Genomic DNA, 72,089 nt, shown 5'->3' with positions numbered 1-72,089 from the left:
AGCAAATTAAAATTACTTACGCAACTAATAATGCATAAATATCGATTTAAAAATATTGAAGCCAATTTTACAATTATAGAAATGCTATTAATCTTAAAATATGTTATAATTGCAATTATATGCAATTTAGTCTTTTAAATACCAAATAAATTTGTAAAAATGTACAAAAATTATCTTAACTATATTTTGGTATAAATATGGAAATAAAATAAATTATTCACCAAAATTAATAATTTTGGGAATAATTATGGATTTTGTACTGCTAAAATGGATAGTAAATTGATTTAAAAAGGCTTCAAAAGATTGGAAAAATACTAAAACACTTGGGTATACTTATGTATGCATATATATGCTATTTTGAATGTATTTTGTATATAAAAATACATAGGGAAAAATTGGGTATCAACAAATACATATTGTCCTGTTGATGTGAGCTCGGCCCGCGTGGGTGCGACTCCTAGGGCTACTTGGCCCGGGGCATTGCCTCCTATCGGAGCCTCGTTCGTAGTTTTTCCAAGGTTAGGCTGACTGCAAAGGGAGTCTCTAGGCCCTTCAAATTCTTCTTTAGGGAGTGTGAGGACGTTGCCTTGTTACAGAAATCCTGCCGGCAAGAAACATGTTTTGGGATAAAAAAACCGATTGAGGGAAAAAGAGTGCGACGTTCGCTCGAGGGCTCCTGTGGGGTTTCATGATTGGATGCCCTAATAATAATACTGCCTTAACATTGATACATTCCAGTTTCTCGGGAGCTGCACGCCGTCCATGGTTCCAAGCTTATAGGAGCCTTTGCCAACTATCCCGAGGACACGGTATGACCCTTCCCAATTCTTGCCTAGCTTCCCTTCATTGGGGTTTCGGGTGTTGAGAGTAACCTTCATTAGGACCAAGTCTCCAATTCCAAAATATCGGAGGTTCGTTCTCCTGTTGTAGTATGTTTCGATTTTCTGCTTTTGGGCGACCATCCGAAGTAGTGAGGCCTCCCGTATTTCATCGAGCATCTCGAGGGCCGTCTCCATGGCCTCGTGGTTTGATTCTTTGCTGGCGTGCCAGAATCTGGCACTTGGTTCCCCGACATTTACTGGTATTAGTGCTTCAGCACCATACACTAGAGAGAAAGGTGTCTCCCCTGTGCTTGATTTTGGAGTTGTCCGATATGCCCACAGTACCCCGGGCAGCGTTTCCCGCCATTTTCCCTTGGTGTTTTCTTATTTCTTCTTCAGGTTTTGAATGATGGTTTCATTTATGGATTCGTCCTGGCCGTTTGCACATGGGTGGTATGGGGTTGAAAGGATCCTTTTGATTTTGTTGTCCTCAAGAAACTGTGTTACCTTGCTCCCGATGAATTGCCTCCTGTTGTCACATGTTATTTCGGATGGGATCCCGAACCGGCATATGACGTGTTCCCATATAAAGTTGATGACTTCCTTCTCTCTTATTTTTTCGAAGGCGTGCACTTCCACCCATTTTGAAAAGTAATCAGTCATAAACAGAATGAATCTTGCTTCACCTGGTGTTGATGGCAAAGGGCCGACAATGTCCATTCCCCATTTCATAAATGGCCATGGTGATAAAATGGAATGTAGCTGTTCACCGGGTTGGTGGATCATGGGGGCAAATCTCTGACACTTCTCGCACCTTCGGACGAACTCCTTGGCGTCCCTTTCCATAATATCCTAGTAGTAGCCTGCTCTGATTACTTTTCGGACTAGGGAGTCTGCCTCGGAGTGGTTTCTATAGGTGCTCTGATGGATCTCTCGGAGCACATAATCCGTGTCGCCCGGTCCCAAGCATACCGCTAGAGGGCCATCGAAAGTTCTCCTGTAGAGGGCCCCATTTTCGTCGATTGAGAATCGGGCCGTTTTGGTCTGCAAGGCCCTTGATTCTTTGGATCGACGGGAAATTTCCCGTCCTTCAAATAAACGATGTATTTGTTTCTCGAATCCTATGTCAGGTTGGTGGAGTTAATTTCCGCGTAACCTTGCTCGACCATGGACTTGATTAATTGGACAACAGCTCCAGGGAGCAGGTCTTCCTCCTCAGCAGATGATCCTAGGTTCGCCAGGGCATCGACCTCGCTGTTCTGCTCTCGGGGTACATGGACTAAGGTCTATTCTTTGAAGCAGCACAACGTGATTTGGATCTTATCCTGATACCTCTGCATCCTATCTTCCCAGGCTTTGTAGCTCCCGTTCACTTGACTTACCACGAGGAGCGAATCGCATTTTGCCTTGATAACCTCGGCTCCCAACCCCTTGGCCAACTCCAAACCTGCAATCATAGCCTCATACTCGACTTCGTTGTTAGTTAGCTTTGTGGTTTTTATGGAATGTCGGATTGTTCCACCGACGGGAGGCTTTAGGACTATACCGAGTCTGGATCCTCTGACGTTTGTGGCACCATCCGTGAACAGGGTCCATACCCTAGAGGACGTGCCTGATTTTAGTGAAAGTACCTTCTCTACCTCAGGGACGAGGGATGGTGAAATATCGGCCATGAAATCCCCCAGGATTTAGGATTTTTTGGCCATCCAAGGTTGATACTCGATATCATACCCTCCAAGTTAAATGACCCATTTGGCCAGTCGACCTGACAATTCGGTTTGGTCCAATACACTCCGGAGATGATAAGTAGATATGACACAAATGCGGTGGCACGAAAAGTAAGGCTTGAGCTTGCGTGAGGTGCTTATTAGTGTGAGCGCCAATTTTTCTAGATGGGGGTACCGGGTTTCGGCGTCCCCCAAGGTTTGGCTTACATAATACATAGGAAATTGCTTAACTTGCTCTTTTCGGGCTAATACACCATTCACCGCTATTTCAGACACGACCAGGTATAGGTAAAGAATTTCATCCTCCTTGGGCGTGTGCAGCAAAGGCGGGCTAGACAAGTATCGTTTCAGCTCTTCCAAGTTACTCTTTCTTTTGAGTAGGGAGAAGAAGTGGTGGCTCTTGTCTGACGACCTTGATATGAATCTGCCCAACGCCGCAATCCGCCCGGTCAGCTATTGGACGACTTTCACGTTGTTCACCACTGTGATTTGTTCGATGGCCCTTATTTTGTTGGGGTTGATCTCGATTCCCCTGTTTGAGAACATGAAGCCCAGGAATTTGCCCGAGCCTACTCCGAAGGCACACTTTTAGGGATTGAGCTTCATGTTGTAGTTTTTTGGATGTTGAAAGTTTCATACAAATCGGTCAGATGGTCCTCTGCGCGCAGGGATTTAACTATCATATCATCAATGTATACTTCCATCGATTTACCTATTTGATGCTCGAACATATTATTAACTAGGCGTTGGTATGTCGCTCCTGCATTTTTTAGCCCGAAGGGCATCACGTTATAGCAATATGTACCATATTTCGTTATGAACGAGGTTTTTTCCCTATCATCGGGGTTCATCTGGATTTGATTGTACCCCAAGTAGGCATCGAGGAAGGTTAGGGTCTCGTGGACGGCCAGGGCACCGATCAGACGATCAATATTAGGCAGCGAGAAGGAATCTTTAGGCCATGCTTTGTTTAAATCTTTATAATCTATGCACATCCTTAGCTTATTCCGCTTTTTTGGTACTACCACTACGTTAGCTAGCCATTCGGGATACTTTACCTCCCTGATGGATTCGATTTTAAGATGTTCCGCCTCCTCTTCTTTGATGAAGGTGTGTTTTACCTCAGACTGTGGTCTCCTCTTCTGCTTCATGGGTTTGAATTTGGGATCAACGCTCAACTGGTGGGAGGTTCTTTTCGGTGGGATACATGTCATATCTATGTGGTACCAGGCAAAACAGTTGATATTTTTACTAAGAAATTGAGTAAACCCTGTCCTGAGTTCAGGGGTCACCCCATTCCCAAATATACCTTGCGATCCAGGAGGTTCTCAATCAGAACGGTCTGCTCCCGCTCTTCGACTATTGACCTGGTCACATCAGATTCTTCGGGGGCGATGATAGTTGGGGGGGCGAAGAAATTTTCCTCGTTGTTTCCAAGAGTCTGCATACTTCTCTCCTCATTTGAGGCCGAGTGTATGGGGTTGGTGTTTCATGGTGGACCGCAAACATTTCCCTTGCTACCCGTTGTTCTCCATGTATCATCGTGATGTCGTCCCTTGTGGGGAACCTTATCACCTGGTGCAAGGTCGAGGGCACTGCCCTTATATTGTGTACCAAGGCCTGCCAAGCAAGTCGTTGCATCTCATGTCACCGTAAATGACCTGAAACTTTGTGTTCTGGGTTGTGCCAGACGTGTTGATCGGGAGGGTGATTTCTTCTTTCGTTGCTTCTTCGATCATGTTGAAACCATGGAGGATTCGAGGGATGGGAACAACTTAATCGAGCAACCCCAGCTATTCTACTACTTCTGACCTGATTATGTTGGCTGAACTGACCGGGTCCACAAGCACGCGCTTTATCCTTGTGTTGTTTAAGAGAAAAGAGATCACCAGTGCATCGTTATGCAATTCCCCCATGGCCTCCAAATCTTTTTCGCTGAATACGAGGGTTTCTTTGGATAAGCATTTTCGGGCCGGTCCCTCTTCTGTAGTTCATGTTTTCATTCGTTTGGACTTGGGTACTTGGAGATCATTAGTTCCTCCGATAATCATGTGCACACTATGCTGGGGACCCCTCCATTTCACTCGGATTTAAGCGGGGGGGGGGGGGACTGGACTCTAGGTTGATCGTGTCCTCTTCTACATTGCTTTTGGGGTTTCGGCTTCTCATTTCACTAGCCGAGCCAGGCGTTTTTCCCTAAAAGTGAAGATTCTTTGAAAGAAGAAGTGTGAAAGATAACTCGCGTTTTTGCAGCAAAACCAGCAAGAAAATAATCACTATTATTTTTAGCCCCACGGTGGGCGCCAAACTGTTTATCGTGAAAATGGTAACAACAGTTAAATTTGTAAATGGGATTCTAGAAATAAGTGATCTATACTTGAACTAGTTGTTAAAGCAGTTAATGCTAAGAATGATAAGTATAATGATGAAAAACAAGCTAAAATGAGGCAATAATCAAACTGAAGGGGACTGTTGCCCGGGTGCGGAGATGGTCGATGGGACCTCGGGACCGACATTAGTATTGATTTCGAAGTACCGAGGACAGGTGGGGATGTGATAACAGTTAAAGATATAATAAGATAGGGCTCTCTCAGTTAAAGATATAAATACAGAGACGGCCTTGGGCCAGTGCCAATTGATAAACAAGAAGAATGACCGAAGATAAATGGCTTTGAGCCAAGGGGAACAAGCAAATTAGAGAAGAGAAAGAGAGAGAAGATATTATTGCACTTGAGTAGGATGATTGGAGCTACCTCAATCCTTTACAGGTAGGGCAAGTCCCCTTTATATAGGAGGGGAGTCTCAGCTACAAGCAAGTGGAGATTAATTACAAAGTACATCGATGGGATAGCTTGACGTTATCCCTCAGCATAGGCTACGGATAGGCTCGGCCTATCAGATGTAGCCATGTGCCTGGGGGGCTTCCCCCCTTTCCAGACTTCGTTCTTCGTTTCCTTCAAGTCGGGCTTCAACGAGCCCCGAGGCTGAGAACTCCGTCGCGGCCTCCCGCCCTCGGAGTCCCGGGGCATGCTTCCGAAATATCTTGATAGCGAGAAATCAAGTCTTCTGATTTCACCGCGTATAATGGTTATTATGGACACTAGTGAAGTTGCCTTTACTACTTTTCAGCTGACAGGAGCAGCCTACAGATGGTGGCAGACTTATGAGTCGGGAAGGCCAGCTGGCGCAATACCACTTACTTGTCATGAGTTTTCACCTCTCTTGTTAGAGATGTTTGCCCATCTGACTCCTAGAAAGTAGCTGTATAGAGAGTTTGAACAACTCCATTAGGGATATATGATTGTGACTCATTAGGAGATAAGAATTGTAGATTTGGCATGGCATGCAGTATTATTGGTTCCCACTAAAAGACAGAGAATCAAGCGGTTCATTGATGGCCTCAACTATGGCCTACATTACAGTTTGGCTTGATAGGCTAAGATAGTTTGGCCAGGTGATGGAGATTGCTAGACGTTTGGAGCAGTTTCGTAGGATTAAGCATAAGGATCGAGAGGGTAAAAGGCCCCGTGGCTTGGGTGGTTTCAGTGGTACCTCATCTGGAGGTCAGTCATATCACAACAGAGGTTGTTCTTTTAGGCCCGCTTAGACAACTCGTCAGATTCCTCATGGTTCATCATCTAGCCACAACTCATATAATGCTCCTCCAGTTCAGTTATCCTTCAGTGCATTTCCTGCTCAGAGCTCTTATAGCACTTCGTCAGTTCAGGGTTCGTCCATAGCGGGCTCTTCTAATGGTTATTCTAGTTTATAGGGTTTGATTCAAGCCTCATAGTCATCATTATTTTGAGGTTGCTATGAGTGTGGAGAGTTGGGCCACGTGAGAAGGAATTTCCCCCGTCTTTCTGGAGGTCCAATACAGTAGATAGGTCAGTTTATGACTCCTGAACCAGTTGCTACACCACCCGCTCAGATATCTCGGGGTAGAGGCTATTCAAGACAAGGTTGCCCTAAAGGATAAGGTCAATCATATGGTGGTCAGGCCCATTGCTATGCATTTACTGCCAGTCATCCTTAGTTTGAGGTTGCTATAAGTGTAAGGAGTTGGGGCTTGTGATAAGGCATTTCACCTGTCTTTATAGAGGTCCAATGCAGTAGAAAGGTCAGCTTAGGACTCCTGCACCAGTTGCAACACCACCCGCTCAGATATCTCGGGGTAGAGGCTGTTCGAGAAGTGATTGCACTAGAGGGAAAGGTCAGTCATATGGTGGTCAGGCCCATTGGTATGCATTTACTGCCAGGCCAGAGGCAGTTGCTTCCGATGATGTGATCACAAGTATTGTTTTAGTGTGCCACATGGATGCTTTAGTGTTATAGATCCTTCTTACACTTATTCATATGTGCCATCATATTTTGCTCATTATTTGGATATGACACGTGATTCTTTAGTTGCATGTCCATGTATATACACTGGTGGGGATTGTATTATGGTGGATCATGTTTATTGGTAGTGTGTGGTTACCATTGGGGGTTGTGAGACTAGGGTTGATCTTTGGTTTCTCAATATGCTCGATTTTGATGTAATTATTGGCATGGATTGGTTGTCACCATGTCTTACTATTCTTGATTGTCACGCTAAGACCGTGACATTGGCTATGCCAAGTTATCCAAGATTGGAGTGGTGAGGCTCCCTAGATCATGTTCCCAATATAGCGATTTCATATTTGAAGGCTCAACGGATGGTTGACAAGGGATGTTTGGTGTATTTGGTCTTCGTGAGAGATATTGGTGCTGATACTCCTACTGTTGACTCAGTTCCTGTAGTAAGAGAGTACCCAGATGCGTTTCCTACATATCTGCCAGGTATGCCACCCTACATGGATATTGATTTTGGTATTCACTTGGTACTGGGCACTCATCCCATCTCAATTTCACCATATTGCATGGCTCCAATGGAGTTGAAGGAATTAAAGGAATAACCTTAGGAGTTACTTGATAAGGGTTTCATCAGGCCTAGTGTGTCATCTTGGAGGTACACCGGTACTGTTTGTGAAGAAGAAAGATGGTTTTATGAGGATGTGCATTGACTACAGGCAGTTGAATAAGGTACCATTGTAATGACCCCATTAAGTTGTTTTGAGTATTTTAGCCCCGTTTGCTTTATTTAATGCTTTACATATTTGTATTTGTAGTAACGTGATTTGTCAGGGTGGGTGGTTTTGTTTTGGGGATGTTTCGGAGTGAATTGAGACCCTTAGTCCCAAGGTTGGGTGCCTAAGTTGTAAGGGTTGATCATAATTTGACTTTTGTGTAGACGACTCTAGAGTGGAGTTTAGGTGATTTCGATAGCTTTGTATGAGGATTTTGGACCTAGGCATATGTCCAGATTTAGATGTGGAGGTCTGTAAGTTGGTTTGGTTCTTTTTGGTTAAAGTTGGAAAGCTGAAGGTTTAGAAGATTGATAGGTTTGACCGAGAGTTGACTTTGTTGATATCAAGTTCAAATTTTGGTTCCGGGAGTTGGAAAGGTAATTTGGGACTTGCTTGAAAAATTTGAGGCTATGTGAAGTTGATTTGATATGGTTCATCATAAATTTTGGATGTTGAAAGTTCATTAGGCTTGAATTTAGGGTCAATTATTGATTTTGATGTTGTTTTCCATGATTTGAGGCCTCGAGTAGGTCCGTGTTATATTTTGGGTCTAGATGGTATGCTTGGATGAGGTCCTCGGGTATGTTTCGGATGAGTTGCAGATCATGTTTTATACTTGTTGCATTACTAAAGCTTTTGGCTTGTGGTGTTTTCACATATGCAATGGGATTGGTTGTAGATGTGGCCTTTGTTGCACAAGTGTCAGCGTTGCCTGGCTGGGCCTGGGGAAATACGATGATGGACGCAGGATATGCAGAAGCACATCCGCTTTTGCGTTCAGGGGTCCGAAGGAGCAAGGATCGCATATGCGGACCTTGTCATGCAGAAGCTGTAAGGCCCGGGAAAATTTCGCTAAGCAACCTAGGATTTCGTGCCGCAATGTAGGCTTATTAAACTATTTTATGTGTTATTAACATGGTGGGCATCAATTGGATTTGGTAAATATGTGTACAAGTCTTATGGTAAGTAATTTGGGGTCCAAGGAAGGCCTAAGTCTAAGGAAAATTGGAAAGGTTCATATTAGGCTAAGATTTCAAATGAGTTCGCACAAGCCCCCACTTTGAACGAGCCTATCTAAGTATATATAAGGTTTTATGTTATGAACAACCTATCATATGAAAGAGCTTCGAGTTTAGTTTCCAACGCTTCAAACTGTTCGTCATTTACACAAAGTTATGATCAAATTACCAAAAGCTGGAAAAATGCGATTTTGCAGTGAAATCTGCGATCGCAGATTTAACTCTGCGGACCGCAAAACCATTCTGCGACCGCAAAATGGTTGTAGAATGAAGCAGAACAGCCCAGTTCTGGGCAATGAGTTCTGCGATGAATCTGCGGCCCGCATACCCATTCTGCGATGAATTCTGCGATCGCATACTTGACATCAGAGGGTTAATTTTCTAATTTTTATAACCCGACCCCATTTTAATATATAGCCTTTGGGGATTCATTTGGGGTCATTCTCTACTGATTTTAGAGAGAGGTGACAACATTTTAGAGAGAGAAGAAGGAACCCAACATTTAAATCATCTAAATCTTGCATCAATCTTCAAGAATCAAAGAACCCAATCGCAAGTTCTTCATCTAAGAGGTAAGATTCTATACCCTAGGTTTTAATTTCGACTTTGGAGTATAAGATGGGTTATTGAGATATGATTCTTGGGCGTATTAGTATTGTGTATACATGCATGTACAACTTAGGTTTGTTGGAAGATTGTTTAACATAAATAAGTAAAGATTTGGTTGGGGGAATGAAGGAAAACCTTGAAAAAGAGATTTGAGATTAAGATGCTCAACTAGTATTTGATAAAATGCTCAAATGGGCTGAAACCATGAATACCTTTCTAATTTGTGTTCAATTTTTTATGTCTCAAACTAGATTGGAATTGCTAGAATTTCCGGAACGTTGTAGTAACTTAAGGAAAGCTTGAACGAGGTATGTATGGCTAACTTTAAATCTTGTATAGTCCCCTTGTTATGACGATCATACAGTATGTGTACCTTTTATGAAAATATGTGAATTGATTGACTTAGTTGATTTCCATATCACCAAGTTATATGTGATTGTGAGAAGTGATTTGATGTGCCTATCTTATTATGTGCAAAGTTTGTAAATGATTGAGGATGTCGACATGGAAGTATGTGTTAACGGATGAAAGAATCTTAATGTGTCCAAACGTGGGAATGTGTATAGTGGCGTAAATAAATGGCAACAAACCAAGTGTGTGTGTGTGAATATGGTTATGTGGTAAGAGCTGTGTAACAAATGATAGAAATGAAATCGTAATTGATGCAATTGAAACAACGGTGGTAATATCATCGGTGACTTGTTATGGGAAATTATCGTTGTGACTTGAATTGTATACGGGTTATTGTATATGATGGAATTGGTATTGATATTTATGAAAATTCTTGTGAATTATTATTGTTGTGAAATGATATTCTGGATGGCCTGAAGCCATGTGATTGAACTGTGAACTACTGCTGTTGTGTGAAATGTAATTGTCCGGTGGGATCGGGTTGCGCGCCGAAACACGAAGTTATAAGGTATGGGTTGTGGTGATAAGGGTGGCCGAGGTAATAAGGGTGGCCAAGGTAATAAGGGTGGAAAGTGATCGAAATCACTATTGAAATGAAAATATGAGAAAATTGCGAAATCATTGATGTGATAATGTTGAAAGGAAAAGGAGAGATTGTGAAACTTGTTTGGCTTTGATGGTTTCTTTCGCGTGCATTTGATCGTTGATTCTATTGATGTCTGTTACTTGTGTGTTATTTGATTTTACTTGGGGTGAAGTTTGTTTATACATACCAATACAATTCAAATGTATTGACGTCCCTTTTGCTGGGGGCGCTACATTCATGTTATAATTGTAGGTGGTTCTAAAGTAGGTACTCTAGTCCACCGGCAGTAGCACCTCCTCCACTTTCCGTCAGCTGTATAGGTGAGCCCCTTTCCTCTCAGGGACCTGCGTGGCCCATGCCGCTTTTCTTCCTGGAGTCTTATTTTGGTATTTCTGTAAGGTATAGCCAGAGCCTTATTGCCGGAATTTCCGTATTATTCTTCAAATGTATTTAGAGGCTCCGTAGATAGGAAATGTGGGTTATGTACTTATGTATTTTGGGCAGTATAACTTGTAAACCACGCTAAGTAACTATGTATGTTATGTAAATCTCGTAAGAATGTGTTTAAATTTATAAATGGCTATTTCACTTGGTTAATGGGTAATGGAAACGCAGGGTATCACGTGGAATAGGAAATGCACCCAGGTCTGCTTGGATGGGGGCTACCCGGTCGAGCGCCGGTTGCGCCCCTCGGTTTTTGGGCCGTGGAAAACTTGGTATCATAGCATAAGGTTTTAATGTGTCCTACGATGTCTCGGAGCCGTGTCTTGTAGATTCTTTCTTATCGGTGTGTTGTCTACCACATCTATAAGTTGGAGGCTACTTTGGTATTTAGGAATGTTACCCTTCTTCAACACTCCTAATCGTGCAACAAAGCTTGACTACAAGATTGTCTTCTAACTTGTGTGTTGAGATTCAAGGTAAGTTTAAACGCTCTTTCACCTATTTCAAGTAATGTTGTCATATGGAATGACCAATGATCAAAGTACTAAATATTAAGGAGATGACACATGTATCATGTTGAACAAATTGTACGAATACATGAGGTACGTACATAGTACCAGAAGCATACTTTATTCGAGAAAGTGTTAAAAATGATTGTGACCTCCAAAGAAACATTGAATTGATAAGTGATATGTAAGCTTGAATAGCACATGTGGGTAGTGTGAGAAGTATGTAAATGATCCTAAGGTGTGAAATAAAATTGGTTATATAAGCACGTGATATATGGGAGACATGACCAGGAGATTAATGATGAGAGTGCAAGTCTCTCCTAAGAGACAAGAAGTTATGAAATTAGAGTGAATTAAACCCACGATGAGAAGACCCCTATACTACGAACTTCATAAAACTCCAGAAGTGTACAAAGTGATGTTACACTCCTAAAGGATATTGATATGGGGAATTGGAATCCCAAGCCCGTGTGGCCGAATAAGAGTAGAAAACTTATGAGGTTAATACCATGGTGACTTAAATTTCCCTAATAGTCGAACATATATATGAGGGATAGATATATGAGACATATGTCCCTAAAGTTGCTAAATTCAAGACTTGTGTCAAAATCCGAGACATTCGCCCTAAGTGGGGGAGGAAAGGCCATAGTAAGGCCACTTAAATATAGTGAAACAAAAGTAAGATCATGTAGATATGATGTTTGAATATTTTGTTGAAGACATGCATAGTCTAGAAAAGTGATAATGGATGACGTGAATATCTGAAAGGATATGCTAATGCTAGACCGCTAGTACCCCCAAGAAGGTGGATGGTTAAGGAAGGTAAATTCTTCATACAAGGCAATGTGAATGATAAGGTCAACGATCCTAGAAACTGAGAGTATGTTTGTAACGGGATCTTATACTTGTTAGAGGGTCAAGAACAATGGAACCTAACGAAGTACTATAGGTAAAATGTGGAAGGTTGCAGGATTTTAGAATGGGTTAATCATAGATCTGTGATTTAACCAAAGTACCAAGGCGTTAAGAAAGGTGGAACTAGTGGGAGAAATAAATGTGACTCTATAATAACCCAAGACGGTATTTGGGCTTGATGGAGAGCCTCTAAAGAATCTTACAAGCAAAGAAGTGTTAAGTGATATGCGGATGAGCACACTTTCCAACGGATATCCTAACAAGAGATAAGAGGTGAGCAGGGATGAAATAACTAAGGGAAAAGACCACGTAACATGTGGAAGAGTGCATGGCTATTCACTGGCTAGGAATTATGAGGCGGGAAGAAATGTAAAGAAAATCTATAAATTGAGATGTCCATGGTTATCGCAAAATAGTTCATATCAGAGTGGTGGACTCGCCTGGAGCACACGTGTTAATAGAAGGTATAAAGGACAAACCGTAATGCTACCGACTTGGGTGACATTGAATGGTAACTAAAGAACCTAGAGACAGTTCATGTCTACATACAATTGAAAGTGAGGATACTGGAGGTGAAATTGAGGTATGATAAACTCACTAAACCCGCCACAATGATATTACAAGTTCACGGAAGGTGGACAAGTGCAGGGCACAATAAGGCTATCAATTATGCACTATGAGCAAAATAGAATGAGGATGAATGTTCCAATTAGAAAAAAAAGATGGTACCAGCATATTGTCCAGGCCAAAGGGCGATCAAAAAGGGAAAGACAACACAATCTATCAAAGGGAAAATGAAAGGTTCAAAATATATTGAAAGAGGATGAACACTTGTTACAGACCAGACATGTTTAACATGGTAACTCTTAAACCGCAATTTTAGGAAACTCTATTGGTTGCTACAATACAGGGAATGAGGTGAGTTACTTATCGAGGATAGAATTAGGTGGACTAAGTCTTACACTTAAGAGTAAAATCAAAAGTCGTTGTTGAAGAATTGAGGAGGATCTCAAGTTTCAGAGAATGCCCTTCTCGCGCCATTGACTCTTCCGAAACTGTATACAAATAAAGGGTGATGATATGTGTTTTGGGAAGTGTTGAACAATAAAGAGAGATAGTGAGAATATTCACAAGGGCAGTAGAGTGGTTTCTTAAATTTTATAAGTCACGTAAGGGGGAAATAGGTTAACCAGGAAAGGTCTGAGCATAATGTTACATTACATTTGATGCAATGTCGTGCATGTTGATGATGTGAAAGTGTGTCCGAAGTCTAGAATAAATGATTTCTTTGAAATAAAAGGTCCTATAAGAAAACTCATCCAGTAATGTCTTTTATTGAGAATTTGGAAGAGCAAGTTGCATATATTCACAACAGATTGTAACCATATCAAGGAAATTATTGAAGAGCTCAAATCCTATGAGGTCATATGTCAGAGAAATGGGACATAGATGGTCCACTATTGATGCAACATGACCAGATGATTGCTTATGCTTCAAGGCAACCCAAGAATCATGAAAAGAACTATTCGACACATGACTTAAAACTTGCGGCAATAGTTTTTGTATAAAGATTTGGCGACACTATGTGTATGGGGTCCATGTTGATGTATATATGAACCACAAGAGCCTTGAATATATTTTTTTTAAACAAAAGGAGTTTAATCTGAGATAGAGAGGATGTCTCGAATTACTCAAGGACTATGATATTGAGATTCTCTATCACCCGGAAAAGGCCAATGTTGTGGCAGATGCTCTTAGACAGAAATCTATGGATAGTTGAGCTCACTTGGAGAAATATCAAAGGTAATTGGCCATGGAGGTTCACCAGTGGCTAGTTTGAAAGTTTGTCTTGCCAAGTCTGGTGAAGGTAGGGAAATTGTGCAAAATAAGGTTGAGTCGTTGCTTGCGGCGGAGCAGTATGCTCAACTGTATATCAAAGAAATAGTCAAGTTGCATGGCACTCCAGTCTCAATCATTTTAGATCGAGGGGCTCAATTCACGACAAACTTTTGGAAGAAATTTCAGCAAGGTTTGAGTACTCAAGTAAATCTTAGTATAGCCTTTTATCTACAAACTGATGGGCAGGCAGAGTGGACCATTCAGACGCTTTAGGATATGTTGCGTACTTGTGTTCTTGAATTCAAAGGTAGCTGGGATGAATATTACCCCTCATAGAGTTTGCTTACAACAACAACATTCATACTAGTATTCAGATGGCATTATTTTGAGCATTATATGGTATGAGATGTAGATCTCCTATTAGGTGGTTTGAGGTTGGAGAAGCTGAATTGATAGGGCCAGACCTTGTGCATCAGGATAGGGAGAAGGTTAAGATTATTAAGGAGCAGTTGAAAACTGCTCAGAACCATCAAAGGTCCTATTTGAATGTTCGTCAAATAGATGTTATATGAAGAAATCCCAATTGTCGTTCTTGATAGGCAAGTCCGAAAGTTGAGAAATGAATAAATTGCCTCCGTGAAAGTGTTATAGAGAAACCAACAGGTCGAGGAAACCACTTGGGAAGCTAAGGAAGAAATGAAAAAGAAATACCCCTCGTTCATTATGGGACTACAGTTGGTGTTATTTTATGTTTTGTTGCGTCATTTGATCACATATATGTTGTTGAGGTGTGTTTCTAGGGCCCTCTGACAGGTGGATAGTCCTAGTTACAAGGGAAACTCTGCCGAAATTTCTGAATAATTTGGGAGTTAGTCAAAATTTGGGAGTTAAAGATGTGTGAGAAAGGAGATAAGTTACTAAGTCATTGCGGATTGACTCCAATTATCATTCGAGGACGAATGATCCTAAGGGGGGGATAATGTAAGGCCCCGGAAAATTTCGCTAAGCAACCTAGGATTTTGTGATGCCATGTAGGCTTATTAAACTATTTTATGTGTTATTAACATGGTGGGTATCAATTGTATTTAGTAAATATGTGTACAAGTCTTATGGTAAGTAATTTGGGGTCCAAGGAATGGCCTAAGTCTAAGGAAAATTGGAAAGGTTCATAATAGGCTAAGATTTCAAATGAGTTCGCACAAGCCGCTACTTTGAACGATCATATCTTAGTATATATAAGGTTTTATGTTATGAACAACCTATAATATGAAAGCTCTTCGAGTTTAGTTTCCAACGCTTCAAACCGATCATAATTTGGACATTCCTACCCAAAGTTATGATCACATTACAAAAAGCTGGAAAAATGCGATTCTGCGGTGAAATCTGCGATCGCAGATTTAACTCTACGGACCACAAAACCATTTAGCGATCAAAGAATGGTCGCAGAATGAAGCAGAACAGCCTAGTTCTGGGCAACAAGTTCTGCGACAAATCTGCGGCCCGCATACCCATTCTTCGATCACATACTTGACATCGGAGGGTTAATTTTCTAATTTTTATAACCCGATCCCATTTTAATATATAGCCTTTGGGGATTCACTTGGGGTCATTCTCTACTGATTTTAGAGAGAGGTGAGAGCATTTTAGAGAGAGAAGAAGGAACCCAACATTTAAATCATCCAAATCTTGCATCAATCTTCAAGAATCAAAGAACCCAATCACAAGTTCTTCATCTAAGAGGTAAGATTCTATACCCTAGGTTTTATTTTCGACTTTGGAGTATAAGATGGGTTATTGTGGTATGATTCTTGGGCATATTAGTATTGTGTATACATGCATGTACAACTTAGGTTTATTGGAAGATTGTTTAACATAAATAAGTAAAGATTTGGTTTGGGAATGAAGGAAAACCTTGAAAAAGAGATTTGAGATTATGATGCTCAACTAGTATTTGATAAAATGCTCAAATAAGCTGAAACCATGAATACCTTTCTAGTTTGTGTTCAAATTTTTTATGTCTCAAACTAGATTAGAATTGCTAGAATTTCCGGAACATTGTAGTAACTTAAGAAAACCTTAAACGAGGTATGTATGGCTAACTTTAACTCTTGTAGAATCCACTTGTTATAATAGAAAAGAAATCGTAATTGATGCAATTGAAACAACGGTGGTAATATCATCGGTGACTTGTTTTGGGCAATTATCGTTATGACTTGAATTGTATACGGGTTATTGTATATGATGGAATTGGTATTGATGTTTATGAAAATTCTTGTGAATTGTTATTATTGCCACATGATATTCTGGATGGCCTAAAGCCATGTGATTGAACTGTGAACTACTATTGTTGTATGAAATGTAATTGTCCGGTGGGATCAGGTTGCGCACCGCAACACGAAGTTATAAGGTGTGGGTTGTGGTGATAAGGGTGGCCGAGGTAATAAGGGTGGAAAGTAATCGAAATCACTATTGAAACGAAAATATGAGAAAATTGTGAAATCATTGATGTGATAATGTTGAAGGGCAAAAGGAGAGATTGTGAAACTTGTTTGGCTTTGATGGTTTCTTTCACGTGCATTTGATCGTTGATTCTATTGATGTCTGTTACTTGTGTGTTATTTGATTTTACTTGGGGTGAAGTTTGTTTATACATACCAGTACAATTCAAATGTACTGACGTCCCTTTTGCCGGGGGCGCTACATTCGTGTTATGATTGTAGGTGGTTCTAAAGCAGGTACTCCAGTCCACCGGCAGTAGCACCTCCTCCACTTTCCGTCAGCTGTATTGGTGAGCCCCTTTCCTCTCGGGGCCCTGCGTGGCCCATGCCATTTTTCTTCCCGGAGTCTTATTGTGGTATTTGTGTAAGGTATAGTCAGAGCCTTGTTGCCGGCAATTCCGTATTATTTTTCAGTTGTATTTAGAGGCTCCATAGACAGGAAATGTGGGTTACGTACTTATGTAAACCACGCTAAGTAACTATGTATGTTATGTAAATCTCGTAAAAATGTGTTTAAATTTATAAATGGCTATTTCACTTGGTTAATGGGTAATGGAAACGCAGGGTATCACGTGGAATAGGAAAGGCACCCAGGTCCGCTTGGCTGGGGCCTACCCGGTCGAGCGCCGGTCGCGCCCCTCGGTTTTTGGGGCGTGACATAAGTGATTAGTGACCGCAGGGGCGAGTTTTCTTAGTAGGCTTAACAATCAAGGGTTATAGTGTTTTTCACATTGTTTTGAATTGTGAGCTCAGACTGGGACGATTTTTGGAGTGCTTTTCTTCATAATTGAAGAGGTAAGTGATCCTTACTCACTTTTGGTATTAGATATTGAATACCCATGGATTATTACATCTAATTTTCATGAACGTAAGGTGGGATTTAGGGATTTTCGGAATATGTTATTGGAGAGTTAGATTTGATGATTTGAGGGTTGATTTGTGTTTGGTATTGGATGAAATTGGTATGTTTGGAGTTGTATTTAAATGGGTGTTCGGAATTTGTGAATTTGGTCGGGTTCAGGGGTGTAGGCCGGGGATTGACTTTTTTGTTTTAGTTAAAGATCTTAGCTTTATCAATTTGAATAGGTTCCTAAAGCTTTTATTGATTATATGAAGTTGTTTTAACAAGATTTGAGCCGTCCGGAGGTTGATATACGCGGGAAGGGCTTGTTAGAGGATTGATTTGGCTTGCTTGAGTTAAGTGTCTTACCCAAACTTGGTTGAGGCACTAGTTGCCTGAATTATTTATGATTGTTACGTGCTATGAGTGTTGTATATGTATGGGGTTGAGCCCATATGCGTGACCCATGGTACTATTCATGCTCGGGGTAGTGCTTAGGCTATGATATATATTGATTTGATTGTTAAGATTTATGATGTGGTCTTTCTTGTACTTGTACCCCCTCTATGAGCTATTTGTAACACATTTGACATTACGTTGAAGTTATTCTGCTTATTGAACCTGATAAACTTCTATTTTGTGATGAAATTGTTTGATTAAGCTGTGATAGCACACATTGCACATGCCTACACCATAACATTTCATTTAAATCAGTCCAGGGGGGTATGAAACCTGATATTCATTGATCATGTACATGTATTCTTGTATATTTATTTTCTATGTGATATGATATGGACTTGTAGCCTGTGACCATGACAGGCGGATTGTGATTATTGACACATAAGTTGTTTGTACGATTGGTATTATTTTCTCGTAAGTTGCACGTGCAATATGTGAGTTGTTCGTGCTGATCTAGATATACATATTATTAGCACGTGAGTTGTCCAGGAAGCACGTAAGTTGTTCGTGCGCTCGCTATTATTAGCACGTGAGTTGTTCATACAGTGGTGGATATGAATCTATCCCCCTAAAGTCTCCCTCTTATGTGCCTTCTTGATGATGTACATGCAGACTTGAGGAAAAATTGATTAGTGTTGGTACGGTTAAGGAAATTCTGAGGTAAAACTAGCCAATATTGTTTGGTTATTGCATTTTATCTTTACTTGCAATTTCCTTGATTATTACCATATTTAATTGTATATCGTCTATATATGTCAGATCATTGACTAAGTAGAGTACTTGAGAAATTATTTACACCAAGATGCTTCTTTTTGTGCCTTATGACTTGATCACATTATTTTTCTGTACTGGTTGAATTTATGAACTACTCAGGATATAGAGAGTATCATTTATAATTCTTGCCTCTATTACCTCGTCGAGGTTTGTTATTATACTTGCTGAGTATATGGGATCAGTTGTACTCACATTATATTCTAAATTTAATTGTGCAAATCCAGGTGTTGTACCTAGTTACTAGTAGCGGAGTTGCTTGTTGAGTTGTTAGAGAGATGAGGTAGAGCTCTATCCCGATCCTTATTGTTGCTTGTTTAAACTTGTATTATTTTGTTTCGTCTTGTCATGTTCTGCTTGCCTAGAAAGTGCGTTAGACGCTATCATGCCTAATTCGTGGTTTTGGGCCATGACAAGTTGGTATTCAGAACCCTAGGTTTATAGGTATTGTGAGTCATGAGCAAGTTTAGTAGAGTCTTACAGATCGATACAGAGACGTCTGTGCTTATCTTTGAGAGGCTACCGAACTTCTAGAAAAACATTACTTTTTTGCATTCTTGTCGTGCGAATTTGTTATTTCCGAAGTTTGAACCTCGACTCTTCTATTCTCTCACAAATGGTAAGAACATGGGCAATTCGAATAAGGCAGACAAGCTAGTACCACCAGTTAGGGCCACAAGAGGCCATGACAATGATACAGGCAGAGGTGGGACTTGCACTGCAGCTAGGGCATCACCTATGCAACCACCAGTCACTCTAGTAGAGGAGCATATGCTGAATACTATTGAGCCGGTGGGACCAGCCCAAACACCGGTTGTACCTATTGTTATTCTTGGTCTTCCGAAAGTTTTGGCTCAGATTTAGACTATGTGCATGAGTTTGGCTCAGGCGGTTATGATCCTAGTTGCACCAGTTGCCTCACAGGATAGGGGAGCTGCCCACTCTACCACTGCCTATACTCTAGAGTAGCTAGCTCAAGGTCATCAGACATTGGGGTATTACCAGTTCATCCGGTTAGTGTAAAGAGGAACTTACATTAACTCATGCCAAGAAAAGAGTGTCGCCCTACATACCTTTGTTGAAGAACTAACTAAACTTCTATAGTTATTAATTTTCCTTAATCAAATCTTCAGAGTCAATACCAACGGATGATAAATACTACAATAGTGATTCAAGTGTTTCTTCAAGCTAAATCCTAATTGAATTAACTTTTGATTCAATTTAGTCTATTCTAGAACTTCAAAGAAGAGGTGAGAACATTTTTGTGAGGTATAGTGCATGGTACTTATGAAAAATGAAAGAGAATAAGACTGACTACCTTTTCATGTGTATTGCAAGCATAGGAAACTCCATAGGGTCTACATGCAAAATGGGTTGCCTCGCCTCGTCCCAGCCACATTGCTTGGTAAGACATTTGTCAAAAGCTTACTGAAATGTGTAGCCTTATTCTAGCCTCAAATGTGTTGCCAGCTAATTGGCCGCGCTAGAAGCCACACTTACCAAGATTTATTTAGGTGTGGGCTGTAACACTTTGATGTCCTCAACTATGGTTTAATTTACAATTTGGCTAAAAAGGTTGAGACAGATTCTAGGTTTAAACAGGTGCTAGAGATTGCTAGACTTTAGAGCAGGTTTGCAGGCTTGAGCGTGAGGAGCAAGAGGCTAAGAGGCCTCGTGGTTCAGGTGGTCTTAGTACTGCCTCATCTAGAGGTCAGTCACATTATTGCAAAGGTCGTCCTTCTAGTCCCGCTCTTGTCATGTTCCTCGTGGTCCTTCAGTTAGCCACAATTCCTATAGTGCTCAACCAGTTCAATTATCATTTAGTGCGCTGCGGCACAAAGTTCTTACCATGCCCTTTTTGCACAAGGTTCTACAGGTAGTTATTTGTATTATTAGGGTCACCAGCTTCATTAGAGGAGGGGTTGCTTTGAGTGCGGGGACTTGAGTCATCTCTAGAGGGATTGCCCCATACTTCTTAGTAGGTTCCACAATAGAGCTTGGAGCCTATGATATCTGCACCAACAACTACACCACACGCCCAACAAGCTAGGGGCGTGGCTCAGAAAGTTCGAGGTCGCTCTAGAGGGGGAGGTAGATTAGGTAGGGGACATGCCCATTCCTATGCATTTCTAGCCAGGCCAGAGGTAGTTTCTTTCGACGTAGTGATCACATGTATTGTTTCAATTTGCCACCAGGATGCTTCCGTGTTATTTGACCCTGGTTCCACTTATTCATATGTGTCATCCTTTTTTTCCCATTATTTGGATATGCCTTATGATTCCTTAGTTATGTTTGTTCATATATCTACACTGGTGGGGGATTCTATTATGGTGGATCCTGTATATCAGTCGTGTGTGGTTACTATTGGAGGTTGTGAGACTGGGACTGATCTATTTTTGCTCAATATGGTTGATTTTGACGTGATTCTGGGCATGTTAATAAGAAAGGGTAATGGCGCCACGTCTACTTACGCCATGCGTTCCACTTCTCAAGGAACAATATCTTTTTCCACTGGAATCAGATCAGACGTCCTCACTCAGACGAATCGTCTTAACCACCCAACGTCCTCAAACTCCTCGGTGGGGGCAAAAAGGAACCTTGAGGCTTGACATCAAAGCTTGACTAAGCATCCGCGAAGCAGATGCGGGCTATACATCTGGATCAAATGGTTCAGGGTGAAGGGCATTCCCTCTATCATGCTCGAATAATGCATGATCATATAGACCATGCGCCAAAATGAATGGTGGACTTGACCTAGTGGTACCTGGTAACTCTGGCAGAAGTCGAGAATCATGGGGTCGATCAGGGGTGAGGAAGGCCCCACCGGCCCCAAAGAGAATAGGTAGGTGTACACACTCAAAAATCCTGCTTTATGAGCCGTAATATCCTCCTCCCGAGCGGGAATTTCCACGAGCATAGTATCTCCCCAATAGCAATCTGCCTTCACTCTTTTGATGTCCATTATAGAGCTAATATATCGAGTTACAGGCTCGCGGCGGCCTGACTTCGAGGAGGATCTCTCGACCCTAAAATCGGAGGTCATCACAAAGGGTCCTGCAATGCAATCCTCAGTACGGGGGGGGGGGGAGTGGACATTTTGCCTCAAGAGAAAAGCGAAGAAGATGAGCCCGCAGCCTCAGAGGAAGAAGAAGTGGAAATATTTGTCATCCTAGGAGAAATCTGATGAAAGAAGAAAAAGGGGGTTGCAGACCTGGGAAAGAGTGAGAACGAAGGGAAACAGACCTCACTAGGGGTTTTGAACACAAGATGGAATCTAGAAAGGAAGAGATGAGTATTTATAAAAGCATCATGGGTATATAGAAGGAAGCCAACCACCACAGTTAATGCTAAAATCCGCAAGAACGGTGCAGGTAATGCGCCTTAATACCTTGTATTAGTTCGCAAGGGCACCAGAGGAAGCAAGGGTTCAGAACCATTTCTTATTGTTTCTCGTCGTCTTCACTCTATGAAACACCGAAACTATCTGTATACGGCGAATCTGGGGGCCTGATTCCCCCTCCATAGAACCATCTTGTGGTCATGCCCTTCGAAGCTGGAAGCCAAGGTCGAGACTCATCCTCAAGGTTTGATACATGTCGGTCCGAAGGATATCGTATTCTGACAAATACAACAAGCTATGATAGGCGAGAAGGGAGTTCCCAAGGCACGCGGCTTAACCTGACTTGGCTGGTCTATCCGGGGCCTATTTTCAACATGTCATGTGTAGGCATCCTATCTCCATAACTTTACGGCTAATACGTTTTGTACCATAACGGGATCCCTTCCTATATAAAGGGGATCACAATTACTTTGTAGGCTCGGTTGATGTTGCTCCATTTTCCTCCACAAGTACAATACTATCTCTATCTCTCTCTCTTTTCTTTCTAGCTTGTTTGTCCTCACTGACTCGAGGCCATCCTTATATGCATCGTTCTCTTACTTGTTCTTCATTATATAGCTTAATATTGGCCATAAATAGCCTTGTTTAACTATATATCCAACTATTATTCCATTCCCCACTATCCCCAATAGCCCAAGCTCGACCTCGACGTCGACCCCGAGGTCCCCCCTCGACCAGACCTACACCCGGGCAGTAGGCCCTTTGGTTCGATTACTATCTCGTTCTATCTTGCATTTCATTGTTAAACTTCATATTATTAGCATCAACTGCTCTAACGACTAGCTCGGGAATAGATCACGTATTTTTAGAATCACATTTACAAATTTAATTGTTGTTACCATTTTCATGGTAAACACTCATAATCACCCATAAGATCAACAAGTCATGGAGTTCTCTCGTTCGACAAGAACTATAGCCAAATTCTAAGCTGATTAATTATATTATTCATCCAAACATGCCTTAATCAAATCCGATATCATTCATTCATGGACCAATAACCTAACCTCATACAGTACAAGCTATTCAAACGACATGCCATGCCAATACCATATATAGCCACATACCGTGTAATCCATGCACAAAACATGCAACAACTCAAATGTACCCAAAAATGGAAAGAGAATCAAATGTGAGAATTGTCCCACGAGCTCAACAGATACCACCACAAGAACAATGTTATGAACCAATCACACAAAGCAGAACCAAGACACATGTATCTAACACGAAGGATCATATCCCATTATAACTCCACTGGAATGCGTGACCCATCCAAATACTGGTCAATATGAAATACCTCAAACCATATTGCTCAAAATCAACTGCCATACGCAAATCAACAATAAAAACACTAGGTGCATGACCATAAACATGAAGAAATGGGCAGTGCAATATACCATAAACAGGAAACACTAAAACCAAGGTGCTATCAACCATTCAATACCCCAAGAACCATCTCATTCAATTTTCTAAAACCCCAACGAAACGCATCATGTGTGCAAATACCCAACAGATTACAACCCATCACAACCTAGAAGAGTAACACATATCAAGACACGAGCAAGCTCAAACCTAACCGAATGAAACATCCTTTGACAATAGCAATGTTGATTCAACAAATCCAACTTTGTGTAGAATACACATCCATATTAGTCCTGCGTATAGCCCCCAAATCAACTCGGTCATTCACAAATAGATAAATAACCCTTCAAAAGTCCACAATAACCTAACCATAACACATATCATTAGCTGTCTAACTTTGGCCATACCTTCACAGTTCGCAACCCAGGAACAATATGCCTCTGAGAACTCTCGTAGTCTCCAAACCCCCTAGGATACATGAATCCACCATATCTGATCCCTATTCCACCACTCGAATGCATAACATATCTCTCAAGCATAATCATCTCATGAGAAATACTTTCATAATCCTTCTGTGCCACATAGAAAAACCTGAACATCAGTAATCGATCAACTAGGCGATTACTGTAATACCAATAAAGCATCCACAAGTCGAAATACAGTGTGCCTTTATGAAGTACATACTCTTCTCAAGTGATATAAAAATAATGCTAGCATTCTTCTAAACATCTGAAACTGCCCATACTATCTAAAACTCATGATCTTCCTATCGAAATTGAACCGCAAACTTGCATATGTAAATCTCAAACTGCCTCTAACATACCATCAAATGAAATCACGAGAATCACATTATCAACTCTAAGTCACTGGCAGGATACATACTCAATTAGCCAGAAACCTTCCACTTAATCCCATCCAGGAGAAAATCACAATACGCAACATACTCATCATGCCGTTAGAAAATATCTATCTTAAACCGTGGTAAAAAGCATGAAGAACAATTCGAAACCCATTATCATAAGACCAAGCTATCAGAGTCGAGTCCGTTTAACTCAATCAAGTCACACAGGTTGCTCAACCCAAGAGTTTTCACAAAATACTGGTAAAACCATACCACACCAGGAGAACCAAAAGAACCAATCATTTCCTTTACCATGCTGATCTAAACCACTATCAAGTTGACCTATTGCTCTGAATTTCTTCCAAATTACCTTCAAGTTAACACTTCTCCTTGCAAGAGCATTATGATCCTTACCTAAAGATCACTATAAGAGATCCTAGCATGAAACCATGTCGTCCTAAAGCCCATAAGACACTGTAGTCCCTCGTAAGTACCCAAAAAATACCGGACCCAAGATACCCACCCAGAAGAGATCTTACGTGGATTTGAAGTTATTTTCCATAACCTCTCCGATACTGAAATGTAGAATCTAATAATGATACTGAAATACCGTGAGTCCCGACACCATGCAATGCAAATCTCATATCTTATCCCTTTACAATTCTTGAAATTTCTCAAATACCACCTATGAATCGTGAACTCACTAGAACTTTCTCGAGAGTCATCCACTTTGCTCTAGTCTCTAATATACAATCAAAATGTGATAAATGACTTGTGCTCCATTAGCATACAAATACCCTAAGATGTAACCCGCATCTATAAGTAACTGAGTGAATCCCTACTACATGCTCTCTATCTCCACCTCGAATAACACAACCGAATCAACCCAAGATTTCTATATATCCGCAAAGAGTAATACAACATGTACCAATAATTTTTCTTACTCAAACCATCCTCAAAGCCAACCTCCGTAATTCATAACTAATTCTCAATTATGCCTCAGACTGAAACTAATACAACAGATTTCCAAACAATCTGATCGTCGATAGCGGCCTCCCTCACTTGGCTCAAAGCCATAGAACACATTCAACAATAACATCGTTCTTATTTAGTCCACCATAGCCATGATTTCACACTATAATTCAACTAAATCATTCACAAACGCATGTAGCACAAATCATAAAATACATCAAATCATCCTCAACACCCACATACACCCTCATGACAGTCAAGCCAACTACTCCAAGTGATCCAAATTCAGGTTGCAACAAGTATAATCCACTAGTAGGAAGAACTTCACTGAAACATCATAAAGATCAAACATTTGTAGACTACGCCGTGGTGATAATCCACCTGCTTAGACTCAAACTGGCATCTCTCTATGCACTACCAAGACCATAACCACTATGCAATAACTTAATCTTCCCGAGTCTGAACTCGTCAACAAGACATAAGAATCTACCGCATTCCATAAAGGAACAACATGAAAGAACCCTCAATAGGCACATAAATCGAGACCATAAAACACATCAAGACATAAATCAAGCACCCAATCTTGAACGAGGTATGTATGGCTAACTTTAAATCTTGTATAATCCCCTTGTTATGACGAGCATACGGTATGTGTACCTTTTATGAAAATATGTGAATTGATTGACTTAGTTGATTTCCATACCACCAAGTTATATGTTATTGTGAGAAGTGATTTTATGTGCCTATCTTATTATGTGCAAAGTTTGTAAATGCTTGAGGATATCGACATGGAAGTATGTGTTAACGGATGAAAGATCTTAATGTGTCCAAACGTGGGAATGTGTATAGTGGCGTAAATAAATGGAAACAAACCAAGTGTGTGTGTGTGAATATGGTTATGTGGTAAGAGCTGTGTAACAAATGATAGAAATGAAATCGTAATTGATGCAATTGAAACAACGGTGGTAATATCATCGGTGACTTGTTGTGGGCAATTATCGTTGTGTCTTGAATTGTATACGGGTTATTGTATATGATTGAATTGGTATTGATGTTTATGAAAATTCTTGTGAATTGTTATTGTTGTGAAATGATATTCTGGATGGCCTGAAGCCATGTGATTGAACTGTGAACTACTGTTGTTGTGTGAATTGTAATTGTCCGGTGGGATCGGGTTGCGCGTTGCAACACGAAGTTATAAGGTGTGGGTTGTGGTGATAAGGGTGGCCCAGGTAATAAGGGTGACAGAGGTAATAAGGGTGGAAAGTGATCGAAATCATTATTGAAATGAAAATATGAGAAAATTGCGAAATCATTGATGTGATAATGTTGAAGGGAAAAGGAGAGATTGTGAAACTTGTTTGGCTTTGATCGTTTCTTTCACGTGCATTTGATCGTTGATTCTATTGATGTCTGTTACTTGTATGTTATTTGATTTTACTTGGGGTGAAGTTTGTTTATACATACCAATACAATTCAAATGTATTGACGTCCCTTTTGCTGGGGGCGCTACATTCGTGTTATAATTGTAGGTGGTTCAAAAGCAGGTACTCTAGTCTACCGGCAGTAGCACCTCCTCCACTTTCCTTCATCTGTATAGGTGAGCCCCTTTCCTCTCGGGGACTTGCGTGGCCCATGCCGCTTTTCTTCCTGGAGTCTTATTTTGGTATTTGTGTAAGGTATAGCCAGAGCCTTGTTGCCGGTATTTTCGTATTATTCTTCAGTTGTATTTAGAGGCTCCATTGATAGGAAATGTGGGTTATGTACTTATGTATTTTGGGCAGTATAACTTGTAAACCACGCTAAGTAACTATGTATGTTATGTAAATCTCGTATGAATGTGTATAAATTTATAAATGGCTATTTCACTTGGTTAATAGGTAATGAAAACACAAGGTATCACGTGGAATAGGAAAGGCACCCAGGTCCGCTTGGCTGGGGGCTACCCGGTCGAGCGTCGGTCGCGCCCCTCGATTTTTGGGCCGTGGCAAACTTGATATCAGAGCATAAGGGTTTAAAGTGTCCTAGGATGTCTCAGAGCCGTGTCTTCTAGAGTCCTTCTTATTAGTGTGTTGTCGACCACATCTATAAGTTAGAGGCTACATGGTCATTTAGGAATGTTACCCTTCTTCAAAACTCCAGATCGTGCAACAAAGCTTGACTACAAGATTGTCTTCTAACTTGTGCGTTGAGATTCAAGGTAAGTTTAAACGCTCTTTCGCCTATTTCAAGTAATGTTGTCATATGGAATGACCAATGAGCAAAGGCCTGAATATTAAGGAGATGGCACATGTATCATGTTGAACAAATTGTACGAATATATGAGGTACGTACATAGTACCAGAAGCATACTTTATTCGAGAAAGTGTTAAAAATGATTGTGACCTCCAAAGAAACATTGAATTGATAAGTGATATGTAAGCTTGAATAGAACATGTGGGTAGTGTGAGAAGTATGTAAATGATCCTAAGGTGTGAAATAAAATTGGTTATATAAGCACGTGATATATGGGAGACATGACCAGGAGATTAATGATGAGAGTGCAAGTCTCTCATAGGAGACAAGAAGTTATGAAATTAGAGTCAATTAAACCCACGATGAGAAGACCCCTATACTACGAACTTCATAAAACTCCAGAAGTGTACAAAGTGATGTTACACTCCTAAAGGATATTGATATGGGGAATTGGAATCCCAAGCCCGTGTGGCCGAATAAGAGTAGAAAACTTATGAGGTTAATACCATGGTGACTTAAATTTCCCTAATAGTCGAACATATATATGAGGGATAGAGATATGAGACATATGTCCCTAAAGTTGCTAAATTCAAGACTTGTGTCAAAATCTGGGACATTCGCCCTAAGTGGGGGAGGAAAGGCCATAGTAAGGCCACTTAAATACAATGAAACAAGAGTAAGATCATGTAGATATGATGTTTGAATATTTTGTTGAAGAAATGCATAGTCTAGAAAAGTGGTAATGGATGACGTGAATATCTGAAAGGATATGCTAATGCTAGACCGCTAGTACCCCCAAGAAGGTGGATGGTTAAGGAAGGTAAATTCTTCATACAAGGCAATGTGAATGTTAAGGTCAACGATCCTAGAGACTAAGAGTACGTTTGTAACGGGATCTTATACTTGTTAGAGGGTCAAGAACAATGGAACCTAACGAAGTACTATAGGTAAAACGTGGAAGGTTGCGGGATTTTAGAATGGGTTAATCATAGATCTGTGATTTAACCAAAGTACCAAGGCGTTAAGAAAGGTGGAACTAGTGGGAGAAATAAATGTGATGCTATAATAACCCAAGACGGTATTTGGGCTGGATGGAGAGCCTCTAAAGAATCTTATAAGCAAAGAAGTGTTAAGTGATATGCGGATGAGCACACATTCCAACGGATATCCTAACAAGAGATAAGAGGTGAGCAGGGATGAAATAACTAAGGGAAAAGACCACGTAACATGTGGAAGAGTGCATGGCTATTCACTGGCTAGGAATTATGAGGCGAGAAGAAATGTAAAGAAAATCTATAAATTGAGATGTCCATGGTTATAGCAAAATAGTTCATATCAGAGTGGTGGACTCGCCTGGAGCACACGTGTTAATAGAAGGTATAAAGGACTAACTGTAATGCTACCGACTTGGGTGAAATTGAATGGTAACTAAAGAAGCTAGAGACAGTTCATGTCTACATACAATTGAAAGTTAGGCTACTGGAGGTGAAATTGAGGTATGATAAACTCACTAAACTAGACACAATAATATTACAAGTTCACGGGAGGTGGACAAGTACGGGGCACAATAAGGCTATCAATTATGCACTCTGAGCAAAATAGAATGAGGATGAATGTTCCAATTAGAAAGAAAAGATGGTACCAACATATTGTCCAGGCCAAAGGGCGATCAAAAATGGAAAGACAACACAATCTATCAAAGGGAAAATGAAAGGTTCAAAATATATTGAAAGTGGATGAACACTTGTTACGGACCAGACATGTTTAACATGGTAACTCTTAAACCGCAATATCAGGAAACTCTTTTGGTTGCTACAATACGGGGAATGAGGTGAGTTACTCATCGAGGATAGAATTAGGTGGACTAAGTCTTACACTTAAGAGTAAAATCAAAAGTCGTTGTTGAAGAATTGAGGAAGATCTCAAGTTTCAGAAAATGCCCTTCTCGGGCCATTGACTCTTCCGAAATTGTATACAAATAAAGGGTGATGATATGTGTTTTGGGAAGTGTTGAACAATAAAGAGAGATCGTGAGAATATTCACAAGGGAAGTAGAGTGGTTTCTTAAATTTTATAAGTCACGTAAGGGGGAAAGAGGTTGACCAAGAAAGGTTTGAGCACAATGTTACATTACATTTGTTGCAATGTCGTGCATGTTGATGATGTGAAAGTGTGTCCGAAGTCTAGAAGATATGATTTCTTTGAAATAAAAGGTCCTATAAGAAAAATCATCCCGTAATGTCTTTTATTGAGAATTTGGAATAGCAAGTTGCATATATTCACAAACGATTGTAACCATATCAAGGAAATTATTGAAGAGCTCAAATCCTAGGAGGTCATATGTCAGAGAAATGGGACATAGATGGTCCACTATTGATGCAACATGACCAGGTGATTGCTTATGCTTCAAGGCAACCCAAGAATCATGAAAAGAACTATTCGACACATGACTTAAAACTTACTGCGGTAGTTTTTGTATAAAGATTTGACGACACTATGCGTATGGGGTCCATGTTGTTGTATTTATGAACCACAAGAGCCTTCAATATATTTTTTTAAACAAAAGGAGTTTAATCTGAGATAGAGATGATGTCTCGGATTACCCAAGGACTATGATATTGAGATTCTCTGTCACCCGAAAAAGGCCAATGTTGTGGCGGATGCTCTTAGCCAAAAATCTATGGATAGTTTAGCTCACTTAGAGATATGTCAAATGTAATTGGCCATGGAGGTTCACCAGTGGCTAGTTTGAAAGTTTGTCTTGCCAAGTCTGGTGAAGGTAGGGAAATTGTGCAAAATAAAGCTGAGTCGTCGCTTGCGGCGGAGCAGTATGCTCAACTTTATATCAAAGAAATAGTCAAGTTGCATGGCACTCCAGTCTCAATCATTTCAGATCGAGGGGCTCAATTCACGACAAACATTTGGAAGAAATTTTAGCAAGGTTTGGGTACTCAAGTAAATCTTAGTATAGCCTTTTATCTACAAACTGATGGGCAAGCAGAGCGAACCATTCAGACGCTTGAGGATATGTTGCGTACTTGTGTTCTTGAATTCAAAGGTAGCTGGGATGAATATTTACCCCTCATAGAGTTTGCTTATAATAACAGCTTTCATGCTAGTATTCAGATGCAATTATTTTGAGCATTATATGGTAGGAGATGTAGATCTCCTATTAGGTGGTTCGAGGTTGGAGAAGCTGAATTGATAGGGCCAGACCTTGTGCATCAGGATAGGGAGAAGGTTAAGATTATTAAGGAGCAGTTGAAAACTGCTCAGAACCGTCAAAAGTCCTATTCGAATGTTCGTCAAAGAGATGTTATATGAAGAAATCCCAATTGTCGTTCTTGATAGGCAAGTCCGAAAGTTGAGAAATGAATAAATTGCCTCTGTGAAAGTGTTATGGAGAAACCAACAGGTTGAGGAAACCACTTGGGAAGCTAAGGAATAAATGAAAAAGAAGTACCCCTCGTTCATTATGGGACTACAGTTGGTGTTATTTTATGTTTTGTTGCGTCATTTGATCACATATATGTTGTTGAGGTGTGTTTCTAGGGCCCTCTCACAGGTGGATAGTCCTAGTTACAAGGGAAACTCTGCCGAAATTTCTGAAAAATTTGGGAGTTAGTCAAAATTTGGGAGTTAAAGATGTGTGAAAAAGGAGATAAGTTACTAAGTAATTGCGGATTAACTCCAATTATCATTCGAGGACGAATGATCCTAAGGGGGGGATAATGTAAGGTCCCGGAAAATTTCGCTAAGCAACCTAGGATTTGTTGACGCCATGTAGGCTTATTAAACTATTTTATTCGTTATTAACATGGTGGATATCAATTGGATTTGGTAAATATGTGTACAAGTATTATGGTAAGTAATTTGGGGTCCAAGGAAAGGCCTAAGTCTAAGGAAAATTGGAAAGGTTCATAATAGGCTAAGATTTCAAATGAGTTCGCACAAGCCCCCACTTTGAACGAGCCTATATTAGTATATATAAGGTTTTATGTTATGAACAACCTATCATATGAAAGCTCTTCGAGTTTAGTTTCCAACGCTTCAAATCGTTCATCATTTGGACATTCCTACACAAAGTTATGATCACATTACCAAAAGCTGGAAAAATGCTATTCTGCGGTGAAATCTGCCATCGCAGATTTCACTCTACGGACCGCAGAACCATTTAGCGATCGCAGAATGGTCACAAAATGAAGCAGAACAGCCCAGTTCTGGGCAACGAGTTCTGCGACGAATCTGCGGCCCGCATACCCATTCTGCGATCGCATACTTGACATCAGAGGGTTAATTTTCTAATTTTTATAACCCGACCCCATTTTAATATATAGCCTTTGGGGATTCATTTGGGGTCATTATCTACTCATTTTAGAGAGAGGTGAGAGCATTTTAGAGAGAGAAGAAGGAACCCATCATTTAAATCATCCACATCTTGCATCAATCTTCAAGAATCAAAGAACCCAATCACAAGTTCTTCATCTAAGAGGTAAGATTCTATACCCTAGGTTTTAATTTCGACTTTGGAGTATAAGATGGGTTATTGAGGTATGATTCTTGGGCGTATTAGTATTGTGTATACATGCATGTACAACTTAGGTTTATTGGAAGATTGTTTAACATAAATAAGTAAAGATTTGGTTGAGGAATGAAGGAAAACCTTGAAAAAGAGATTTGAGATTAAGATGCTCAACTAGTATTTGATAAAATGCTCAAATGAGCTGAAACCAGGAATACCTTTCTAATTTGTGTTCCAAATTTTTTATGTCTCAAACTAGATTAGAATTGCTAGAATTTCTAGAACGTTGTAGTAAGTTAAGGAAAGCTTAAACGAGGTATGTATGGCTAACTTTAACTCCTGAAGAATCCCCTTGTTATGACGAGCATACGGTATGTGTACCTTTTATGAAAATATGTGAATTGATTGACTTAGTTGATTTCCATACCACCAAGTTATATGTTATTGTGAGAAGTGATTTTATGTGCCTATCTTATTATGTGCAAAGTTTGTAAATGCTTAAGGATGTCGACATGGAAGTATGTGTTAACAGATGAAAGAATCTTAATGTGTCCAAATGTGGGAATGTGTATAGTGGCGTAAATAAATGGCAACAAACCAAGTGTGTGTGTGTGAATATGGTTATGTGGTAAGAGCTGTGTAACAAATGATAGAAAAGAAATCGTAATTGATGCAATTGAAACAACGGTGGTAATATCATCGGTGACTTGTTGTGGGCAATTATCGTTGTGACTTGAATTGTATACGGGTTATTGTATATGATGGAATTGGTATTGATGTTTATGAAAATTCTTGTGAATTGTTATTATTGTCAAATGATATTCTGGATGGCCAGAAGCCATGTGATTGAACTGTGAACTACTATTGTTGTGTGAAATGTAATTGTCCGGTGGGATTGGGTTGCGCGCCGCAACACGAAGTTATAAAGTGTGGGTTGTGGTGATAAGGGTGGCCGAGGTAATAAGGGTGGTCAAGGTAATAAGGGTGGAAAGTGATCGAAATCACTATTGAAATAAAAATATGAGAAAATTGTGAAATCATTGATGTGATAATGTTGAAGGGCAAAAGGAGAGATTGTGAAACTTGTTTGGCTTTGATGGTTTCTTTCACGTGCATTTGATCGTTGATTCTATTGATGTCTGTTACTTGTGTCTTATTTGATTTTACTTGGGATGAAGTTTGTTTATACATAACAGTACAATTTAAATGTAATGACGTCCCTTTTGCCGGGGACGCTACATTCGTGTTATGATTGTAGGTGGTTCTAAAGCAGGTACTCCTGTCCACCAGCAGTAGCACCTCCTCCACTTTCCGTCAGTTGTATTGGTAAGGCCCTTTCGTCTCGGGGCCCTGCGTGGCCCATGCCGCTTTTCTTCTCAGAGTCTTATTTTGGTATTTGTGTAAGGTATAGCCAGAGCCTTGTTGCCGGCATTTCCGTATTATTCTTCAGTTGTTTTTAGAGGCTCCGTAGACAGGAAATGTGGGTTATGTACTTATGTATTTTGGGCAGTATAACTTGTAAACCACGCTAAGTAACTATGTATGTTATGTAAATCTCGTAAGAATGTGTTTAAATTTATAAATGGCTATTTCACTTGGTTAATGGGTAATGGAAACGTAGGGTATCGCGTGGAATAGGAAAGGCACCCAGGTCCGCTTGGCTGGGGGCTACCCGGTCAAGCGCCGGTCGTGCCCCTCGGTTTTTGGGGCGTGACAGAAGTGATTAGTGACCGCAGGTGCGAGTTTTCTTAGCAGGCTTAACAATCAAGGGTTATAGTGTTTTTCACATTGTTTTGAATTGCGAGCTCGGACTAGGATGATTTTTGGAGTGGTTTTCTTCATAATTGAAGAGGTAAGTGATCCTTACTCACTTTTGGTATTAGATATTGAATACCCATGGATTATTACATCTAATTTTCATGAACGTAAGGTGGGAATTAGGGATTTTCGGACTATGTTATTGGAGAGTTAGATTTGATGATTTGAGGGTTGATTTGTGTTTGGTATTGGATGAAATTGGTATCATTGGAGTTGTATTTAAATGGGTGTTCGAAATTTGTGAATTTGGTCGGGTTCAGGGTTGTAGGCCGGGGGCTGACTTTTTTATTTTAGTTAAAGATCTTAGCTTTATCAATTTGAATAGGTTCCTAAAGCTTTTATTGATTATATGAAGTTGTTTTAACAAGCTTTGAGCCGTCCGGAGGTTGATACACGCGGGAAGGGCTTGTTAGAGGATTGATTTGGCTTGCTTGAGTTAAGTGTCTTACCCAAACTTGGTTGAGGCACTAGTTGCCTGAATTATTTATGATTGTTACGTGCTATGAGTGGTGCATATGTATGGGGTTGAGCCCATATGCGTGAACCATGGTACTATTCATGCTTGGGGTAGTGCTTAGGCTATGATATATATTGATATGATTGTTAAGATTTATGATGTGGTCTTGCTTCTATTTGTACCCCCTCTATGAGCTATTTGCAACACATTTGACGTTACGTTGAAGTTATTCTGCTGATTGAACCTGATAAACTTCTATTTTGCGATGAAATTGTTTGATTGAGCTGTGATAGCACACATTGCACATGCCTACACCATAACATTTCATTTAAATCAGTCCAGGGGGGTATGAAACATGATATTCATTGATCATGTACATGTATTCTTGTATATTTATTTTCTATGTGATATGATACGGACTTGTAGCCTGTGACCATGACATGCGGATTGTGATTATTGACACATAAGTTGTCCGTACGATTGGTATTATTTGCTCGTAAGTTGCACGTGCAATATGTGAGTTGTTCGTGCTGATCTAGATATACATATTATTAGCAAGTGAGTTGTCCAGGAAGCACGTAAGTTGTTCGTGCGCTTGCTATTATTAGCACGTGAGTTGTTCATACAATGTGTGCATATGAATCTATCCCCTAGGGTGTCCCTCTTATTTGCCTTCTTGATGATGTACATGCAGACTTGAGGAAAAATTGATTAGTGTTGGTACGGTTAAGGAAATTCTGAGGTAAAACTAGCCAATATTGATTGGTTATTGCATTTCATCTTTACTTGCAATTTCCTTGATTATTGCCAGATTTAATTGTATATCGTCTATATATGTCAGATCATTGACTAAGTAGAGTACTTGAGAAATTTTTTACACCAAGATGCTTCTTTTTGTGCCTTATGACTTGATCGCATTATTGTTCTGTACTGGTTGAATTTATGAACTACTCAAGATATAGAGAGTATCATTTATAATTCTTGCCTCTATTACCTCGTCGAGGTTTGTTATTATACTTTCTGAGTACATGGGATCAGTTGTTCTCACATTATATTCTAAACTTAATTGTGCAAATCCAGGTGTTTTACCTAGTTACTAGTAGCGGAGTTGCTTGTAGAGTTGTTAGAGAGATGAGGTAGAGCTCTATCCCGATCCTTATTGTTGCTTGTTTAAACTTGTATTATTTTGTTAAATTCTATTATTTTGTTTCGTCTTGTCATGTTCTGCTTTCCTAGAAAGTGTGTTAGACGCTATCATGCCTAATTCGTGGTTTTGGGCCATGACAAGTTGGTATTCAGAACCCTAGGTTTATAGGTATTGTGAGTCATGAGCAAGTTTAGTAGAGTCTTACAGATCGATACTGAGATTTCTGTGCTTATCTTTGAGAGGATACCGAACTTCTAGAAAAACATTAATTTTTTGCATTCTTGTCGTGCGAATTTGTTATTTCCGAAGTTTGAACCTCGACTCTTCTATTCTCTCACAAATGGTAAGAACATGGGCAAGTCGAATAAGGCAGACGAGCTAGTTTACCACCAGTTAGGGCCACAAGAGGCCAGGACTATGGTACAGGCAGAGGTGGGACTTGCACTGTAGCTAGGGCATCACCTACGCAACCACCAGTCACTCTAGTAGAGGAGCATATGCTGAATACTGTTGAGCCGGTGGGACCAGCCCAAACACCGGTTGTACCTATTGTTATTCTTCGTCTTCCAGAAGTTTTGGCTCAGATTTTGACTATGTGCATGAGTTTGGCTCAGGCGGTTATGATCCTAGTTGCACCAGCTGCCTCACAGGATAGGGGAGGTGCCCACTCTACCACTGCATGTAATCTAGAGTAGCTAGCTCAAGGTCATCAGACATTGGGGTATTACCAGTTCATCCGGTTAGTGTAAAGAGGAACTTACACTAACTCATGCCAAGAAAAGAATGTCGCCCTACATACCTTTGTTGAAGAACTAACTACACTTCTATAGTTATTAATTTTCCTTAATCAAATCTTCAGAGTCAATACCAACGGATGATAGATACTACAATAGTGATTCAAGTGTTTATTCAAGCTAAATCCTAATTGAATTAACTTTTGATTCAGTTTAGTCTATTCTAGAACTTCAAAGAAGAGGTGAGAACATTTTTGTGAGGTATAGTGCATGGTACTTATGAAAAATGAAAGAGAATAAGCTTGACTACCGTTTCATGTGTATTCCAAGCATAGGAAACTCCATCGGGTCTACATGCAAAATGGGTTGCCTCGCCTCGCCCCAGCCACATTGCTTGGTAAGACATTTGTCAGAAGCTTACTGAAATGTGTAGCCTCATTCTAGCCTCAAATGTGTTGCCAACTAATTGGCCACGCTAGAAGCCATACTTACCAAGATTTATTTAGGTGTGGGCTGTAACACTTTGATGTCCTCAACTATGGTTTAATTTACAATTTGGCTAAAAAGGTTGAGACAGATTCTAGGTTTAACCAGGTGCTAGAGATTGCTAGACTTTAGAGTAGGTTCGCAAGCTTGAGCGTGAGGAGCAAGAGGCTAAGAGGCCTCGTGGTTTAGGTGGTCTTAGTACTGCCTCATCTAGAGGCCAATCACATTATTGCAAAGGTCGTCCTTCTAGTCCCGCTCTTGTCATGTTCCTCGTGGTCCTTCAGTTAGCCACAATTCCTACAGTGCTCAACCAGTTTAATCATCATTTAGTGCACTACGGCACAACATTTTTACCATGCCCTTTTTGCACAAGGTTCTACAGGTAGTTATTTGTATTATTAGGGTCAACAACTTCATTAGAGGAGGGGTTGCTTTGAGTGCGAGGACTTGAGTCATCTCTAGAGGGATTGCCCCAGACTTCTTAGTAGGTTCCACAATAGAGCTTGGAGCCTATGATATCTGCACCAACAACTACACCACACGGCCAACTAGCTAGGGGTGTGGCTCAGATGGTTCGAGGTCGCTCTAGAGGAGGAGGTAGATTAGGTAGGGGACATGCCCATTCCTATGCATTTCCAGCCAGGCCAGAGGTAGTTTCTTTCGACATAGTGATCACATGTATTGTTTCAATGTGCCACCAGGATGCTTCCGTGTTATTTGACCCTGGTTCCACTTATTCATATGTGTCATCATATTTTTCCCATTATTTGGATATGCCTTATGATTCCTTAGTTATGTTTGTTCATATATCTACACTGGTGGGGGATTCTATTATGGTGGATCGTGTATATCAATCGTGTGTGGTTACTATTGGAGGTTGTGAGACTAGGACTGATCTATTTTTGATCAGTATGGTTGATTTTGAACGACCTTTACTGTTCATGATTATGAGTCTTACTATTTACTTTATGACTTTTTTACATGACTCTTACTATTCATGAACGACATTTACTGTTCATGATTATGACTTTTACTTTATGACTTTTTTACATGACTCGACCCTTTACATTATTTGTTTTCAATAGCTGTTTCCTTCATTTGTCTTCTTGCTGATACCTTCATTCTAGTTGGACTTCTGGTACATAGTTATCATCTCCGTTGCACTTTGAACATATGTGGTCTGGATATTTGTGTCCCACTAGTTTGCAGTATCTTGTCAATAACTCGTTTGAAATAAATTCTTTTTTCAATGCTCTGGTAGTTGGTTGCATTTCTGGCTTTAATAATGATAAAATCCATTTCTGGACTTCATCCATATCTCCTTGTCGTAGTTCTTTTGAGTTGGCATATATCATTAACTGGTCTCTGGAATAATAGCTCCAGATAGCATTTCCTTGTAGATAATTGTTAGCTAGTTCTTGAATAATAGTTGCTATACCAATTATTCTTTTGTTGGCATAGAAACTTGGTATCTCCATTTTCTGTATCTCCGGTTGTTTCTCTATTTCTTCCGGTATTATCATATCTCGTGTTAGTCCTATCTTTATCACCTGTATAATGGGTTTTATTTCATCATATAGTATTTCAGATGGTGCTGTATAGAATTTGATGAAGAATAGGTTGCCTTTTGTAATTCTTTTGAAGGTGACAAATGCTTTGTATAGCTCTGGTATTCCAATTATTTCTTCTCCGTCGTGGGTATATACGGTGCTGAGTAGTCCGTAGTTGTAACATGTCTTTACTAGGTTGGCTTTTGTTTTTGGTTGGGCTATTAGCCTATTATATCCCTGTAGTTTTTGGGTTATATAATCTTGTGTTGGATCTGTAGTAGTAGTTGATCTGGGGTTTAGGTTTAGAAATGTCTGAATTTTATATATATTCTCAATATATGTTTGAGTAATATGGTTATATACCTTTTTGTTGTGGTGTAGGCTATTAGCATAGGTTGTAGTTTGTGGGGTTATAGCTATTGTTTCTTTTGGCTTTTTTGATGTAAATGGCTTATCAAATACGTTGTTTAAATTTACATTTGTATGTAGCTTCTTATTCACCTGTTTGCTTGTGCCTGCAGCTGTAGGTAAACAAACTTTGTCATGGGGTTTTTGGAGTTTCCCAACGTCTCCTTCTAATTCTGGAATTTTTAAGTCTTCCGATCGACTTAGCTCCGCATTTTTATAGTCATGCTGCTGACTTTCTAGCTGTTGTAATCTTTTGCCCATACTATCCATCTGTAATGATAGGGTAGTAAGGATTGCAAATATATCTTTCGATTCTTGATTCTCATCAGTTTGAGTACTTTTGTCTTGATAAGTAATCTGCAATAACATTCTTGTCAGTTCGTATTACTTCAATTGTAAATGTAAAATTTTGTATATTCAATACAAGTCTTCTTATTTCCTTTGTAGTTACTGAATCTTGTACTTTCCGTGTTATCCACCATTTTACTTGTGTATTATCTGTTCTTACAATAAACTTGTTATAAACAATATATGGCTCAAATGCTAACAAACATTTATATAATCCAAATAGTTCTTTCCTATTTATCTCCCATTTAATTTGTGGTTCCGTGTATGATCCTGAATAATATCTACAATGGTGTTCAATATTTTCATTATCATATTTATATTTTAGAACTCCTCCATAGCTATGATCACTAGAATCAGTTTCTACAATATATGTGAACTTTTTCTTTTCATCTGGGAAATATAGTTTTGGTAATTGTTTACACATATTTTTTATCTTCTGCATATGTATTTTATCCTTTTCGTCAAAATGATATTCTATATCCTTTTTTAATTTTCTCTGTAATGGTTTTAAGTTTTCTGCTAATTTAGGAATATATTCTCTTACTTGGTTAACCAATCCTAAAAATGATTGTAACTTCTTTTTTGTATCAAGAGTTTCATTTAAGTTAATTATTTTTTGTACTATATGGGTTTGCATTTTTATTCCGTTTTTGTCTATTTGTATACCTAAAAATTCTATTTGATTTTTCATTGCTTCTGCTTTCTTTTTACTTAAACTTATTCCTGATATTTCTACAATGTGTATGAATTTTTCTAGTAGTTTTATATGTTTGTTCTCTGTTCTAGAATATAACAGTATATCATCTATATATATTATACAATTTTCTAATTGGTTAAAGTAGTTATTCATAAAATGTTGATATCTACCTGGTGCATTTTTATATCCAAATGGTAATACATTCCATTCATAAAATCCTTGTGGTACTGTGAATGCTGAAAATCCTGCAGTTCAGGCTATACGTCGCATTTGTAAGAGTCCCGAAAGGGCATACCCTCAGTGTAGACGCCTGAACTGTCACTCGGGATCAACATGGATCCAGCCAAACATATATGACTACGGTCAAAATGGATGATACAACCATACTAACGCGACTCGGAGACGGTCGATCGTCGCTAAACAAAAATCACAGGCCACTACTTCGACTATACTTCGGAAAGAACCGGTTAAAATAGGCTTCCCTCAACAGGCGAAAATGAGCTTCGACCATGTCAGCTCCAAATCACAAGGCTTCAACCTACTCAACCTACGAGCTATGAACTTTCTGAGGTGCTCAAACATTGCTGATAACGACTTGAAATCGAGGTTCTTCCAAAACCGACGACAGGTCAGGCAAAATTATTTCAAAAGACCTTAACGAGCGGAAAATAAAGCTTACAAAAAGACCACTGTCAAAAAAACATAGGAGCCATTGTCGTCAGCCAAACAAGCATTCGGGCCGCACATTGAAAGGTCTCTACGACCAAACAGCGTAAGAGCCACTGTTTCCAGCTTAAAAATTGACAACTTGAGGATTAAAATGAGCTTGAATCGTAACCTGATTCGGAGACCGGATCCAAAATAGTGAACTATGCAAGCCTCCCAGCCACATATGAAAAGGTCTCAATGACCAAAACATCGTAAGAGGAACTATCGCCGGTCTGAAAATGCTTAAGGTTCAATTAAAGCCCGAATCATGATGCAACTCGGAGACTAGATCCAAAATAGTTAAACTGCAACATGCCTAAGGGCACGACATAAATGCCACTATCGACCAGCCGAGTGAGCCCCCGGGCCACGCGTTTGTAAGGTCATTTCCACCCGAAACACAAAGGCCATTGTTGCCTACCCATGCAGGCAGGAAAGGACTTTAGGGTCAATTAAAGCTCGAATCGCGACGTGACTTGGAAACTGGACCCAAAATAGTTGAAACAGAAAAATGCCCAAGGGCAAAAGATAAGAACCATCATCACCCGACCGTGCAGGCATGGGAAAGAGGAAATCAACGAATATCGGGACAAACCCAGCCCGGAAACCCAATGTAAGACGGCGGGGCAAAAGCGTGAGGCCCCTCACGGCGGTTCACGTCAGAGGCCGCATCAATCGACCATACAACAATTCCCTAGCTAGCCCAAAAGGGCCACAGGGCTATATTGCAGGTCTAAAGGTTTTATCGCTGTTTGTTGTTGAATTCAAAAGAGATAGGGAATATGGAAAATAAAGTCGCGGAATTCTCCTCATACATATGCCAAAATAAAAGTATTGTGCAACAAACCGGGAAATCAATAGGAAGAAGTAGCAGATCCTAATCTATTGTCGAACCGACGGCCCCAAAGGTTGCATCTTGGCGATTACAAATCCCCCGATGGCCCCTTCTTGACGGCGTCCCCCTTAACCGGGGATCCACCCCCATTTTTAACCCCGCTCGAGCTGCCTTCCAATATGCCCTCGACGGTCACCCCTCAGGAACCTGACCAAGCGTGATCCACGTTTCGAGGAAATATTGGGCCAGCCCTCTCGAACGCCCTCTCAACGTAGGAATATACGACAACCGCTCCTCCCCCATGTAAAGATACAAGCACCTCGGCCTCAACTTTGATTCGGAGCAATGCAGCTACCAACTCGGATTGAATACCCTTATACTTTCCGCTATCCTCTTTCGTGCCCTGAAGCTGACGATCAATCAAGGTAACTCTCTCCCTGAGGTTGTCCCTTTCAGAAGACACCTCGCTCATATGCTGGCTAAGCTCGAAAATTTCAGCATCCCTGGCCCAAAGCTCCCCTCTCAGCAGGGCATTTTCCTTCTCAAACTGCATAGATCGTGGCACGAAGAGGTAAAAATGACAAAATTTTACAAGGGCTCATATGATAGCGAAAACAAGGGGTAGATAACCGTTCGGTGAAAAGGGCTTTCTCGCACTCACGATGACTCACTTCAAGCTGATATTGGGCGAGGGCCTGGTTATAAAGCGCCTCATCCTGAAACCATATAAAAAAGTTAAGAGGATAAAGGGCGGAGTAGCCCGAAGTAGCAGAAAAGGCTAGATGAAGTTACCCGCTCACAAAGCCTGCCCGTCTCGCCAAAAATAGATGAGGCGTTGACCTCGGAATTACCCTCAAGAATGATCGCTGGCCTCCCGAGTGCGTCTCCATCTTCGATCAGTGCTCCTACCCCGAAAGGCTCCTCACGAGACTCCTCTTTTACTCCGAAAGATGGAAAGATCTCCTCCTTTGGAGAATCAATGATATCCAATGGGCCTACGGGGTTAACCTGAATCTCCATCCTCTGTTCATCACAGGTCCTATCTCGAGGTCCCTCCAAACCGTCTGTCAAGGGTGTCCCGTATCAGGGGGGACTCCGACCACCTATTAATTCAAGGTCAGTGCTCAATACCCCATCAGCTGCCTCGCCACCATGAATCTGAGTCGCGCCAGTAATAGACTCCTGTCTGGAGGCATCTATTCCAATGACCCGAGGATCAATCAACCCCAAACGCTCTTCAAAGGGCGCCAAGAAGCTGCTTTCTCCCTAACCTTTAGCACGAGTATTTCCCATCACCCAGGATACTTGAGCCAATGGGTCAACCTTGGAATCCTCCACTCTGATCCTCTTAGCTCCGGTGGCTCAAACGATAGGCTCTCCTACTTCTTCCTCTCTTCACCATGCATCAGAATGTCCCCTCTAATGGATGGCTCCTCCCTCATCAGTAGGATCCCTCCCAGACCTGCATAGATACAGATGTTAAAATACAAGGTACGGAGAAAGCTCTTAACAGCAAGCTACATCAAAATTCACGGATGTATCAAGACTCAAGGCTTACCAGGGCCTCCGACCTCCCACCGAGTTCGGGATAAATCCCGCCACGCTTGGTCGGTATACGAGCAGATTGAGTGCAAACGACCAACCTAACCCTGAAGATCCGGCACCGCGCTGGGGTAGATCGCTACAGCTAAAAAGACAAGATAGGCAGGGTCAGATGTATGAAGAAGAATTAACAAGAAAGGGTAATGGCACCACGTCTACTTACGCCCTGCGTTCCACTTCTCAAGGAACATTATCTTTTTCCGCTGGAATCAGATCAGATGTCCTCACTTGGACGAATCGTCTTAACCACCCATCGTCCTCAAACTCCTCGGTGGGGGAAAAAAGAAACCTCGAGGCTTGACATCGAAGCTTGATTAAGCATCCGCGAAGTAGATACGGGTTATACATCCAGATCAAATGGTTCAAGGTTAAGGGCATTCCCTCTATCATGCTCGAATAATGCATGATCATATAAACCATGCGCCAAAATGAAGGGTAGACTTGACCTAGAGGTACCTGGTAACTCTGGTAGAAGTCGAGAATCACGGGGTCGATCAGGGGTGAGGAAGGCCCCACCGGCCCCAAAGAGAATAGGTAGGTGTACACACTCAAAAATCCAGCTTTATGAGCCGTAATATCCTCCTCCCGAGCGGGAATCTCCACGAGCACAGTATCTCCCCAATAGCAATTTGCCTTCACTCTTTTTATGTCCATTATAGAGCTAATATATCGAGTTACAGGCTCGCAGCGCCCTGTCTTCGAGAAGGATCTCTCCACCCTAAAATCAGAGGTCATCACAAAGGGTCCTGGAATGCAATCCTCGACACGGGGGGGGCGTAGCCATTTCGCCTCGAGAGAAAAGCGAAGAAGATGAGCCCGCAGCCTCCTAGGAAGAAGAAGTGGAAATATTTGTCATCCTAGGAGAAATCTGAGGAAAGAAGAAAAAGGGGGTTGCAGACCTGGGAAAGAGTGAGAACGAAGGGAAACAGACCTCACTAAGGGTTTTGAACACAAGATGGAATCTAGAAAGGAAGAGACGAGTATTTATAAAAGCATCATGGGTATATTAAAGGAAGCCAACCACTGCAGTCAATGCTAAAATCTGCAGGAACGGTGCAGTTAATGCGCCTTAATACCTTGTATCCGTTCGCAATGGTACCAGAGGAAGCAGGGGTTCAGAACCATTTCTTATTATTTCTCGTCGTCTTCACTCTGTGAAACACAGAGACTATCTGTATATTGCGAATCTGGGGACCTGATTCCCCCGCCATAGAACCATCTTGTGGTCATGCCCCTCGAAGATCGAAGCCAAGGTCGAGACTCATCCTCAAGGTTCGATACATGTCGGTCCGAAGGATATCGTATTCTGACAAATACAGCAAGCTATGATAGGCGAGAAGGGAGTTCCCAAGGCACGCGGCTTAACCTGACTTGGCTGGTCTATCCGGGGCCTATTTTCAACATGTCATCGTTCTCTTTTCTTTCTAGCTTGTTTGTCCTCACTGGCTCGAGGCCATCCTTATATGCATCGTTCTCTTACTTGTTCTTCATTACATAGCTTAATATTGGCCATAAATAGCCTTGTTTAACTATATATCCAACTATTATTCCATTGCCCACTATCCCCGATAGCCCAAGCTCAACCTCGATGTCGACCCCGAGATCCCCCCTCGACCAGACCTACACCCAGGAAGCAGGCCCTTTGGTTCGATTACTATCCCGTTCTATCTTGCATTTCATCGTTAAACTTCATATTATTAGCATCAACTGCTCTAACGACTAGCTCGGGAATAGATCACGTATTTTTAGAATCCCATTTACAAATTTAATTGTTGTTACCATTTTCATGGTAAACACACATAATCACCCATCAGATCAACAAGTCATGGAGTTCTCTCGTTCGACACGAACCATAGCCAAATTCTAAGCTGATTAATTTTATTATTCTTCCAAACATACCTTAATCAAATCTGATATCATTCATTCCAGGTCCAATAACCTCACCTCATACAGTACAAGCTATTCAAATGACATGCCATGCCAATACCATATATAGCCACATACCGTGTAATACATGCACAAAACATGCAACAACTCAAATGTACCTAAAAATGGAAAGAGAATTAAATGTGAGAATCGTCCCGCGAGCTCAGCAGATACCAGCACAAGCACAATGCTGTGATCCAATCACACAAAGCAGAACCAAGACACATGAATCTAACACGAATGATCATATCCCATTATAACTCCACTGGAATGCGTGACCCATCCAAATACTGGTCAACATGAAATACCTCAAACCATATTGCTCAAAATCAACAACCATACGCAAATCAACAATAAAAACACCAGGTGCATGACCATAAACATGAAGAAATGGGCAGTGCAATATACCATAAACAGGAAACACTAAAACCAAGGTGCTATCAACCATTCAATACCCCAAGAACCATCTCATTCAAATTTCCAAAACCCCAACGAAACGCATCATGTGTGCAAATACCCAACAGATTACAACCCACCGCAACCTTGAAGTGTAACACATATCAAGACACGAGCAAGCTCAACCCTAACCGAATGAAACATCCTTTGACAATAGCAATATTGAGTCAACAAATCCAACATTGTGTAGAATACACATCCATATTAGGTCTGCCTATAGCCCCCAAATCAACTAGGTCATTCACAAATAGATAAATAACCCTTCAAAAGTTAACAATAACCTAAACATAACACATATCATTAGCTGTCTAACTTTGGCCATACCTTCACAATCCGCAACCCAGGAACAATATGCCTCTGAGAACTCTCATAGTCTCCAAACCCCTAGGATACATGAATCCACCATATCTGATCCCTATTCCACCACTCGAATGCATAACATATCTCTCAAGCACAATCATCTCATGAGAAATACTTCCATAATCCTTCTGTGCCACATAGAAAAACTTGAACATCAGTAATCAATCAACTAGGCGATTACTGTAATACCAATAAAGCATCCACAAGTCGAAATACAGTGTGCCTTTATGAAGTACGTACTCTTCTCATGTGATATAAAAATTGTGCTAGCATTCTTCTAAACATCTGAAACTGCCCATAATATCTAAAACTCATGATCTTCCTATCGAAATTGAACCACAAACTTGCATATGTAAATCTTAAACCGCCTCTAACATACCATCAAATGAAATCACGAGAATCCCATTATCAACTCTAAGTCACTGGCAGGATACATACTCAATCAGCCAGAAACCTTCCACTTAATCCCATCCAGGAGAAAATCACAATACGCAACATACTCATCATGTCGTTAGAAAATATCTATCTTAAACCGTGGTATAAAGCATAAAGAACAGTTCGAAACCCATTAGCATAAGACCAAGCTATCAGAGTCGAGTCCGTTTAACTCAATCAAGTCACACAAGTTGCTCAACCCAAGAGTTTTCACAAAATACTGGTAAAACCATACCACACTAGGAGAACCAAAAGAACCGATCATTTCCTTTACCATGCCGATCTTAACCACTATCAAGCTGACCTATTGCTCTGAATTTCTTCCAAATTACCTTAAAGTTAACACTTCTCCTTGTAAGAACATTACGATCCTTACCCAAAGATCACTATAAGAGATCCTAGCATGAAACCATGTCGTCCTAAAGCCCATAAGACACTGTAGTCCCTCGTAAGTACCCAAAAAATATCTCACCCAAGATACCCACTCAGAAGAGATCTTACGTGGATTTGAAGTTATTTTCCATAACCTCTCCGATACTGAAATGTTGAATCTAATAATGATACTGAAATATCGTGAGTCCCGACACCATCCAATGCAAATCTCATATCTTATCCATTTACAATTCTTGAAATTTCTCAAATACCACTTATGAATCGTGAACTCATTTGAACTTTCTCAAGAGTCATCCACTTTGCTCTAGTCTCTAATATACAATCAAAATGGGGTAAATGACTTGTGCTCCATTAGCATACAAATACCCTAACATGTAACCCACATCTATAAGTAACTGAGTGAATCCCTACTACATGCTCTCTATCTACACCTCGAATAACACAACTGAATTAACCTAAGATTTCTATATATCCGTAAAGAGTAATACAACATGCACCAATAATTTTTCTTACTCAAACCATCCTCAAAGACAACCACTGTAATTCATAACTAATTCTCAATTATGCCTCAGACTGAAACTAATACAACAGATTTCCAGACAATTTGATCGTCGATAGCGGCCTCCCTCACTTGGCTCAAAGCCATAGAACACATTCAACAATAACATCGTTCTTATTTAGTCCACCATAGCCATGATTTCACACTATAATTCAACTAAATCATTCACAAACGCATGTAGCACAAATCATAAAATACATCAAATCATCCTCAACACCCACATACACCCTCATGACAGTCAAGCCAACTTCCGCAAGTGATCCAAACTCAGGTTGCAACAAGTATAATCCACTAGTAGGAAGAACTTCACTGAAACATCATAAAAATCAAACATTTGTAGACTACGCCGTAGGTGATAACCCACATGCTTAGACTCAAACTGGCATCTCTCTATGCGCTACCAAGACCACAACCACTATGTAATAACTTAATCTTCCCGAGTCTGAACTCGTCAACAAGACATAATAATCTACCTCATTCAATAAAGGAACAACATGAAAGACCCCTCAACAAGCACATAAATCGAGACCATACAACACATCAAGACATAAATCAAGCACCAAATAGTCCTTTTTCACATCCCATGGGACCTTTCTCATCATATCCAAGCCATCTGAGCACATCCTGCAATCACATCATAGTTACCATATAGCCATCTAACCACTCACTGCAACATAAAACCTACTAATCGGGACACTACCAGACATATGAGTCCAAAGCACATACTCACTCAACCAAAACCACCGAGCCTGAGCAGCGGTCCGAACCACGACCTCAAGTCCTCCAGGCTAGTGCATCACCAAAACGCAGAAGACAAATCTCATAACTCATCCATGAAATCACAAGCAGACATCGCACAACTGATATCGAGTGCTCAACATAACATACGGGTGAGTGGAAGAAATTCAAAGAGATATACTTCAAGCTGAATCAATACCGCACGATAAGAAAAGAAATATGGGAAATTTTCCTACACGCCTTATAGCCTCTCGAAGATAGATATAGATGTCATCATACAAATCCGCAAGATCTACTAGACACTTACTCATGACTTGGAAAGCCTTTGAACCTAGAGGCTAATACCAACTCATTAGGACCGCAAATCCATCAAGTCATGTTAGCTCCTGACCCAACCCACTAGGTAAGCCAAATAACATTCAACACAATGCAACTGAGAATAACAAGAGTAAATGAGCAAAATAACTGAATTTCTATACAAACTCTCAAGGATTGGTATTACCAGCCATCAACCACTAAGACAGATTTATAAAGCTGGTATAAAATAAATACAACATGTGTTTGAAATATACATAACAGATTACCAGTCTAAAACTACCAAGGATAAGTGGTAGCTATATCCGAAAATCAAGTACGTCTTCGATGCCTGTTGCCGCCATAATGAGCAACAACAACTCCAAGATCTACACGCAAGGTGCAGAAGTGAAGTATGAGTACAACTTATCCCATGTACACAATAGGCGAGGTAATAGAATCAAGAATTATAAATGATACTCGCCAATCACCTGTACAACTTCATAAATTTCCCAAAAGTATAGAACATATATATGATCAAATCAGGAAATCACAAATAAAACCACCTTGGTGCTCAAAATTCTTTTTAAAGTGTTCTGCTTGGGCACCAATCTACCATATAATGAATATATCCAAGTAAATAAGATAAATAGTCAAAGAAATTGCAAGTAAAGATGAAATGCAATAACTACTCTGTTGCGGCACGCAATCCGGTTTAAATAGAAATCACATCACGACTCAGGCCCATAACAGAATTTCAGCAACCAAACCAAAACCAATTACTAGCTCTCCTATAGCTCATATCAACTATAAACCCATCGATTTCTCACAATCCGTGTGTACACCATTAAGAAGGCACATAAGAGGGTGAATCTAGGGGGATGGATCCATATACACACGCATGTCAATGTGCTATCAGCCAAGCATGGTCATATGCTCAATGTCATAATCTGTACAGCATGGTCATATGCATAACAATACAAACTGCCCGACGTGGTCACAAGTATAACAACAAAAACCGCCTGGTGTGGTCACAAGCACAACAATATAATCCACTTATCGTGGCCACAAACATAACAACACAATCTGTCCAGCATGTTCATAGTCATCCAGTCCAAATCACATTACACATAATCAATTATACAAGAATACATGTTTATGATGAATGAATATAAGATTTCATGCTCCTGGACTGGTATAAATAGTTAGAGTGTAGGCATGTGCAAAGTGTGCTATCATATCACATATCGACAATTTTATCATGGAAATAACGATTATCAAGTTCATTAAGAGAATTATCCTCTATGTAATCTCAAATATGGATCCAATAGTTCACAACATTTTTTTGAATATGGGAGATATCAAAGCTTTAAGCTTAAAAATAAATTCAAGGCATATCATATCCTAAACGATACAACAAGCATGAATAAATACATATGTGCTCGCACATGGGCTCAATCCCCACACATATGTGGGCCCATAGCCTATAACAATCACATATAATGCAGGCAACTAGTGCCTCAACTAAGTTTAGGTAAGATACTATCACGACCCAAAATCCAACTAGTCATGACAACACCTAACCCCAACCCGGTAGGTAAGCTAATAAGCAACAATCCAAAATCAATGAGATTCATTAAGAGAATTAATGATAATACAACTGAATTTTTATACAAAGAATTCCGAAAGACTGGTAGTAAAAATGATAAGCTTGTATGTTTAGAGTTTACAAAGCTGGTGTGAAATAAATACATCATCTGTTTGAAATATAAATGAACAAATTAATAATTCTAAAACTACTAAGAATAAGAGGCAGCTATGATCGGAGCACAAATACGACTTCAACGTCATCTCCTTCCATACACAACAACATCAACATCCAAAATCTGCACTAAAGGTGCAAAAGTGTAGTATGAGTACAACCGACCTCATGTAGTCAATAAGTAGCAAACCTACCCTTAGGTTGAAAGAAGTAACGATCTTGGACAATGGTCAAAGTCCAACACCAATAGCCAACATCAACTCATAAAAATATAATAATGTAGCACAAGAGATAACTCAAGAATATGATTCTCAACTTGTTCACAGTTACGGAAAAATAGGCATGCTTTTCAAGTATAGCAATAAAAACCCAAATCTTTCACCGAAATCACTAAAATATGAGTAAATCATAAAAACTGTGATTTTTGACAAAAACTTTCAACAACAGATAAGATATTTTATTCTCAGATGGCATGAGGAAAGTACATCTCTATGCCTACATGTCAATGTGCATGTGAAGTCATGAATGCCACAAAATCGTGTATCACGAGGAAATGCATCTCTATGCCATTATGTCAAGTATGCATGTCAAATGCAATGTAACACAGAGATTAACTCATGTACTAACACTCTTAGAGTACCCAATCTCATTGTCTCACACTCCCACTTATCACGCTCAATCATTCAGATTACTCAGTCACTCAGTCACTCAGCACTGCACGGTACCAATTGTGGCGCGCAACCCGATCACTTAACGAATCAATAATACATGCGCTCACTGCTGGTATGTCAAACTCCGGAGGGGCGGATCCTGCCCAAGCGCTAATAAAACCAGCTGCGGCGCGTAGCCTGATCCCATCATGAATCAATAATACTTGTTGTGGCGTATATCCCTATCCCATCAAGAATCAATAATACCTATTGCGGTGTGAAACCCGATCCCATCATGAATTAATAAGGCCTACTACGACATGCAACCCGATCCCATAAATATCACTCACAATCTAGCCCTCAGGCCCCAACTCAGTCATCAATCTCTATAGTCTCTCGGGCTCACTAATCTCATGCCAACAATCCCTAACAATGATTACACGTTGTGACAACAAATGATAACATACTATGATTGAGTATCTAACTGCAAATTTTTAAGCAAATAATACTAGCAGAAATGACCTTAGTGGGTCTCAACAGAATAAACATATAGCCTAAACATGGTTTCTAACATGGATCACAGCTCAGTCACTTTATCACGTAGAAATTTCATGGATAAAGACAAGATTAGATAATTATACAGTACCACAGAATAAACTAAGTCACAATTAAGACGGTCCACGCCCACACACCTATTACTTGGCATGTGTATCACCTAAACACCAAACACATATCAAGTATATTCAGGGATTCATACCCTCAACACCAAATTTAGAACTGCTACTTACCTCGAACAAACCAAATCCAATACCGAGCAAGCCGAACAATACTCTAAAAATGCCATCTCGCGCATACCGACATCTGAACGGCTCGAAACTAGCCAAAAACAACTCAAGAACATCAAATAATGCCAAAGGAAACAAATCCAATCGATAAAGGTCAAATCTTTAATCAAAAGCCCAAAGTCAAGCAAAAAGTCATACCTGGGACAACACCTTGGAACCTGATAAAATTCAAAAAACTCGACAACCCATTCAGTTACGAGTCCAACCATCCTAGTTTCACTCAAATCCTACTCTGAATCGATGCTCAAAACTCAAAAATTCACTTTATGAAATTTTAGACAAAAACTCACCAATTTCTCTTTTGAGATCATCAACTAAATGCCAAAAAGAGGATAGATTCATGAAATATAATCAAAATCGAGCGGAGAACACATACCCCAATCCATATGTTGAAAATTGCTTCAAAAGTCGTCTCAATTCGACCTCCATAGCTCCAAATATGAATAAAATGTCCAAGCCCTCGATTTAAAGCTTCTGCCCAGCCATTTTCGCTTTTGCGAACCAATGAGCTGCTTCTACGACAATTCATCCCCTTATGCGGATCTAGCTGACAATTCGACCCTCGAACTTACCGGCAAAATATCCGCTTACGCGACGTCTCAGGTTTGAGTAATCATTCACTCCTGCGTAAGACCTAGCTTTTGCGCTCTAGCCAACCAGACCTGCCCATCCGCACATTCGCTCAAAACATTGCTTTTGTGATCTTTCCTCACCTAGCCTTTTCCTGCTTATGAGATGAACAACCTACACATGTGAAGTTGCTTCTTCAAACAAGACTCCGCAGATGCGGGTAAACCAGCACTAAAGATCTTCAGCAATGCAACAAGAGATAAAAATGATCCAAATCACGTCCATAACTCACCCAATCCCCTAGGGACCCCATCCAAATTTACCAACAAGTCCTATAAATAACATGGACCTACTCGAGGACTTGAATCACTATAACAACATTAAAATGATGAATCGCACCTCAAATGAAATATAATGAATTTTGAACTTTAACTTCCAAAACTCTTGTAATGTACTCAAATTTTGCTCCCAAGCCCCAAATGACATAACGAAGCTATTCCAATTTTCGGAACCATAATTTGAATCTGATATCATTGAAGTCAATTGTCGGCCAAACTTATGAACATACCAAATCTTCAAATTTTTAACTTTTGCCAATTAGTGCCGAAACCATCTAGAAATATCCAAATGTAAATCTGGGCATTCGCTCGAGTCCGAAATCACCATCTGGACCTAATGGAACCATCAAAACTCTGATCTTGGGTCAAATACTTAAAAGTCAAACTTTGTCAACTCTTACAACTTAAAGCTTCTTAGTTGAGAATCGTTCTTCCAAATCAATTCAAAATAACCTGAAAACCAAAACCGATGATTTAGACAAGTCATAATACATCACACGATGCTGCTCAAGACTTCAAATAGATGAACGAAATGCAAATGCTCAAAACGGTCGTCTGGGTCATTACATTCCTCCCCCCTAAACATACCTTCATTCTCGAACGTGAAAAGAGTCATTTCGAAGACATCAATTCTCCATGTAGACTTACCATACACATACCCGCCCATGTCACCCCAATCCATGTAGGCCTGACAACACATCATAACTGAAGATCATTACTTTATTCTTAGTCCGTAAGCCATAGAACTTAATTTCCAACATCCGAAATTCCTTACAAGATCAAGATCTCGCATGTACATACCGTATAAGTCTGAGCATGTTGTATCAAGCCATAACCATAATCCAAGATGTAAACACATGATATACCACACAAATTGTATACTCGTTTCAATAATTCCCGATTACAGTGAATGCTCAAAACAAACCCGATACCGGTGGTAAACGTAATATCAAATAAAACTTCATTCAAGACCTTCGTACACTATCGATGATGAAAGAAACATGCATAAACGCATAACCACTCATCAGATAGACAAGTTATAGAGCTCTCTCACTTATCCTACTAGAACCAAAGCCAAATTCTTAGCCAACTTCAGACATTATTCTTTCAAACATACCGTAATCAAATCCTATAGTATCCGTTCTAGGTCCAATGACATTATCTCATCAAACAAAATTATTCTATTGACATTCCACACCAATACAACCTAAAGCCACAAATCGTACAATCCATGCAATAATAAGCAACAATTCAAATGTACGTAATCATAGAAAATGACTCAAATGAGAGAACCGTCCTACAAGCTCAACAAGTACCACCACAATGTAGTACTACGAACCCATCATAGATAGCAGAACAAAGACACATGAATCTAACACAAAGGATCATATCACAACATAACCCAGCTGCAATGCATGATCCTATCCAAACACTTGTCCATATAAAATACCTAAATCCACAATGCTGAAAATCAACAACCACGCATAGTTGACATCAAGTACACAAAGTGCATGACCATAACTATGGAGAAGCAAATAACACGATATACCACAACTCGGATAGACCATAACCAAGGTGCAATCAACCATTCCACACCCCGATCACCATCTCGCTCGAATTTCGCTATAAGGCCCAAAAGAACCACACCTTGTGTGCGTATAACCAACGAATCACAACCCTTGTAGTATAGAAGAGTAACAAATAGAACATATCGGATGCGAATAAAATTAATTCTAACTGAATGGCATATCCCTCAACAATAGTAGTACAGAGTCAACAAATCCAATCCGGTGGAGAATACACATCCTCATTGGGCCTACCAATGGGCCTCCAAATCAACTCTAGTCATCCCTGAATAGATAAATAGCCCTCCAAAATTCCACAACGACCTAACCATAACACGTAGCACCATCTGTCTAACTCTGGCCACATCTTCACAATTCGTAACCCCAAAACAATATCCTTCTGAGAACTCCCAGTCTCTAAATCTAAAGAACACATAAATCACCATAGTCGATCTCGACTCCAACTATCGAATGACTAACACATCTCTCATACAAAATTATCGCATGAGGAATACTTCTATTATCCCCCCCCCAGTCACATAACAAAAATCTAAATATCAACAGTTGATCAACTAGGCGAGTATTGCATACCAATGAAGCATCAGTAAGTCAAAACTTAGTGTGCTTTATGAAACGCGCACCCTCAAGAAATTCCAAGTAGTAATAGCTTTCATCTAGTCATCTGAAACCATCCATGATGTCTAAGAATTCCCGACCTTTCCTTCTAAAACTGAATTGTGATCTTGTACATGTAAATCTCAATCTCACATAACACACCACATCTATCATGGCATCACATGAAATGCAAGAGAATTTCATAATCGACTATGAGTCACCAGCGAAACACATACCTGATCAGTAAGAAACCTTCCATTTGATCCCATCCAGGAGAAAATCACAATACACAACATCCTCCTTATTCTGGTAGGAAATATCTATCTCAAAGCATGGTAGAAACCATTGAGAACACTTTGAAACCCATTTGCATAAACCAAAAACATTAGATTTGAATCTCTCTAACTCTACCAAGCCACGCAGGTTGCCAAACCCAAGAATATTTCCATAAAATACTTGTAGAGACTCACCACATCATAAGTACCTAAAGAACCGATCATATCCATTATTGTGCTGATCTAACCTACTACCAAGCCGTCCTATTACTCCGAGTTCCTTTCGAATTACCCTCAAGTTAACATTTTTCCTTGCCAGAACACCATAATCTTTACCTAAAGCTCACCACAAGAGATCCTAGCACAAAACTACACCGCTCTAAGGCCCTTAAGCCATTATATTCCATCTTAGCACCTAAAATGTACCACAAACGAGACACCCACTCTGCATAGATCTTCTATGAATCTAATGCTATTTCCTTTTACCTTTATGATACTGAAATGTAGAATCCATAGTGATACAAAAATACCGCTAGTCCCGACACCATCCGATGTAAATCTCAAATTCTAGCCATACACGAACTTGGAAAATTCTCAATTCCTACATATAAATCTTGAACCCATTAGAACCTTTTCGAGAGTTACCCACTCTGCTCAAATCTCAACTTCATCGACCATATGGGCAGAACAACTTGTGCCCCATTAGATCGACAACACCCAAGAAGTAACCCTACCTTAACGCGACCGAGCAAATTCCTACTCCATGCGCACTAAATCCTTCATGAATAACAACTCAAATCATACCACGATTTCCATACACCCATAAAGTGCAATATAACCCGTATCCAGAAATTCCCTTACTCGAGTCATCCTCGATCTCAACCTCTGCAACTTAGAAATGATCCATAAGTATGCCTCAGACCAAAACTAATATTTAACACATAACCATGCAATAAAATTATTGATAGCATGCTCCCCCACTTGACAAAGCCAAGGATCAAAACGTTCGATAACTCAAAATATCCATACTCTATTACTATCATAATACCGCGGTGAGATTCAACTAAATTCTTCGCAAGCTCTTGCAACACCAACCATAAAATAGCTCAAATCATCTACTAATCTCGTATTCATCGTCATGAAAGACAAGTCAACCCCCTCAAGCAATCCAAACCAAATCATATCACACATAACCCGTTGGTAGCAAGAAATTTTCCATACAACCATTATAAGGGTCACACATCCGTAGATTACCTCACAGGTAGTAACCACCAGCTTAGCCTCAAACTGACATCTCTCTATACCATTTCACAACCACAACTACTATGCAATCATTTAATTTTTCTAAGTCTGAATTCATCAACAAGATATGGAAATGTTCTTCGTTCCACAAATGAAATAACACAAAAGAATCTCTCAACAACCTTTATAACTCAAGAACGTATGACACATCCACAGAAATCGAGCATCCAGTAGTCCTTTTAACACCTTAATCAAACTCTTCCCATTATATTGAAACCATCTGAACAAATCTCGTAGTCACATCCCACTCATCATATAGCCATCCAAACACTCACCGAGCCACTATTCCCATTCATAGGGACACCACGGAACGTGGAAGTCCCAAAGCACATGCTCACACAATGGAAACTACCGATCCTAAATTGTGTACCAAGTCAACCCTCAAGTCCTTCAGACCGGCCCATCACCAAAACATAAAAATCACATATCGTACCTCATCCATAGAATCACAAGTCGTTGATGCACCGTTGATATCGAGCACTCACATATGTATACGAGTGAGTGGAAGTAAATCCAAAGAGATATGCTTCAAGACGAATCAATGTCGCACGATAAGGAAGAAATATCGGGAGTTTATCCTAAATGCTCTGTAGCCTCTCGAAGATAGGTATGGAAGTCATCACGCTGATCCGCAAGACTCTAATAGACACTTGATTATGACTCATAGAACCTATAAACTTAAAGCTCTTATATTAACTTGTCACGACCCAAAATCTAAGTAGACGTGAAAGCACCCAACCCCCAACCCGCTAGGTATGCCAATTAGCAACAATCCAATATCAATCAGATTCATTAAGAAAAGTAATGATAATACAACTGAACTTTTATACAAAGAATTCCCAAAGACTGGTAGTACAAATCATAAGCTTCTACGATTTAGAGTGTACGAAGCTAGTATGAAATAAATACATCATCTATTTGAATATATATATATATATATATATATATATATATATGAACAGATAAATAATTCTAAAGCTACCAAGAATAAGAGGCAGTTATGACCGGAATGAAGGTACGTCTTCAGTCCCAGCTCACGTCATACACAGCAACATCAGCATCCAAAGTCTACACGCAAGGTGCAAAAGTGTAGTATGAGTACAACCGACCCCGTGTACCCAATAAGTAACAAACCTAACCTTGGGTTGAAAGCAGTGACGAGTTTGGACAATGGTTAGAGTCCAACACCAATACCCAACAACAACGCATAAAATATAATAAAGTAGTACAAGATATAACTCAAGGATATGATGCTCAGCTTGTTCACATTTACGGAAAAATAGTCATGCTTTTCAAGTATAGCAGTAAAACCCAAATCTTTCACCGAAATCACCAAAATAAGAGTAAATCAGAAAAATTGTGATTTTCCCCAAACCATTCAACAACAGATAAGATATTTCATTCTCAGATGGCATGAGTGTAGTACATCTATATGCCTACATACAGATGTTCTTGGGAAGTCATGAATGTCACAAAACCATATAGCATGAGAAAGGCATCTTTATGCCTGAAAGTCAAGTAAGCATATTAAATGCAATGCAACATAGTGATGAACTCATGTACTCACACTCCCAGAGTACTTAATCTCATTGTCTCGCACTCCCACTCAACATACTCAATCACTCAGCCCACTCAGTCACTCAACACTTTACGGTACCTGCTACAGCGCACAACCTAATCCCATCATGAATCAACTAAACATGCGCTCACTGCTGTTATGTCAGACTCCAGAGAGAAGGATCCTGCCTAAGCACTAATAAAACCTGCTGTGGCACGGAGCCCAATCCTATCATGAATCAATAATACTTGTAACAACGTGCATCCTGATCCTATCATGAATCAATAATACCTATAGAAGTGTGCAATCCGATCCCATAATGAATCCATAAGGCCTGTTGTGGCATACAACCCGATCCCATCAATATCACTAAAAATCCAGCCCTCTGGCCCCAACTTAGTCATCAATCTCTCTAGTCTCTCGGGCTCGCAAATATTATGCCAATCGGCCTAAACAATTATAACACATTGTGACAACAAATGATAATAGAGACTGATATTTGATATGCAAATGAATGACTATGACTGAGTATGTAACTGCAAATTTTTAAGCAAATAACTCAATGCAAAAATGACCTTAGTGTGTCCCAACAGAATAAACATATAGCCTAAACATGGTTTCTAAAATGGATCACAGTTCAATTACTCTATCACGTATAAATTTCATGGATAAAGACAAGATTAAATAACTACAAAGTACCACAGAATTAACCGAGTCATAATTCACACGGTGAATGCCCACATGCCCATCTCTTAGCATGTGCGTCACTTCTATACCAAACATATATCACATATATTCAGGTATAAATACCATCATCACCAAGTTTTAAAAGTGTTAAATTACTTGGAACAAGCCGAACCAATACTGAGCAAGCCAAATGATACGCCAAAAATGCCATCCCATGTGTACTGACATCTGAATGGCTCAAAACTAGCCAAAAGCAATACAAGACATCAAATAATGCTAAAGGAAACAAACCCAACCAATAAAGGTCGAACCTTTAATCAAAACCCCAAAGTCAACAAAAAATTCAAACCAAGGGTCGTACCTCAAAACCAGAAAAAACTTACAAAATCCGACAACTCATTTAATTACAAGTCCAACCTTACTAGTTTAACTCAAATCCGACTCTGAACCAATTCTTAAAACTCAAAAATTCACTTTATGAAATTTTAGACGAAAAACCCCCAGTTTCTTTCTTGAGATCATTAGCCAAATGCCAAAAACAAGGATAGATACAGGCAGTTCAGTATTGGCCTCATCCTATCGCAATGACCGAGATCACGAGTTTCTTGGGGTTAGCAGGTTATTATCGTTGGTTTGTGGAGGGCTTCTCGTATACTGCATCACCTTTGACTATATTGACTTAGAATGGTGCTCTTTTCAGATGGTTCGATGATTACGATGGGAGCTTTTAGAAGCTCAAAACCGCTTTGACGATACCACCAATGTTAGTGTTTTCCTCTTGTTCTGAGATGTATACTATGTATTACGACGCTTCGTGCATTGCCTTGGGTTGTGTATTTATGTAGGAGGGGCGATTTACTACATATGCTTCACGTCAACTGAAGACCCACGAGAAGAATTACTCCGTACATGACTTGGAGGTGGTTGTGATATTCATGCTCTCAAGATTTGGATGAATTATCTTAATGGGTTTAAGTAGAGGGATCCTAATCTAAGGCAGGGCATGTGACTTGAGTTACTGAGGGATTATGATATTACTATCCTCTATCATCTGGGCAAGGTTAATGTGGTTGCAGATACCTTGAGCAGAAAGGCTGAGAGTATGGGTAGTTTGGCATTCATTTTAGCAGATGAGAGGACAATGGTTTTGGACATTTAGTCCTTATCTTACAAACATGTGAGGTTTGATATTTCAGAGCCCAGTTGAGTTCTTGAATGTGTTGTAGCTCAGCCTTCTTTACTTGAGCGGATCAATACTCACAAGAATGATGATCCGTACTTGTTAGTCCTTAGAGAGACGGTGCTACGGGGTATTTCTAAGGAGGTTACTATCAGTGATGATGGTGTTCTCCTACTCCAATGTTGCTTAAATGTTTCTAATGTTTGTCCAGAGGGAGACAATTCTATATGAAGCACACAGTTTGCAGTATTCTATTCATTCAGGTGCTACAAAGATGTATCGTGACTTGAGGCAACATTACTGGTAGAAGCTGATGAAGAAGGGAATAATTGAGTATGTGGTGAGGTGTCTGAATTGTCACCATGTTATGTATGAGCACTAGAGGCTAGGTGGCCTATTTCAGCAGATGGTTATACCGAAATGGAACTGGGAGCGCATCACTATCGATTTCATAGTTGGGTTACCACGGATGTTGAGGAAGTTTTGATGTTGTTTGGATCATTGTCGACAAACTGACCAAGTCTGCACACTTTTTCTGGCGGTGACTATGTACTATTCAGAGAGGTTGGCCCAGATTTATATTCAGGAGATTTTGCAGCTCATGGTGTACCTATTTCCATTATTTCAGGTAGAGGACCCCAGTTCACTTACATTTTTGGACAGCAGTATAGAGTGATTTGGGTACCCGGGTAGAACTCAACACAACTTTTTATCTGTAGACCAATGGGCAGTCAGAGCGGACATTTTATATTGTGGAGGGAAATGGGATCGATTCATACCATTGGTTGAGTTTTCTTTAATAATAGTTATCAGTCCATCATCGAGATGGCTCCATTTAAGGCTTTATATGGTCGGCGATGTCCTTCCCCCATCAGTTGGTCTGATCATGGTGATACTAGGTTTAATGGTACTAATTTGGTACAGGATGCATTGGATAAGGTGAAGTTAATTCAGGAGACATTTTGCACAGCACAGTCCAAACAGAAGAGTTACCCGAATTAGAAAGCATGTGATTTATCATTTATGGTGGGCGAGAAAGTTCTCTTGAAGGTCTTGTCGATGAAGGGTATCATAAGGGTTGGAAAGAAGGGAAAGCTGAGTATGAGGTTTACTAGCCCCTTTGAGGTGTTGAAGCGAGCTGGGGAGGTTTCTTACGAGATTAACTTGCCTCCCAGTCTATCAGGAGTTCATCCGATTTTCCATGTGTCTATGCTCCAGAGGTACCATGTTGACAGGTCGCATGTGTTGGATTATAGTAGTGTGCAACTTGATGAGAGCTTGGGTTATGAAGAGGAGCCAGTTGCCATTATTGACAAGCAAGTTCACAAGTTGAGTTCTAAGAAGATTTTAGCAGTGAAGGCCCAGTGAAGGGGTCAACCAGTAGAAGCAGTAACTTGGAAGGCGAGGAGGACATGTGGAATAGATGTCCACACTTATTCCGCGAGCGAGGTAATTTTCCTACTCTTATGGAATAGGATCGTTTGCCTCAGCAGTGTTGTAAATTACTCTTATGGGATTCGGTTTTTCGCCTCGGTAGTATAATAACACTATTCTTATGGGATTGGGTCGTTCGCCTCGACGGTATTCTGTATCACTATTCTTATTGGATCAAGCAGTTTTACTCGGCAAACTCATGATTAATACTTGAGATTGGAACTGGTTACGGCAATAGTTGAGCTAGTGTCTTCGAGGCCAGTTATGACATTTTAGTGATTTGATAAAGATCCATGTTGGATGTTTATAATTAATGTTTTATCAGTTTCGTTGTTACTTGTTGTATATCCTCCATGTCTATTTTATGTATTTTTATTACTGTTTGACCACTAGTAAGTGTTAAGTCGATCCCTCGTCCCTACTTCTTCGAGGTTAGACTAGATACTTACTGGGAACGTGTTGTTTTACATACTCACACTATACTTAAAAACTGAATGTGCAGGTATTGAGATAGGTACTTCCAGTGGTCACACGAGCGCATCGATGTACTTCCTTGAAGACATAATGGTGAGCAGGTTGCCTTGTTTCGATCTACAGCACCGAAGTCTCCCTCTACCTTTGTTTACCGTGAAAATGGTAATAACAATTAATTTATTTATGGGACTCTAAAAATACGTGTTCTATTTTTTTGCTAGTTGTTAAAGTAGGTGATGGTAGATATGTGAAGATAAAAGATAAAATGCGAGCTAAAATAGAGTTAAAATAAAACCGAAGGGTTAGCTGTCCAAGCCTCAGACTAACCGATGCGGGGCTTCGAGGTCGATTACTGGGATCGGGCTCGAGCTATCGAGGATAATCGGGAAGGGTCTAACAAATAGGATATAATCAAAAGAGGCTCTTTATGGCAAATAACAAGCGATAAATGAACAACAATTATGAAAGTAGTAAGCAATAGCAACAGTGTTGGGAGAATGTGTTAGAGAAAAGGAAGAGTTCTTGTATATTTCGTGTAGAATAGTTGAAGCAACAGAGTTTACAAAGTGCCAAGGATCCCCCTTATATAGGAGGGGAAATTCCAACATAGTACAAAATGCATTAATCATAAAGGTAGAGGGATGGGACAACTAGATAGCATTAGTCTCTGTCAATATCAGCTGCGTGCCTTGGGAACTCCCCTCTCCCCTATTATAGTCATTAGTATGCACTGACCCCCCGGGCGAAAACCCAACGACTCCCGAGGGTGGGTCTCGACCTAGTCTTCGAACCTCGAGAAGTATGTCCGTAAGGTGATGACGTTGAAATCGGGCCCCCCGTTTTTACCGCATACAGATAGTCTTCACGTTTCTTAGAGTAAAAGTGATAAGAAACGATCTTGAATTTCTTCATCCTTTGATAATTTCGCAATCGGCAATGGCCCAAGATGCCAAGATACAATACGCACGCTGCTCCTATAGGTTCCCGCATTGACTATGGCTCTTAGTTGCCTCTTGGCCTCCTTCAATGCACACACGGTGCTTTTATAAGTACTCCCTTCTTCTTTTCTATAACCCATTGCCTGCCCAAATCCCTAAAAAGGTTCCCTCTTCATTTGCTCTCGTTTTTTCTCAGTAATGAAACTCTTTTTCTCCCTCCAGAATCTTCTACGAATGGCGAAAACTTCCACCTCTGCTTCCCAGGAGGTTGCTGGCTCATCCTCTTCGCTTCTTTCTCAATGTGACGTGTCCATACCTCCTCGTGTTGAGGAATGAGTCCTAGGATTTTTTGCGATGGCCTTTGATTTCAAGGTCGAGAGACCTTCCTCGAAGCCAGAGCATCGTGAGACTATAATTCGGTATATCAACTCTAACAGTCGCCGAGAGAGTGAGGGCAGACTGCCACTAGGGGGATACCATGCTTGTGGAGATTCCTACTTGGGAAGAAGATATTACGGCTCATAAATTCAGCTTTCTGAGTGTGTACACCTATCCATTCACCTTGGGGCCGGTGAGGCCATCCTCTCCCCCGATCGATCCCATGATTCTCGACTTCTGTCGACGTTATCAAGTAACCATTGGTAAAATTCATCCTTCGTTCTGGTGTGTTGTTTCTATGATCAGGCATTACACAAACATGATAGAGGAGATGTCCTTCATCCTCAACCACCTGATCAGGATGTATAGTCCCCATCACCTTCGCGAAGGCCTAATCAAACACCGTTGTCGAGCCACGAGGTCCCTTTTTACCTATACCGGGGAGCTCGGCAACGAGGGATGGGCAAGCTGATTCATTCCAGTGAGGACTTCTAACCTGATCCTGGCAGAAAAGATGTCATTCCCCGAGAGGTGGAACACTGGGCGTAAGTAAACGTGTTGTCGGGTCTTTCTTCGCTTCTCTTTGACGATATTTCTCCAAGCATCTAACTCTATTTCTCTTGCTTTTTTAGCTGTAGCAACCTACCCTGGTGTGGTTTTAGACCTCCAGTATTAGGTCGGCCACATATACTCGATTTGCCCATATGCCAAATGCATGTGGTAAGATTTATCCCGAGCCCGATGGGAAGCCAAAGATCACGGTAAGTTCCAAATCTTGATGCATCAGCACACTTTGATGAAAATCACTATTAGTGGCATTATTCATTTTTTGTGTTTAACTTATGCATTTGTGTAGGTCTGGGGGAAGTCCCTTTGATGAAGGAGGCACCACCCGTTGATGGGGACGCCCTAGTGCCTGGCGAGAAGAAGAGAAGGCAGAGGGTCTGCTGGTCGGGCCGCCAGAGTTCAAGAGTATTAAGGTGGAAGGATCCAAGGTTGACCCAACAACTCTGACCCTATAGATGGCGAGAAACCCTCGAGTTGAAGGCGTGGGGGAAAGCAGCTTCCCAACAGCCCCCGAAGAGTGTATAGACTTGGCTGATCCTTGGACCGTGGGGATGTAGGCTTCCGAACCGAAGCCTGATGCTCCTATGGCTCATATTTGTGGTGGGGAGGCAACGGATGGAGTATCGAATACTACCCCCGAGTTGGCTGGTGGCCAGAATTCTCCCCGAGTTGAGGTGCCCTTGGTAGGCAGTTCGGAGGGGCCCAGCTCTGGGGTCCGGGGTGAACAAGGGATTGAGACTTTGATTGATCCTGCCAGCTCTATGATCGTTATTGATTCTCCTCAGGGAGTGGTCCTACTGCCTCATGGAGTGCAATATGCTCCATGCGAAGAGCCCTCCGATGCAGGAGCACTGGTCAAAGGCGGAGATGCACTCGAGAAACCGTCAACTGCTCTCGAGGGAATTCCCGAGGTTGACGCTTCATTCATTTTTGGCAAAATTGGCAGACTTTGCGAGCATGTAATTGTTGCTAACCCTGTCTGCCGCTCTGGGATGCTCCGATCTTTGTTTTTCTAACTTGTCCTTTTTTGTGGCTTCAGGCCAAAGCGATGTACAACTAGGCTTTCACCCAATACAAGGATGAGGTAAACTATTGCGAGTGTGAGAAAGCCTATCTTACCAAGTAGGTTATTCATCCCCCATTTACTATTATTGAATCATTGTTAGATTCCATTGCTTTTAATACCTCAGACCTGATCTGTGCAGTTTGAGAAGGAAAACACCCTACTGAGAGAGGAGCTCTAGGCCAGAGATGCTGCAATTTTCGAGCTCAGTCGGTATATAAGGGAAACAAATTTCGAGAGGGACAACCTTCAGGGGAAGGTAACTGCAGTCAAGCGTCAGCTCTAGGACGCGAAGGAGGACAGTGATAAGTACAGAGGTCTCCATTCTGAGCTGGTAGCTGCACTATCTAGGATCAAAACTGAAGCTGAGGAGCTTGTATCCTCGCATAGGGAGGAAGATATTGTCACAAGTGCTCACATTGAGAGGGCGTCTGAGAAGGCTAGCCCGAATTTACCTCGAGCTGTGGATCATGCTTGGCCGGATTCCCAAAAGCAGGCTATTGGGGTGTGTCGGGTGACAGCTTAGGCGATTCTAAAAATGAGGGTGGATCCACGGGAAGGGAAGATGTTATTGAGAAGGGGAGTTGGGGGACTCATAGCTTTCGGGGTGCAACTCTCGGGGAGCCATTGAGAATGTAGGCTCATCAATGGATTAGGATCATGTAGATTTTCTTGTTTGTATATCGTACTTTTATACTGGCATATGTATAATGTAAACCCTGTGGCTTTGCTTCTTCCACTCGCCTTTTTTTCTGGAATTTAGCTGGATGATCCCGTTTTAAAGTTGGCAAGAATCATTAGATTCGTGATACAGCCCTGGGGCTCATTAGGCTGGCTCGGGGGCTCTTACGCGCCTGGTCGATGTGACCTTTAATATAAACCGGCATTAGGGCTCTTATGCTTCTTCCCAACTATTTTAGGTTTAGTCTCCGAGTCGAGCTTCGACTCGAGCTCATTTGACCTTCGAGCTTTCGAGTCTGCATGGGCTAGCGACAATGGTCCTTACTTCTCTGATCGAAGCGATCCCTTATATGGACGACCCTGAGGCTTATTAAGATGGCGACAATGGCTCTTACGCTTTGCACAGAGGCATTTGTATTTTAACTATTTTGGGTTAAATATCTGAGTCGGATATCCACTCTAGCTCAATCGACCCTTAAGTTTTGCATATGTGTGGGTTGGCGACAATGGCTCTTACGCATTGGGCCGAAGCGACCTTTTAATATAAGCTGGCGACAATGGCTCTTACGCTTTGCCATTAGGCATATATAGTTAACTATTTTGGGTCCGGTCTCCGAATCGGGTTACGACTCGAGCTCATTTTTACCCTCATGTTTTCAAATTTACAACTGGCGATGGTGGCTCTTACGCTTTCAGTTGATATGACCTTTTAGTATGTGGCCCTGAGGCTCGTTAGGCTGGCAACAATGGCTCTCACACTTTGCCCTTAGGCATATGTAGGCTTTGTTTTCCTCTCGTTAAGGACATTTTGAAATGATTTTTCTTGACCCCTCGTCGGTTCGGGAATAACCTCGATTTCAAGTCGTTTGCGGCGATGTTCGAGCACCTGAAAGGTTTGGCTTATAGGTTGAGTAGCTCGAAGCCTTGTGACTTGGAGCTGACATGGTCAAAGCTCTTTTGCCTATCGAGGGTATCCTGTTTAACCGATTCTTTTTGAAGTAGATTCGAAGTAATGGCCTATGATTTTGTAGTGACACTCGGGCGTCCCCGAGTCGCATTAATTCGGCTGGTACAGCCGTATGATCGTAGTCATTTGTTTTTGGTCGGAGCCATTTTTGGTCCCAAGTGTAGTAGTTTAGGTGTCTATATCGAGGGTATTCCCTTTCGGGAGTTTTACAAATGCGATATATAGCCTAGACTCCGGGATCGAGTTTATGACTGTAATAAGGTCTTACAAATATTTTCATGTCTTTTGAGGTTTTATATTCTTAGGATACGATACGGTCCTTACCAGTTCTGGCCCAGCTTCCCTTTACGAGGGTTTTGGGTGTTGACAGTGACCTTCCTTAGGACTAAGTCCCCGATCCTGATATACTGGATATTTGTTCTCCAGTTATAATATCTTTTGATTCTCTGCTTCTCGGCGGCCATCCAGATCAGTGAGGCTTCTCATTTTTCATCCAGTAGTTCGAGGGTCGTTGTCATGGCCTCATTGTTCGAGCCCTCATTAGTGTTCTGGAATCTAGCGCTCGGCTCCTCGACTTCCACTGGTATCAAAGCCTCGGCATCGTATACTAGAGAGAAAGGTATTTCTCATAGCACCTTCGGTAGCGTTTCTCCCCATTTTCCCTTGGCGGTCTCTAGTTTCTTTTTTAGGTTCTGAATGATGGTTTTATTTGTGGATTCGGCCTGGCCATTTGCACATGGATGGTAAGGCGTTGACAGGATTCTCTTGATTTTGTGATCTTCAAAGAACTATGTTACCTTGCTCTCGATGAACAGCCTCCCGTTATCGCACATTATTTCGGATGGGATTCTGAATCGGCATATGATGTGATCCCATATGAAATAGATGACTTACTTTTCTCTTATTATTTCGAAGGCATGCACATCCACCCATTTTGAAAAGCAGTCAGTCATAAATAAAATGAATCTAGCATTACCTGGTGTCGTCGACAAAAGACTGATGATGTCCATTCCCCATTTCATGAATGGCCATGGTTATAAAATGGAATGTAGTTGCTCGCCGGGCTGGCGGATCATGGGAGCGAATCTCTAGCATTTATCGCACTTTTGGACGAATTCTCAGGTATCTTTTTCCATGTTGTCCCAATAGTAGCCTGCTTTGATCACTTTCCAGACTAAGGAGTCGGCGCTAGAATAATTTCCACAAGTACCCTCGTGAATTATTTGGAGTACATAATCTATTTCACCTGGCCCTAGGCATACCGCTAGGGGGCCATCAAAAGTTCTCCTGTATAGAGTCTCATTTTCAGCGAGCGAGAACCGGGTTGCTTTGGTTTGCAGGGCACTTAATTCTTTTGGATCTGTGAGAAACTTCCAGTCTTTTAAATAATCAATATACTTATTCCTCCAATCCTATGTTAGACTGGTGGAATTAATCTCTGCGTGACCTTCCTCGACCACTGAATTAAACAATTGGACAACAGCCCTGGGGAGTATGTCCTCTTATTCAATTGAAGATCCCAGATTTGCTAGGGCATCGTCCTCGCTTTTCTACTCTCGGGGTACATGGACTAAGGTCCATTCTTTGAAGCGACGCAACATTATTTGGATTTTGTCCAAGTACCTCTGCATCATGTCTTCTCGAGCTTCGAAGCTCCCATTCATCTATCTTACTACAAAGAGCAAATTGCATTTCACCTCGACAGTCTTGGCTCCCAAACTTTTCCAGTGCTAAACCTGCAGTCATAACCTCGTACTCGGCTTCATTGTTAGTAAATTTTGTGGTTTTTATGGATTATCTGATTAAGCTGCCAATGGGTGGCCTTAGGACTATACCGAGCCCGAATAATCTTATGTTTGTGGCACCATCTGTGAATAGGGTCCATACCCCAGAAGTCGTGCCTGATTTTAATAAAAGTTCCCTCTCTACCTCGGGTGTGAGGGAGGGCAAGAAATTGGCCACGAATTCCGCCAGAATTTGGGACTTGATGGTCATTCGAGGTTGATACTCGATATCATACCCTTCAAATTTGATGGCCCATTTGGCCAATCGGCCCGACAGCTCGACTTTATATAGTACGCTTCGGAGGGGGTACGTCGACAGGATACAGATATGGTGACATTGAAAATAGGGATTCAGCTTTCACGAGGCACTTATTAGTGGGATAGCCAATTTTTCTAGATGGGGATACCGGGTTTCGGTGTCCCCCAAGGTCTGGCTTACATAATAAACAGGAAATTGCGTACCTTGCTCCTCCCAAATCAATACGCTGCTTACCGCTATTTCAGACACGACCAACTACAAGTATAGTGTTTCATCCTTCTTTGGCATATACAACAAAGGTGGACTAGTCAGGTATCATTTTAGTTCCTCTAAGGCGTGTTGGCATTCTAGAGTCCATTTGAAGTTGCTCTATCTTTTTGAGTAAAGAGAATAAATGATGGCTCTTGTCTGATGACCTTGATATGAATCCGCCAAGGGCCGCTATCCACCCTTTTAGCCGTTATACAGCCTTTACATCGTTCACCACCGTGATTTCTTCGGTAGAATTTATTTTGTCGAGATTAATCTCGATCCCCCTGTTTGATACCATGAAGCCTAGGAATTTGCCCGAACCTACTCTTAAGGCACACTTCTCGGGGTTGAGCTTCATGTTGTAACTTCTGAGGATGTCGAAAGTTTCTTGCAAATGAGTCAAATGGTCCTCTGCGTGTAGGGACTTAACTAGCATATAATCAATGTATACCTCCATTGATTTACCTACTCGATGCTCGAAAATTTTATTAACTAGGTGCATGTACGTTGCCCTTGTGTTTGTTAGCCCGAAGGGCATTACATTGTAGCAGTAGGTACCATACTTTATGATGAACAAGGTTTTTTCCCTGTCCTCGAGGTTCATAACGATTTGATTATACCCCGAGTAGGCATCGAGAATGGTGAGAGTCTCATGGCTGGTTGTAGCATCGATCAGACAATCGATATTAGGCAATGGGAAGGAATCCTTGGGGCACGCTTTATTCAAGTCTTTATAATCTACGCACAATCATAGCTTGTTTCCCTTTTTAGGCATCACTACTACGTTGGCTAGCCATTCAGGGTACTTTACCTTTCTAATAGATACTATTTTAAGAAGTTTCATTACCTCCTCTTTGATGAAGGCATGTTTTACCTCGGACTAGGGTCTTCTCTTCTGCTTCCCGGGTTTAAATTTGGGATCTACGCTCAGCCTGTGAGAGGTTATTTCTCGTGGAATTCCTGTCATATCTAAGTGGTACCAAGCGAAGCAGTCGATATTGTTACTAAGAAATTGAATGAACCCTTTCCTGAGTTCTGGGTTAACCTCGTTCCCAGGTATACCTTACGGTCCGGGAGGTGTTTGGTTAAAATGGTCTGCTCCAACTCTTCGACTATCGATTTAGTTGCGTCCGATTCTTTGGGGGCGATGAATGTCCGAGGAGCGAAGAAATCTTCTTCGTCGTCGTCGGGGGTCTGTGTGTTGCTAACCTCGTCTAAGATTGGGTGCGTGGTGATCGACGCCTTCTAGTGGACTGCGAACATTTCTTTCACTACCCGCTTCTGTCCATGTATGGTCGTTATATAGTCAGTCATGGGAAACTTTATCACCTAGTGTAAGGTTGACGGTACTACCCTCATGCTTTGTATACAAGGTCTGTCGAGCAATGCATTGTACCTCATGTTGTCGTTGATGACTTGGAACTCGGTGTTCTGAATCACGTTGGACTTGTCAATCGGGAGGGTGATCTCTCATTTCGTTACTTCGCTGATCATGTTGAAGCCGTGGAGGACTCGAGGGATGGGGGCAACTCGATCGAGCAGCTCCAGTTGTCCTACTACCTCTGATCCAGTTATGTTGGCCGAGCTACCTGGATCCATGAGCATGCGCTTTATCCTAGTATTGTTTAAAAGAAACGAGATCACCAGTGCGTCTTTGTGTGATTCTATCATGGCCTTGAGGTCCTTCTTGTTGAATGCGAGGGTGTCTTCGGGCACGCAATATCGGGTCGGTCCCTCTTCTGTGGTGGACGTTCTCGTCCGTTTGAACATGGGTCCTTGGGGAATGTTGGTTCCTCTAATAATCATATGGACATCGTGTCGGAGAGTCTCCCCTTCCACCCGGGTTGAGTTCTGCGGTGGTGTACCGACATCTGGAGTTGTCATGTCCTTCTCTTTGTGGTTTTCGAGGTTGTTGTTCTCCACTCTGTTCACAGAGCCAGACATTTTGTCATGAAATCGAATATCTTGGACAAGAAAAAGTGTGAAAGGCAACTTGCGTTGTGTAATGAAACCAGCAAGAAAATAATCACTAATCGTTTTAGACCCACGGTGGGTGCCAAACTTTTACCGTGAAAATGGTAATAACAATTAAATTTGTTGATGTGACTCTAAAAATACGTGATCTATTTTTATGCTAGTTGTTAAAGAAGTTGATACTAGATATGTGAAGATAAAAGATGAAATGCGAGCTAAAATAGAGTTATAATCAAACCGAGGGGTTATCTATCCAAGCCTCGGAATAACCGATGAGGGGCCTCAAGGTCGATGCCTGGGCTCGGGCTCGAGCTATTGGGGATAATCGAAAAGGGGCTAACAGTTAGGATATAATTAAAGGAGGCTCTTTATGGCCAATAACAAGCGATAAATGAATAATAAGTATGAAAGTAGTAAGCAATAGCAATAGTGTCGGGAGAATATGTTAGAGAGAAAAGGAAGAGTTCTTGTATATTTCGTGTAGAATAGTTTGAGCAACAGAGTTTAAAAAGTGCCAAGGATCCCCCTTATATAGGAGGAAAAATCCCAACATAGTAAAAAATGCATTAATCATGAAGGTAGAGGGATGGGACAACTAGATAGCATTAGGCTCTGTCAATATCAGTTGTGTGCCTTGGGAACTCCCGTCTCCCCTATTATAGCAGTTAGTATGCATTGCCCCCTAGGGCCGAAACCCAACGACTCTCGAGGGTGGGTCTCGACCTCAGCTTTGAACCTCGAGAAGCGTGTCTGCGAGGCGACCTAATGATGGGGAAATTGGACCGCCGGTTTTACCGCATACAACCTCGTTTATAGTTTCTGTCTATTTTACTTCAGACAATAGACATAGTATTTTTGTATATTCTCTAGATTTATCATGCACTTGTGGCACCGGATTTTGGGGGGTTTTAGCGTTTATGCACCATTGTACGCACTATTACAATCTCTGTTGTTTATGTATTATTCACAGTTGAAATTTTTGGAAAGGAATATGTATGGTCCTATCATGCTTTACTTTTATTTGGTGTATTTAAGGAAATCTCCTGTTTTTAAAAGTTAAAAAGGGATAATTAAACTGGAGATTCACATATGGGCTTGCCTAACTCCGGAGTTAGACACCATTGCGACCTATTATAGGATTTGGGTCGTGACATCCATAGTCCCTTAGCATGCCAAGAAAAAATTATTCTCGTCATATAGAGATCATCTAACCATAGTCCTCAGTTACACAACATTCATCACATAGCTATCCAACCACTCACTGAGCCATCAATCCCACTCATAGGGATACTTTCGGACATATAAGTCAAAAGTACATACTCACATAAATTAAACTACCGAGCCAAAGTTGTGGTCTAAACATGGTCCCAGGTTCTCCAAACTAGCCTATCAACAAAACATAGAAAACACATCTCGCACCCCATCCATGGCATCACAAGTCATCGATGCACAACTGATACTGAGTGCTTGACATAACATACGAGTGGATGGAAGAAAATCAAAGTTATACGCGCCAAGCTAAATCAAGCCTGCATGATAAGATAGAAAGATGGGAAGTTTCCTAGATACCCTATAGCCTCTCGAAGATGGGTATGGAGGTCATCATACCGATCCGCAAGACTCTACTAGACACTTGCTCATGACTCTGTAGAACCTATGAATCTAGGGCTCTGATACCAACTTGTCACGACCCAAAATCCATTCAGCTGTGATGGAACCTAACCCAACCTGCTAGGTAAGCCAAATAATATTTAACTCAACTAAGAATAATAAGAGTAAATGAGTAAAATAACTCAACTTCTATACCAACTCTGAAGGATTTGTAGTACAAATCATGAGCCACTTACACCTAGATTTACTAAGATGGTATGAAATAAATACAATATCTATTTGAAATGACATAACATATTACAAATCTAAAACTACAAAGGATATGCGGTAGCTATATTCAAAAAGCAAGTACATCCTCAATTCTAGCTCCCACCATATGTAACAACATCAACTCCAAGATTTGCACGCAAGGTGCAGAAGTGTAGTATGAGTACAACTGACCCCATGTATTCAATAAGTATCATAAATCACCTCGGCGAGATAACAGAAGCAAGAATTATAAATGATACTCGCCAATAACATG

The 72,089-nt window shown here is 40.8% G+C and overlaps 2 protein-coding genes across 2 annotated transcripts; one reads left to right on the top strand and one right to left on the bottom strand.

Annotated features, from left to right (window-relative positions):
• Window positions 1–21,659: 21,659 nt before the first annotated feature.
• Window positions 21,660–38,855, bottom strand: LOC104233386 (uncharacterized). Its single transcript, XM_070148808.1, has 5 exons — window positions 38,271–38,855; window positions 31,376–31,440; window positions 25,346–25,456; window positions 23,724–23,907; window positions 21,660–21,737 (listed from the first exon to the last, which is right to left on the bottom strand). The coding sequence occupies exons 1-5, from the start codon at window positions 38,853–38,855 to the stop codon at window positions 21,660–21,662; spliced, it is 1,023 nt and encodes a 340-aa protein (XP_070004909.1).
• Window positions 38,856–60,009: 21,154 nt separating this feature from the next.
• Window positions 60,010–60,552, top strand: LOC138870957 (uncharacterized). The gene is made up of 2 exons (XM_070148803.1): window positions 60,010–60,123; window positions 60,235–60,552. Exons 1-2 carry the CDS (start codon window positions 60,010–60,012, stop codon window positions 60,550–60,552), a joined length of 432 nt encoding a protein of 143 aa, XP_070004904.1.
• The last annotated feature ends 11,537 nt before the right edge of the window (window positions 60,553–72,089 follow it).

This window comes from Nicotiana sylvestris, chromosome 1, assembly GCF_000393655.2.
Source record: "Nicotiana sylvestris chromosome 1, ASM39365v2, whole genome shotgun sequence".
NCBI lineage: Eukaryota > Viridiplantae > Streptophyta > Magnoliopsida > Solanales > Solanaceae > Nicotiana > Nicotiana sylvestris.
The sequence above is the reverse complement of the archived record's forward strand: the minus strand, read 5'-3'. Positions and strand labels throughout refer to the sequence as shown.

What these genes read in the sequence shown, in the direction of transcription:
- LOC104233386 (XM_070148808.1), bottom strand. Translation starts at nt 38,855, where the DNA reads ATGTTATTGCAGATTACTTATCAAGACAAAAGTACTCAAACTGATGAG. An exon ending in GAAGAGCTTTCATATGATAG is followed by an intron (nt 25,457 to 31,375) that starts GTTGTTCATAAC and finishes ATGATGTTTCAG; the next exon opens with TGAAGTTCTTCCTACTAGTG. An exon ending in GGTGTTGAGGATGATTTGAT is followed by an intron (nt 23,908 to 25,345) that starts GTATTTTATGAT and finishes ACTGATGTTCAG; the next exon opens with GTTTTTCTATGTGGCACAGA.
- LOC138870957 (XM_070148803.1), top strand. Translation starts at nt 60,010, where the DNA reads ATGGCTCCATTTAAGGCTTTATATGGTCGGCGATGTCCTTCCCCCATC. An exon ending in TACAGGATGCATTGGATAAG is followed by an intron (nt 60,124 to 60,234) that starts GTGAAGTTAATT and finishes GTTCTCTTGAAG; the next exon opens with GTCTTGTCGATGAAGGGTAT.